Below are 70,591 nucleotides of genomic sequence, written 5' to 3'. Positions count from 1 at the left end.
CAATCCAGTAGGAGGCTACGCGCGAGTCCCTCGTACCTGCACAAAACAAATAAATCCTCGCAACCAACGCGATAAGGGGTTGTCAATCCCTACACGGCCAGTTACGAGAGTGAGATCTGATAGATATGATAAGATAATATTTTTGGTATTTTTATGATAAAGATGTAAAGTAAAATAAAAGCAAAGTAGAAAGCAAAGGAAATAACTAAGTATTGTAAGATTAATATGATGAAGATAGACCTGGGGGCCATAGGTTTCACTAGTGGCTTCTCTCAAGAGCATAGGTATTCTACGATGGGTGAACAAATTACTGTTGAGCAATTGACAGAATTGAGCATAGTTATGAGAATATCTAGGTATGATCATGTATATAGGCATCACGTCCGAGACAGGTAGACCGACTCCTGCCTGCATCAACTACTATTACTCCACTCATCGACCGCTATCTAGCATGCATCTAGAGTATTAAGTTAATGAAAATAGAGTAACGCCTTAAGCAAGATGACATGATGTAGAGGGATAAAATCATGCAATATGATGAAAACCCCATCTTGTTATCCTCGATGGCAACAATACAATACGTGCCTTGCTGCCCCTACTATCACTGAGAAAGGACACCGCAAGATTGAACCCAAAGCTAAGCACTTCTCCCATTGCAAGAAAGATCAATTTAGTAGGCCAAACCAAACTGATAATTCGAAGAGACTTGCAAAGATAACCAATCATACATAAAAGAATTAAGAGAAGATTCAAATATTGTTCATAGATAGACTTGATCATAAACCCACAATTAATCGATCTCAACAAACATACCGCAAAAAGAAGATTACATCAAATAGATCTCCACAAGAGAGGGGGAGAACATTGTATTGAGATCCAAAAAGAGAGAAGAAGCCATCTAGCTAATAACTATGGACCCGTATGTCTGAGGTGAACTACTCACACTTCATCGGAGGGGCTATGGTGATGATGTAGAAGCCCTCCATGATCGATGCCCCCTCGGCGGAGCTCCGGAACAGGCCTCGAGATGGGATCTCATGGATACATAAAGTTGCAGCGGTGGAATTAGGGTTTTGGCTCCGTATCTGATTGTTTGGGGGTATGTAGGTATATGTAGGAGGAAGGAGTACGTCGGTGGAGCAACAGGGGGCCCACGAGGGTGGAGGGCGCGCCTGGGGGGGGGGGGGGGTAGGCGCGCCCCCTACCTCGTGGCCTCCTCTCTTGTTTCTTGACGTAGGGTCCAAGTTTCCCGGGTCTTGCTCGTTGAGAAAATCACGTTCCCGAAGGTTTCATTCCGTTTGGACTCCATTTGATATTCCTTTTCTTCGAAACCCTAAAATAGGCAAAAAAACAGCAATTCTGGGCTGGGCCTCCGGTTAGTAGGTTAGTCCCAAAAATAATATAAAAGTGGATAATAAAGCCCAATAATGTCCAAAACAGCAGATAATATAGCATGGAGCAATCAAAATTATAGATACGTTGGAGACGTATCAAGCATCCCCAAGCTTAATTCTTGCTCGTCCTCGAGTAGGTAAATGATAAAAATAGAACTTTTGATGCGGAGTGCTACTTGGCATAATTTTAATGTAATTCTTCTTAATTGTGGTATGAATATTCAGATCCGAAAGATTCAAGACAAAATTTCATATTGACATAAAAATAATAATACTTCGAGCATACTAACTAAGCAATTATGTCTTCTCAAAATAACATGGCCAAAGAAAGTTCATCCCTACAAAATCATATAGTTTAGTCATGCTCCATTTTCGTGACACAAGAATGCTCTTATCATGCACAACCCCGATGACAAGCCAAGCAATTGTTTCATACCTTAGCAATCTCAAACCTATAAACTTTCACGCAATATATGAGCGTGAGCCATGGACATAGCACTATGGGTGGAATAGAATATGATGATGGGGGTTATGTGGAGAAGACAAAAAGGGAGAAAGTCTCACATCAACGAGGCTAATCAATGGGCTATGGAGATGCCCACTGATACGTCTCCAATGTATCTATAATTTTTGATTGCTCCATGCTATATTATCTACTGTTTTGGGAAATATTGGGCTTTATTTTCCACTTTTATATTATTTTTGGGACTAACCTATTAACCAGAGGCCTAGCCCAGATTTGCTGTTTTATGCCTATTTTAGTGTTTTGAAGAAAAGGAATATCAGACAGAGTCGAAACGGAACGAAATCAACTGGAGAAGTTACTTTTGGAAGGAAACACACCTGATGGACTTGGACCCCACGTCAGAAGATACGGGAGCTGCCCACGAGGGTGGGGGCGCCCCCCCTAGGGCGTGCCCCCTACCTCGTGGGGCCCCCGTGGCTCCCCTGACATGCTTCTTCTGCCTATATAACTCCATATACCCTAAAACTTCCAGAACGCACAATAGATTGGGAGTTCCGCCGCCAGAAGCCTCTGTAGCCACCGAAAACCAATCTAGACCCGTTCCGGCATCCTGCCGGAGGGGGCAATCCTTCTCCGGTGGCCATCTTCATCATCCCGGTGCTCTCCATGACGAGGAGGGAGTAGTTCTCCCTCGGGGCTGAGGGTATGTACCAGTAGCTATGTGTTTCATCTCTCTCTCTCGTGCTCTTGATTTGGCACGATCTTGATGTATCGCGAGCTTTGCTATTATATTTGGATCTTATGTTTCTCCTCCCCCTCTTCTCTCTTGTAATGAATTGAGTTTCCCCTTCGAAGTTATCTTATCGGATTGAGTCTTTAAAGATTTGAGAACACTTGATGTATGTCTTGCCGTGCGTATCTGTGGTGACAATGGGATATCACGTGCCACTTGATGTATGTTTTGGTGACCAACTTGCGGGTTCATGAACCTATGCATAGCGGTTGGCACACGTTTTCGTCCTGATTCTCCGGTAGAAACTTTGGGGCACTCTTTGAGGTCCTATGTGTTGGTTGAATAGATGAATTGAGATTGTGTGATGCTTATCGTATAATCATGCCCACGGATACTTGAGGTGACAATGGAGTATCTAGGTGACTTTAGGGTTTTGGTTGATTTGTGTCTTAAGGTGTTATTCTAGTACGAACTCTAGGGTTGTTTGTGACAATTATAGGAATAGCCCAACGGATTGATTGGAAAGAATAACTTTGAGGTGGTTTCGTACCCTACCATAATATCTTTGTTCGTTCTCCGCTATTAGTGACTTTGGAGTGACTCTTTGTTGCATGTTGTGTTGGGGAACATAGTAATTTCAAAAAAAATTCTACGCACACGCAAGATCATGGTGATGCATAGCAACGAGAGGGGAGAGTGTGATCTACGTACCCTTGTAGATCGACAACGGAAGCGTTTGGTTGATGTAGTCGTACGTCTCCACGGCCCGACCGATCAAGCACCGAAACTACGGCACCTCCGAGTTTTGGCACACGTTCAGCTCGATGACGATCCCCGGACTCCAATCCAGCAAAGTGTCGGGGAAGAGTTCCGTCAGCATGATGGCGTAGTGACGATCTTGATGTACTACTGTCGCAGGGCTTCGCCTAAGCACCGCTACAATATTATCGAGGACTATGGTGGCAAGGGGCGCCGCACACGGCTAAGAATATGATCACGTGGATCAACTTGTCTGTCTCTGGGGTGCCCCTGCCTCGGTATATAAAGGCTCAAGGGGGGGTGCGGCCGGCCTAGAGGTGGCGCGCCAGGAGGAGTCCTACTCCCTCCGGGAGTAGGATTCCCCCCCCCCCAAATCCTAGTTGGAATAGGATTCGCGGAGGGGGAAAAGAGAAAGGGGGGCCGGCCCCCTCTCCTTGTCCTATTCGGACCAAGGGAGGGGAGGGGTGCGCGGCCCATCTCAGGCTACCTCTTCTCTTTTCCACTAAGGCCCACTAAGGCCCATATAGCTCCCGGGGGGGTTCCGGTAACCTCCCGGTACTCCGGTAAAATCCCGATTTCACCCGGAACACTTCCGATATCCAAACATAGGCTTCCAATATATCAATCTTTATGTCTCGACCATTTCGAGACTCCTTGTCATGTCCGTGATCACATCCGGGACTCCGAATAACCTTCGGTACATCAAAACATATAAACTCATAATATAACTGTCATCGAAACCTTAAGCGTGCAGACCCTAAGGGTTCGAGAACAATGTAGACATGACCGAGACATGTCTCCGGTCAATAACCAATAGCGGGACCTGGATGCCCATATTGGTTCCTACATATTCTACGAAGATCTTTATTGGTCAGACCGCATAACAACAAGCATTGTTCCCTTTGTCATCGGTATGTTACTTGCCCGAGATTCGATCGTCGGTATCCAATACCTAGTTCAATCTCGTTACCGGCAAGTCTCTTTACTCATTCCGTAATACATCATCCCACAACTAACTCATTAGTTGCAATGCTTGCAAGGCTTAAGTGATGTACATTACCGAGAGGGCCCTGAGATACCTCTCCGACGATCGGAGTGACAAATCCTAATCTCGAAATACGTCAACCCAACATGTACCTTTGGAGACACCTGTAGAGTACCTTTATAATCACCCAGTTACATTGTGACATTTGGTAGCACATAAAGTGTTCCTCCGGCACACGGGAGTTACATAATCTCATAGTCATAGGAACATGTATAAGTCATGAAGAAAGCAACAGCAACATACTAAACGATCGGGTGCTAAGCTAATGGAATGGGTCATGTCAATCAGATCATTCAACTAATGATGTGATCCCGTTTAATCAAATGACAACTCTTTGTCCATGGTTAGGAAACATAACCATCTTTGATTAACGAGCTAGTCAAGTAGAGGCATACTAGTGACACTCTGTTTGTCTATGTATTCACACATGTATTATGTTTCCGGTTAATACAATTCTAGCATGAATAATAAACTTTTATCATGATATAAGGAAATAAATAATAACTTTATTATTGCCTCTAGGGCATATTTCCTTCAGTCTCCCACTTGCACTAGAGTCAATAATCTAGATTACACAGTAATGATTCTAACACCCATGGAGCTTTGGTGTTGATCATGTTTTGCTCGTGGAAGAGGCTTAGTCAATGGGTCTGCTACATTCAGCTCCGTATGTATCTTGCAAATCTCTATGTCTCCCACCTGGACTAGATCCTGGATGGAATTGAAGCGTCTCTTGATGTGTTTGGTTCTCTTGTGAAATCTGGATTCCTTTGCCAAGGCAATTGCACCAGTATTGTCACAAAAGATTTTCATTGGACCCGAAGCACAGGTATGACACCTAGATCAGATATGAACTCCTTCATTCAGACTCCTTCGTTTGCTGCTTCCGAAGCAGCTATGTACTCCGCTTCACATGTAGATCCTGCCACGACGCTTTGTTTAGAACTGCACCAACTGACAACTCCACCGTTTAATGTAAACACGTATCCGGTTTGCGATTTAGAATCGTCCGGATCAGTGTCAAAGCTTGCATCAATGTAACCGTTTATGATGAGCTCTTTGTCACCTCCATATACGAGAAACATATCCTTAGTCCTTTTCAGGTATTTCAGGATGTTCTTGACCGCTGTCCAGTGATCCACTCCTGGATTACTTTGGTACCTCCCTGCTAGACTTATAGCAAGGCACACATCAGGTCTGGTACACAGCATTGCATACATGATAGAGCCTATGGTTGAAGCATAGGGAACATCTTTCATTTTCTCTCTATCTTCTGCAGTGGTCGGGCATTGAGTTTGACTCAACTTCACACCTTGTAACACAGGCAAGAACCCTTTCTTCGCTTGATCCATTTTGAACTTCTTCAAAATCTTGTCAAGGTATGTGCTTTGTGAAAGTCCAATTAAGCATCTTGATCTATCTCTATAGATCTTTATGCCTATATGTAAGCAGCTTCACCGAGGTCTTTCATTGAAAAACTCTTATTCAAGTATCCCTTTATGCTATCCAGAAATTCTATATCATTTCCGATTAGTAGTATGTCATCTACATATAATATCAGAAATGCTACAGAGCTCCCACTCACTTTCTTGTAAATACAGGCTTCTCCGAAAGTCTGTATAAAACCAAATGCTTTGATCACACTATCAAAGCATTTATTCCAACTCCGAGAGGCTTGCACCAGTCCATAAATGGATCGCTGGAGCTTGCACACTTTGTTAGCTCCCTTTGGATCGACAAAACCTTCCGGTTGCATCATATACAACTCTTCTTCTAGAAATCCATTCAGGAATGCAGTTTTGACATCCATCTGCCAAATTTCATAATCATAAAATGCGGCAATTGCTAACATGATTCGGACAGACTTAAGCATCGCTACGGGTGAGAAGGTCTCATCGTAGTCAACCCCTTGAACTTGTCGAAAACCTTTTGCGACAAGTCGAGCTTTGTAGACAGTAATATTACCGTCAGCGTCAGTCTTCTTCTTGAAGATCCATTTATTCTCAATTGCTTGCCGGTCATCGAGCAAGTCAACCAAAGTCCATACTTTGTTCTCATACATGGATCCCATCTCAGATTTCATGGCTTCAAGCCATTTTGCGGAATCTGGGCTCACCATCACTTCTTCATAGTTCGTAGGTTCATCATGATCTAGCAGCATGACTTCCAGAACAGGATTACCGTACCACTCTGGCGCGGATCTCACTCTGGTTGATCTACGAGATTCAGTAGTATCTTGTTCTGAAGTTTCATGATCATTATCATTAGCTTCCTCACTAATTGGTGTAGGTGTCGCAGAAATAGTTTTCTGTGATGTACTACTTTCCAATAAGGGAGCAGGTACAGTTACCTCATCAAGTTCTACTTTCCTCCCACTCACATCTTTCGAGAGAAACTCCTTCTCCAGAAAGTTTCCAAATTTAGCAACAAAAGCCTTGCCTTCGGATCTGTGATAGAAGGTGTATCCAATAGTTTCCTTTGGATATCCTATGAAGACACATTTCTCCGATTTGGGTTCGAGCTTATCAGGTTGAAGCTTTTTCACATAAGCATCGCAGCCCCAAACTTTCAGAAATGACAACTTTGGTTTCTTGCCAAACCATAGTTCATAAGGCGTCGTCTCAACGGATTTTGATGGTGCCCTATTTAACGTGAATGCGGCCGTCTCTAAATCATAACCCCAAAACGATAGAGGTAAATCAATAAGAGACATCATAGATCGCACCATATCTAATAAAGTACGATTACGACGTTCGGACACACCATTACGCTGTGGTGTTTCGGGTGGCGTGAGTTGCGAAACTATTCTGCATTGTTTCAAATGTACACCAAACTCGTAACTCAAATATTCTCCTCCACGATCAGATCATAGAAACTTTATTTTCTTGTTATGATGATTTTCAACTTCACTCTGAAATTCTTTGAACTTTTCAAATGTTTCAGACTTATGTTTCATCAAGTAGATATACCCATATCTTCTTAAGTCATCTGTGAAGGTGAGAAAATAACGATATCCGCCACGAGCCTCAATATTCACCGGACCACATACATCTGTATGTATGATTTCCAACAAATCTGTTGCTCTTTCCATAGTACCGGAGAACGGTGTTTTAGTCATCTTGCCCATGAGACACGGTTCGCAAGTACCAAGTGATTCATAATCAAGTGGTTCCAAAAGTCCATCAGTATGGAGTTTCTTCATGCGCTTTACACCGATATGACCTAAACGGCAGTGCCACAAATAAGTTGCACCATCATTATCAATTCTGCATCTTTTGGTTTCAACATTATGAATATGTGTGTCACTACTATCGAGATTCAATAAGAATATACCACTCTTCAAGGGTGCATGACCATAAAAGATATTACTCATATAAATAGAACAACCATTATTCTCTGATTTAAATGAATAACCGTCTCGCATTAAACAAGATCCAGATATAATGTTCATGCTCAACGCTGGCACCAAATAACAATTATTTAGGTCTAATACTAATCCCGAAGGTAGATGTAGAGGTAGCGTGCCGACCGCGATCACATCGACTTTGGAACCGTTTCCCACGCGCATCGTCACCTCGTCCTTAGCCAATCTTCGCTTAATCCATTGTCCCTGTTTTGAGTTGCAAATATTAGCAACAGAACCAGTATCAAATACCCAGGTGCTACTGCGAGCATTAGTAAGGTACACATCAATAACATGTATATCACATATACCTTTGTTCACCTTGCCATCCTTCTTATCCGCCAAATACTTGGGGCAGTTCTGCTTCCAGTGATCAGTCTGCTTGCAGTAGGAGCACTCAGTTTCAGGCTTAGGTCCAGACTTGGGTTTCTTCTCTTGAGCAGCAACTTGCTTGTTGTTCTTCTTGAAGTTCCCCTTCTTCTTCCCTTTGCCCTTTTTCTTGAAACTAGTGGTCTTGTTGACCATCAACACTTGATGCTCCTTTTTGATTTCTACCTCCGCAGCTTTCAGCATTGCGAAGAGCTCGGGAATAGTCTTATTCATCCCTTGCATATTATAGTTCATCACGAAGCTCTTGTAGTTTGGTGGCAGTGATTGGAGAATTCTGTCAATGACGCAATCATCTGGAAGATTAACTCCCATCTGAATCAAGTGATTATTATACCCAGACATTTTGAGTATATGCTCACTGACAGAACTGTTCTCCTCCATCTTGCAGCTATAGAACTTATTGGAGACTTCATATCTCTCAATTCGGGCATTTGCTTGAAATATTAACTTCAACTCCTGGAACATCTCATATGCTCCATGACGTTCAAAACGTCGTTGAAGTCCCGATTCTAAGCCATAAAGCATGGCACACTGAACTATCGAGTAGTCATCAGCTTTGCTCTGCCAAACGTTCATAACATCTGGTGTTGCTCCAGCAGCAGGCCTGGCACCCAGCGGTGCTTCTAGGACGTAATTCTTCTGTGCAGCAATGAGCATAATCCTCAAGTTACGGACCCAGTCCGTGTAATTGCTACCATCATCTTTCAACTTTGCTTTCTCAAGGAACGCATTAAAATTCAACGGAACAAGAGCACGGGCCATCTATCTACAATCAAACATACATAAGCAAGATACTATCAGGTACTAAGTTCATGATAATTTTAAGTTCAATTAATCAAATTACTTAAAGAACTCCCACTTAGATAGACATCCCTCTAATCCTCTAAGTGATCACGTGATCCAAATCAACTAAACCATGTCCGATCATCACGTGAGATGGAGTAGTTTCATTGGTGAACATCACTATGTTGATCATATCTACTATATGATTCACGCTCGACCTTTCGGTCTCCGTGTCCCGAGGCCATATCTGCATATGCTTGGCTCGTCAAGTATAACCTGAGTATTCCGCGTGTGCAACTGTTTTGCACTCGTTGTATTTGAACGTAGAGCCTATCACACCCGATCATCATGTGGTGTCTCAGCATGAAGAACTTTCGCAACGGTGCATACTCAGGGAAAACACTTCTTGATAATTTAGTGAGAGATCATCTTATAATGCTACCGTCAATCAAAGCAAGATAAGATGCATAAAAGATAAACATCACATGCAATCAATATAAGTGATATGATATGGTCATCATCATCTTGTGCCTGTGATCTCCATCTCCGAAGCACCGTCATGATCACCATCGTCACCGGCGCGACACCTTGATCTCCATCGTAGCATCGTTGTCGTCTCGCCAATCTTATGCTTCCACGACTATCGCTACCGCTTAGTGATAAAGTAAAGCATTACAGCGCGATTGCATTGCATACAATAAAGCGACAACCATATGGCTCCTGCTAGTTGCCGATAACTCGGTTACAAAACATGATCATCTCATACAATAAAATTCAGCATCATGTCTTGACCATATCACATCACAACATGCCCTGCAAAAACAAGTTAGACGTCCTCTACTTTGTTGTTGCAAGTTTTACGTGGCTGCTACGGGCTTAAGCAAGAACCAATCTTACCTACGCATCAAAACCACAATGATAGTTTGTCAAGTTGGTGCTGTTTTAACCTTCGCAAGGACCGGGCGTAGCCACACTCGGTTCAACTAAAGTTGGAGAAACTGTCACCCGCAAGCCACCTATGTGCAAAGCACGTCGGGAGAACCGGTCTCGCGTAAGCGTACGCGTAATGTCGGTCCAGGCCGCTTCGTCCAACAATACCGCCGAACCAAAGTATGACATGCTGGTAAGCAGTATGACTTATATCGCCCACAACTCACTTGTGTTCTACTCGTGCATATAACATCAACACATAAAACCTGGCTCTGATGCCACTGTTGGGGAACGTAGTAATTTCAAAAAAATTCCTACGCACACGCAAGATCATGGTGATGCATAGCAACGAGAGGGGAGAGTGTGATCTACGTACCCTTTAGATCGACAACGGAAGCGTTTGGTTGATGTAGTCGTACGTCTCCACGGCCCGACCGATCAAGCACCGAAACTACGGCACCTCCGAGTTTTAGCACACGTTCAGCTCGATGACGATCCCCGGACTCCGATCCAGCAAAGTGTCGGGGAAGAGTTCCGTCAGCACGACGGCGTGGTGACGATCTTGATGTACTACTATCGCAGGGCTTCGCCTAAGCACCGCTACAATATTATCGAGGACTATGGTGGCAGGGGGCGCCGCACACGGCTAAGAATATGATCACGTGGATCAACTTGTCTGTCTCTGGGGTGCCCCTGCCTCCGTATATAAAGGCTCAAGGGGGGGTGCGGCCGGCCTAGAGGTGGCGTGCCAGGAGGAGTCCTACTCCCTCCGGGAGTAGGATTCCCCCCCCCCAATCCTAGTTGGAATAGGATTCGCGGAGGGGGAAAAGAGAAAGGGGGGCCGGCCCCCTCTCCTTGTCCTATTCGGACCAAGGGAGGGGAGGGGTGCGCGGCCCATCTCAGGCCACCTCTTCTCTTTTCCACTAAGGCCCACTAAGGCCCATATAGCTCCCAGGGGGGTTCCGGTAACCTCCTGGTACTCCGGTAAAATCCCGATTTCACCCGAAACACTTCCGATATCCAAACATAGGCTTCCAATGTATCAATCTTTATGTCTCGACCATTTCGAGACTCCTCGTCATGTCCGTTATCACATCCGGGACTCTGAACAACCTTCGGTACATCAAAACGTATAAACTCATAATATAACTGTCATCGAAACCTTAAGCATGCGGACCCTACGGGTTCGAGAACAATGTAGACATGACCGAGACATGTCTCCGGTCAATAACCAATAGCGGCACCTGGATGCCCATATTGGTTCCTACATATTCTACGAAGATCTTTATCGGTCAGACCGCATAACAACAAGCATTGTTCCCTTTGTCATCGGTATGTTACTTGCCCGAGATTCGATCGCCGGTATCCAATACCTAGTTCAATCTCGTTATCGGCAAGTCTCTTTACTCGTTCTGTAATACATCATCCCGCAACTAACTCATTAGTTGCAATGCTTGCAAGGCTTAAGTGATGTACATTACCGAGAGGGCCCTGAGATACCTCTCCGACGATCGGAGTGACAAATCCTAATCTCAAAATACATCAACCCAACATGTACCTTTGGAGACACCTGTAGAGTACCTTTATAATCACCCAGTTACGTTGTGACGTTTGGTAGCACACAAATGTTCCTCCGGCACATGGGAGTTACATAATCTCATAGTCATAGGAACATGTATAAGTCATGAAGAAAGCAATAGCAACATACTAAACGATCGGGTGCTAAGCTAATGGAATGGGTCATGTCAATCAGATCATTCAACTAATGATGTGATACCGTTTAATCAAATGACAAATCTTTGTCCATGGTTAGGAAACATAACCATCTTTGATTAGCGAGCTAGTCAAGTAGAGGCATACTAGTGACACTCTGTTTGTCTATGTATTCACACATGTATTATGTTTCCGGTTAATACAATTCTAGCATGAATAATAAACTTTTATCATAATATAAGGAAATAAATAATAACTTTATTATTGCCTCTAGGGCATATTTCCTTCATGTTGAGGGATAGTTATGTGATCCAATTATGTTAGTATTGTTGAGGGAACTTACACCAGCGAAAGTATGAACCGTAGGCCTTGTTTCCACATATTGCAATACTGTTTACGCTCACTTTTATCACTTGTTACCTTGCTGCTTTTATTATTTCAGATTACAAATACCTTTATCTACTATCCACATACCACTTGTTTCACCATCTCTTCGCCGAACTAGTGCACCTATACAATCTACCATTGTATTGGGTGTGTTGGGGACACAAGAGACTCTTTGTTATTTGGTTGCAGGGTTTCTTGAGAGAGACCATCTGTTGGAAATATGCCCTAGAGGCAATAATAAAAGCATTATTATTATATTTCTTTGTTCATGATAATTGTCTTTATTCATGCTATAACTGTATTATCCGGAAATCGTAATACACGTGTGAATACATAGACCATAATATGTCCCTAGTAAGCCTCTAGTTGACTAGCTCGTTGATCAACAGATAGTCATGATTTCCTGGCTATGGACATTGGATGTCATTGATAACGGGATCACATCATTAGGAGAATGATGTGATGGACAAGACCCAATCCTAAGCATAGTACAAAGATCGTGTAGTTCGTTTGCTAGAGCTTTTCCAATGTCAAGTATCTTTTCCTTTGACCATGAGATCGTGTAACTCCCGGATACCGTAGGAGTGCTTTGGGTGTATCAAACGTCACAACGTAACTGGGTGACTATAAAGGTGCATTACAGGTATCTCCGAAAGTGTCTGTTGGGTTGACACGGATCGAGACTGGGATTTGTCACTCTGGATAACGGAGAGGTATCACTGGGCCCACTCGGTAATGCATCATCATTATGAGCTCAAGGTGACCAAGTGGTTGATCACGGGATCATGCATTACGGTACGAGTAAAGTGACTTGCCGGTAACGAGATTGAACAAGGTATTGGGATACCGACGATCGAATCTCGGGCAAGTAACATACCGATTGACAAAGGGAATTGTATACGGGGTTGATTAATCCTCGACATCGTGGTTCATCCGATGAGATCATCGTGGAGCATGTGGGAGCCATCATGGGTATCCAGATCCCGTTGTTGGTTATTGACCGGAGAGTCGTCTCGGTCATGTCTGCTTGTCTCCCGAACCCGTAGGGTCTACACACTTAAGGTTCGGTGACGCTAGGGTTATGAAGATATGAATATGCAGTAACCCGAATGTTGTTTGGAGTCCCGGATGAGATCCCGGACGTCACGAGGAGTTCTGGAATGGTCCGGAGGTAAAGAATTATATATAGGAAGTGCTGTTTCGGCCATCGGGACAAGTTTTGGGGTTATCGGTATTGTACCGGGACCACCGGAGGGGTCCCGGGGGCCCACCGGGTGGGGCCACCTGTCCCGGGGGGCCACATGGGCTGTAGGGGGTGCGCCTTGGCCTTCATGGGCCAAGGGCACCAGCCCTACTAGGCCCATGTGCCTAGGGTTTCCACCACGGAGGAGTCCAAGTGGTGGAAGGCACCCCGAGGTGCCTTGGGGGGAGGGAAACCCTCCCCTGGCCGCCGCACCTAGGAGATTGGATCTCCTAGGCTGCGCACCACCCCCCCTTGGCCCTCCTATATATAGTGGGGGAGAGGAGGGATTTCATAGCTCAGCCTTTGGTGCTTCCTCTCTCCCCGTTACGTCTCTCTCTCGTAGTATAGGCGAAGCCCTGCTACTGTGACGCCCTGCATCCACCACCACGCCGTCGTGCTGCTGGATCTTCATCAACCTCTCTTCCCCCCTTGCTGGATCAAGAAAGGAGGAGACGTCATCCGTTCCGTACGTGTGTTGAACGCGGAGGCACCGTCCGTTCGGTGCTTGATCATCGGTGATTTGAATCACGTCGTGTTCGACTACATCATCCCCGTTCTTTGAACGCTTCCGCTCGCGATCTACAAGGTACGTAGATGCATCTAATCACTCGTTGCTAGATGAACTCCTAGATGGATCTTGGTGAAACGAGTAGGAAAATTTTTGTTTTCTGCAACGTTCTCCAACAGTGGCATCATGAGCTAGGTCTATGCGTAGTTCTCTTGCATGAGTAGAACACAAAGTAGTTGTGGGCGTTGATTTTGTTCAATATGCTTGCCGTTACTAGTCTTATCTTGATTCGGCGGCATCGTGGGATGAAGCGGCCCGGACTGACCTTACACGTACTCTTACGTGAGACAGGTTCCACCGACTGACATGCACTAGTTGCATAAGGTGGCTAGCGGGTGTCTGTCTCTCCTACTTTAGTCGGATCGGATTCGATGAAAAGGGTCCTTATGAAGGGTAAATAGCAATTGGCATATCACGTTGTGGTCATTGCGTAGGTAAGAAACGTTCTTGCTAGAAACCCATAGCAGCCACGTAAAACATGCAAACAACAATTAGAGGACGTCTAACTTGTTTTTGCAGGGTATGCTATGTGATGTGATATGGCCAAAAGGATGTGATGAATGATATATGTGATGTATGAGATTGATCATGTTCTTGTACAAGGAATCACAACTTATATGTCGATGAGTATGACGATCTACAAGGATGATCATGGAGCCCCAAGATGGAGATCAAAGGAGCTATGTGATATTGGCCATATCATGTCACTATTATTAATTGATTACATGTGATGTTTATCATGTTTTGCATCTTGTTTACTTAAAACGACGGTAGTAAATAAGATGATCCCTTACAACAATTTCAAGAAGTGTTCTCCCCTAACTGTGCACCGTTGCTACAGTTCGTCGCTTCGAAGCACCACGTGTTAATCGGGTGTGATAGATCCTTTCGTTCACATACAACGGGTGTAAGAAGTTTTACACATGCAAAAACACTTAGGGTTAACTTGACGAGCCTAAGCATGTGAAGACATGGCCTCAGAACACAGAGACCGAAAGGTCGAACACGAGTCGTATGGAAGATACGATCAACATGGAGATGTTCACCGACGATGACTAGTCCGTCTCACGTGTTAATCGGACACGGATTAGTTGACTTGGATCGTGTAACACTTGGATGACTAGAGGGATGTCTAATCTGAGTGGGAGTTCATTAATAATTTGATTAGATGAACTTAATTATCATGAACTTAGTCTAAAATCTTTACAATATGTCCTGTAGATCAAATGGCCAACGTTGTATTCAATTTCAACGCGTTCCTAGAGAAAACCAAGCTGAAAGACGATGGCAGCAACTATACGGACTGGGTCTGGAACCTGAGGATCATCCTCATAGCTGCCAAGAAAGATTATCTCCTACAAGCACCGCTAGGTGATCCACCCGTCCCACAGAACCAAGACGCTATGAACGCTTGGCAGACACGTACTGATGACTACTCCCTCGTTCAGTGCGGCATGCTTTACAGCTTAGAGCCGGGGCTCCAAAAGCGTTTTGAGAGACATGGAGCATATGAGATGTTCGAAGAGCTAAAAATGGTTTTTCAAGCTCATGCCTGGATCGAGAGATATGAAGTCTCCGATAAGTTCTTCAGCTGTAAGATGGAGGAAAATAGTTCTGTCAGTGAGCACATACTCACTATGTCTGGGTTACATAACCGCTTGACTCAGCTGGGAGTTAATCTCCCGGATGACGCGGTCATTGACAGAATCCTCCAGTCGCTTCCACCAAGCTACAAGAGCTTTGTGATGAACTTCAATATGCAGGGGATGGTAAAGACCATTCCTGAAGTATTTGCTATGCTGAAATCAGCAGAGGTAGAAGTCAAGAAGGAACATCAAGTGTTGATGATGAATAAAACCACTAAGTTCAAGAAGGGCAAGGGTAAAAAGAACTTCAAGAAGGACGGCAAGGAAGTTGCTGCGCCCGGCAAGCAAGATGTCGGGAAGAAGTCAAAGAATGGACCCAAGCCTGAGACAGAGTGCTTTTATTGCAAAGGGAAGGGTCACTGGAAGCGGAACTGCCCTAAATACTTAGCGGATAAGAAGGCCGGCAACACCAAAGGTATATTTGATATACATGTGATTGATGTGTACCTTACCAGTACTCGTAGTAACTCCTGGGTATTTGATACCGGTGCCGTTACTCATATTTGTAACTCACCACAGGAGCTGCGGAATAAACGGAAACTGGAGAAGGACGAGGTGACGATGCGAGTCGGGAATGGTTCCAAGGTCGATGTGATCGCCGTCGGCACGCTACCTCTACATTTACCTACGGGATTAGTTATAAACCTCAATAATTGTTATTTAGTGCCATGTCTGAGCATGAACATTGTATCAGGATCTCGTTTAATACGAGATGGCTACTCATTTAAATCCGAGAATAATGGTTGTTCTATTTATATGAGAGATATGTTTTATGGTCATGCTCCGATAGTCAATGGTTTATTCTTAATGAATCTCGAGCGTATTACTACACATATTCATAGTGTGAATACCAAAAGATGTAAAGTTGATAATGATAGTCCCACATACTTGTGGCACTGCCGCCTTGGTCACATAGGTGTCAAACGCATGAAGAAGCTCCATGCAGATGGACTTTTAGAATCTCTTGATTATGAATCATTTGACACGTGCGAACCATGCCTCATGGGAAAAATGACCAAGACTCCGTTCTCAGGAACAATGGAGCGAGCAACCAACTTATTGGAAATCATACATACTGATGTGTGCGGTCCAATGAGTGTTGAGGCTCGCGGTGGCTATCGTTATGTTCTCACCCTCACTGATGACTTAAGTAGATATGGGTATGTCTACTTAATGAAACACAAGTCTGAAACCTTTGAAAAGTTCAAGGAATTTCAGAGTGAAGTTGAGAATCAACGTGACAGGAAAATCAAGTTTCTACGATCAGATCGTGGAGGAGAATACTTGAGTCACGAATTTGGCACACACTTAAGAAAATGTGGAATAGTTTCACAACTAACGCCGCCTGGAACACCTCAGCGTAATGGTGTGTCCGAACGTCGTAATCGCACTTTATTAGATATGGTGCGATCTATGATGTCTCTTGCCAATTTACCGTTATCTTTTTGGGGCTATGCTTTAGAGACTGCCGCATTCACTTTAAATAGGGCTCCGTCGAAATCCGTTGAGACGACACCGTATGAATTATGATTTGGGAAGAAACCTAAGCTGTCGTTTCTAAAAGTTTGGGGATGCGATGCTTATGTCAAGAAACTTCAACCTGAAAAGCTCGAACCCAAGTCGGAAAAATGCGTCTTCATAGGATACCCTAAAGAAACTTATGGGTATACCTTCTACCTCAGATCTGAAGGCAAGATCTTTGTTGCAAGGAATGGATTCTTTCTAGAGAAAGAATTTCTCTCGAAAGAAGTAAGTGGGAGGAAAGTAGAGCTTGATGAAGTATTACCTCTTGAACCGGTAAATGGCGCAACTCAAGAAAATGTTCCTGAGGTGCCTGCACTGACTAGAGAGGAAGTTAATGATGATGATCAAGATACTTCTGATCAAGCTCCTACTGAAATTCGAAGGTCCACAAGGACACGTTCCGCACCAGAGTGGTACGGCAACCCTGTCTTGGAAATCATGTTGTTAGACAACAGTGAACCTTCGAACTATGAAGAAGCGATGGCGGGCCCGGATTCCGACAAATGGCTAGAAGCCATGAAATCCGAGATAGGATCCATGTATGAAAACGAAGTATGGACTTTGACTGACTTGCCCGTTGAACGGCGAGCCATAGAAAATAAATGGATCTTTAAGAAGAAGACAGACGCGGATGGTAATGTGACCATCTATAAAGCTAGGCTTGTCGCTAAGGGTTATCGACAAGTTCAAGGGGTTGACTACAATGAGACTTTCTCACCGGTAGCGAAGCTGAAGTCCGTCCGAATCATGTTAGAGATTGCCGCATTCTATGATTATGAAATATGGCAAATGGACGTCAAAACGGCATTCCTTAATGGTTTCCTTAAGGAAGAATTGTATATGATGCAGCCGGAAGGTTTTGTTGATCCTAAGAATGCTAACAAGGTGTGCAAGCTCCAACGCTCGATTTATGGGCTGGTGCAAGCATCTCGGAGTTGGAACATTCGCTTTGATGAGATGATCAAAGCGTTTGGGTTTACGCAGACTTATGGAGAAGCCTGCGTTTACAAGAAAGTGAGTGGGAGCTCTGTAGCATTTCTCATATTATATGTAGATGACATACTTTTGATGGGAAATGATATAGAACTCTTGGACAGCATCAAGGCCTACTTGAATAAGAGTTTTTCAATGAAGGACCTTGGAGAAGCTGCTTATATATTAGGCATCAAGATCTACAGAGATAGATCAAGACGCCTCATAGGTCTTTCACAAAGCACATACCTTGATAAGATTTTGAAGAAGTTCAAAATGGATCAGTCCAAGAAAGGGTTCTTGCCTGTTTTGCAAGGTATGAAATTGAGCTCAGCTCAATGTCCGACCACGGCAGAAGAGATAGAAGAGATGAGTGTCATCCCCTATGCCTCAGCCATAGGTTCTATTATGTATGCCATGCTGTGTACCAGACCTGATGTAAACCTTGCCGTAAGTTTGGTAGGAAGGTACCAAAGTAATCCCGGCAAGGAACACTGGACAGCGGTCAAGAATATCCTGAAGTACCTGAAAAGGACTAGGGAAATGTTTCTCGTTTATGGAGGTGACGAAGAGCTCGTCGTAAAGGGTTACATCGACGCTAGCTTCGACACAGATCTGGATGACTCTAAGTCACAAACCGGATACGTGTATATGTTGAATGGTGGAGCAGTGAGCTGGTGCAGCTGCAAACAGAGCGTCGTGGCGGGATCTACATGTGAAGCGGAGTACATGGCAGCCTCGGAGGCTGCACATGAAGCTATATGGGTGAAGGAGTTCATCACCGACCTAGGAGTCATACCCAATGCGTCGGGGCCAATCAAACTCTTTTGTGACAACACTAGAGCTATTGCACTTGCCAAGGAGCCCAGGTTTCACAAGAAGACAAGGCACATCAAGCGTCGCTCCAACTCCATTCGTGAAAATGTTCAAAATGGAGACATAGAGATTTGTAAAGTACATACGGACCTGAATATAGCAGATCCGTTGACTAAACCTCTCCCTAGGGCAAAACATGATCAACACCAGAATTCCATGGGTGTTCGATTCATCACAATGTAACTAGATTATTGACTCTAGTGCAAGTGGGAGACTGTTGGAAATATGCCCTAGAGGAAATAATAAAAGCATTATTATTATATTTCTTTGTTCATGATAATTGTCTTTATTCATGCTATAACTGTATTATCCGGAAATCGTAATACACGTGTGAATACATAGACCATAATATGTCCCTAGTAAGCCTCTAGTTGACTAGCTCGTTGATCAACAGATAGTCATGATTTCCTGGCTATGGACATTGGATGTCATTGATAACGGGATCACATCATTAGGAGAATGATGTGATGGACAAGACCCAATCCTAAGCATAGTACAAAGATCGTGTAGTTCGTTTGCTAGAGCTTTTCCAATGTCAAGTATCTTTTCCTTTGACCATGAGATCGTGTAACTCCCGGATACCGTAGGAGTGCTTTGGGTGTATCAAACGTCACAACGTAACTAGGTGACTATAAAGGTGCATTACAGGTATCTCCGAAAGTGTCTGTTGGGTTGACACGGATCGAGACTGGGATTTGTCACTCCGGATAACGGAGAGGTATCACTGGGCCCACTCGGTAATGCATCATCATTATGAGCTCAAGGTGACCAAGTGGTTGATCACGGGATCATGCATTACGGTACGAGTAAAGTGACTTGCCGGTAACGAGATTGAACAAGGTATTGGGATACCGACGATCGAGTCTCGGGCAAGTAACATACTGATTGACAAAGGGAATTGTATACGGGGTTGATTAATCCTCGACATCGTGGTTCATCCGATGAGATCATCGTGGAGCATGTGGGAGCCATCATGGGTATCCAGATCCCGCTGTTGGTTATTGACCGGAGAGTCGTCTCGGTCATGTCTGCTTGTCTCCCGAACCCGTAGGGTCTACACACTTAAGGTTCGGTGACGCTAGGGTTATGAAGATATGAATATGCAGTAACCCGAATGTTGTTCGGAGTCCCGGATGAGATCCCGGACGTCACGAGGAGTTCTGGAATGGTCCGGAGGTAAAGAATTATATATAGGAAGTGCTGTTTCGGCCATCGGGACAAGTTTCGGGGTTATCGGTATTGTACCGGGACCATCGGAGGGGTCCCGGGGGCCCACCGGGTGGGGCCACCTGTCCCGGGGGGCCACATGGGCTGTAGGGGGTGCGCCTTGGCCTTCATGGGCCAAGGGCACCAGCCCTACTAGGCCCATGCGCCTAGGGTTTCCACCACGGAGGAGTCCAAGTGGTGGAAGGCACCCCGAGGTGCCTTGGGGGGGAGGGAAACCCTCCCCTGGCCGCCGCACCTAGGATATTGGATCTCCTAGGCTGCGCACCAGCCCCCCTTGGCCCTCCTATATATAGTGGGGGAGAGGAGGGATTTCATACCTCGGCCTTTGGTGCTTCCTCTCTCCCCGTTACGTCTCTCTCTCGTAGTATAGGCGAAGCCCTGCTACTGTGACGCCCTGCATCCACCACCACGCCGTCGTGCTGCTGGATCTTCATCAACCTCTCTTCCCCCCTTGCTGGATCAAGAAAGGAGGAGACGTCATCCGTTCCGTACGTGTGTTGAACGCGGAGGCACCGTCCGTTCGGTGCTTGATCATCGGTGATTTGAATCACGTCGTGTTCGACTACATCATCCCCGTTCTTTGAACGCTTCCGCTCGCGATCTACAAGGTACGTAGATGCATCTAATCACTTGTTGCTAGATGAACTCCTAGATGGATCTTGGTGAAACGAGTAGGAAAATTTTTGTTTTCTGCAACGTTCTCCAACACCATCTTCATCCTACGCCTCCTACGGAATGATAAACCTTAGGTCATCCACTTGAGGGAAATTTGCTACTGTCCTACAAATCTCTGCACTTGGAGGCCCAAAAACGTCTACAAGAAGAAGGTTGTGTAGTAGACATCACCCACCGATTGATGTTAATGCAAGGAGTAGGGATTGCCATGCAACAGATGCACTAGAGCTATAAATGTATGAAAGCTCAACAAAAGAAACTAAGTGGGTGTGCATCCAACTTGCTTGCTCACGAAGACCTAGGGCACTTGAGGAGGCCCATTGTTGGAATATACAAGCCAAGTTCTATAATGAAAATTTCCCACTAGTATATGAAAGTGACAAAACAAGAGACTCTCTATCATGAAGATCATGGTGCTTCTTTGAAGCACAAGTGCGGCAAAGGATAGTAGCATTGTCCCTTCTCTCTTTTTCTCTCATTTTTTTATTTAGGCCTTTCTCTTTTTTTATGTGTGGCCTTTCTTTTTTTTTATTTCCTCACTTGGGACAATGCTCTAGAAAATGATAATCATCACACTTCTATTTATTTACAACTCAATGATTACAACTCGATGCTAGAACAAAAGATGACTCTATATGAATGCCTCCGGCGGTGTACCGGGATATGCAATGAATCAATAGTGACATGTATGAAAGAATTATGAACGGTGGCTTTGCCACAAATACTATGTCAACTACATGATCATGCTAAGCAATATGACAATGATGAATGTGTCATGAAAAACGGAATGGTGGAAAGTTGCATGGCAATATATCTCTGAATGGCTATGGAAATGCCATAATAGGTAGGTATGGTGGATGTTTTGAGGAAGATATAGGGAGGTTTATGTGTGAAAGAGCATATCATATCATGGGGTTTGGATGCACGGGCGAAGTTTGCACCAACTCCCGATGTGAGAAAGGGCAATGCACGGTACCGAAGAGGCTAGCAATGATGAAGGGTGAGAGTGCGTATAATCCATGGACTCGGCATTAGTCATAAAGAACTCACATACTTATTGCAAAAATCTACAAGTCATCAAAAACGTCGGCACTATGCGCATGCTCCTAGGGGGACAGATTGGTAGGAAAAGACCATCGCTCGTCCCCGACCGCCACTCATAAGGAAGACAATCAAAAACACCTCATGTTTCAAATTTGTTACATAATGTTTACCATACGTGCATGCTACGGGACTTTCAAACTTCAACACAAGAACTTCTCAAATTCACAACTACTCAACTAGCACGACTTTGATATTATTACCTCCATATCTCAAAACAATCATCAAGCATCAAACATCTCTTAGTATTCAAAACACTCCTAGGAATTTTTTTACTAATCTTGAATACCTGGCATATGAGGATTATTTAAGCAAATTACCATGCTATTTAAGACTCTCAAAATAATCTAAGTGAAGCATGAGAGATCAATAGTTTCTATAAAACAAATCCACCACCGTGTTCTAAAAGATATAAGTGAAGTATTAGAGCAAAACTATATAACTCAAAAGATATAAGCGAAGCACATAGAGTATTCTAACAAATTCCAAATCATGTATGGCTCTCTCAAAAGGTGTGTACAGCAAGGATGATTGTGGTAAACTAACGAATAAATACTCAAATAATACAAGACGCTCCAAGCAAAACACATATCATGTGGTGAATAAAAATATAGGTCCAAGTAAAGTTACCGATAGAAGTAGACGAAAAGAGGGGATGCCTTCCGGGGCATCCCCAAGTTTTGGCTTTTAGCTGTCCTTAGATTATATTGGGGGTGCCATGGGCATCCGCAAGCTTAGGCTCTTTCCATTCCTTGTTCCATTATCCATCAAATCTTTACCCAAAACTTGAAAACTTCACAACACAAAACTTAAAGTAGAAAATCTCGTGAGCTCCGTTAGCGAAAGAAAACAAAAAACCACTTCAAGGTACTGTAATGAACTCATTCTTTATTTATATTGGTGTTAAAACTACTGTATTCCAACTTCTCTATGGTTTATAAACTATTTTACTAGCCATAGATTCATCAAAATAAGCAAACAACACACGAAAAACAGAATCTGTCAAAAACAGAACAGTCTGTAGTAATCTGTAGCTAGCGCAAGATCTGGAACCACAAAAATTTTAAAATAAATTGATGGACGTCAGGAATTTATCTATTAATCATCTTCAAAAATAATTAACTAAATAGAACTTTCCAAATAAAAATGGCAGCAGTTCTCGTGAGCGCTAAAGTTTCTGTTTTTTACAGCAAGATTAACAAGACTTTCCCCAAGTCTTCCCAACGGTTCTACATGGCACAAACACTAATTAAACACAAAAAACACAACCTAAACAGAGGATAAATAAATTATTTATTACTAAACAGGAGCAAAAAGTAAGGAATAAAAATAAAATTGGGTTGCCTCCCAACAAGCGCTATCGTTTAACGCCCCTAGCTAGGCATAACAAGCAAGGATAGATCTAGATATTGCCATCTTTGGTAGGCAATTCTTCAATGAGGCATATACCATCTTTAGGAATTTCTTTCTTTTTATTTATTATCAATCTTTTAGGCACAAGATCGAAAAATTCATTTGTAACGAATGATTCCTTAATGATACCAAAAAGATTGGGATGAATACTTATAGATTTGAGATCTGCAGTTTCCTTAGAGGATTCACCCTTATTTTTAGGAACATATATAAGCTTGGAAATTTTAGTGGGAGGGCTTGGAGTATTCTTTATGGAATAAAAAGCGGTTCCCAAGTTGGTAATAATATCCTCAAGTTTATCGATCCTAGTGGAATCATGATTTATTTTCTCATTAACTATGGGTTCCTTCTCTTTAATATTTTTCAAAGTGACTCCTACTTTAGATCCATATTGAGAGATTCGGTTGTGGATCTTTTTATCCAAATTTTCAATTAACTCTACGGTAGCAACCTTATTTTCAATCATTTCGAGCCTTTGCACTACATGCTCCAAAGTTAATACAGTTCCATTAACCAAAAGAGGGGGTGAGCCAAACAAACCTATCATAGTATTATAAGAATCAAAAGTATGGCTACCCAAGAAGTTCCCTCCAGTAATAGTATCAAGGATATATCTGTGCCAAGGAGTTACGCCTACATAAAAATAGCGAAGAAGAACGGAAGTAGATTGCTTCCTGGTAGATCTATTTTGAGCATTGCAAATTCTATACCAAGCATCTTTTAGATTTTCTCCCTCCCTTTGCTTAAAATTTAGAATTTCATTCTCGGGGGACAACGGAGAAGATAAGGGACTAGCCATAACGACAAGCAAACAAAAAGCAAGCGGGCAAAAAGAAACAAATAGAGAAAGAGAGGGAGGATAGAGAGAGAGGGCGAATAAAACGGCAAGGGTGAAGTGGGGGAGAGGAAAACGATAGGCAAATGGCAAATAATGTAATGCGGGAGATAGGGATTGTGATGGGTACCTGGTATATTGACTTTTGCGTAGACTCCCCGGCAACGACGCCAGAAATGGCTCGTTGTAGGGAGTCAAATCTTGACTTGCGCGAACCTCCCCGGCAATGGCGCCAGAAATCCTTCTTGCTACCTCTTGAGCATTGTGTTGGTTTCCCCGAAGAGGAAGGGATGATGTAGCAAAGTAGCGTAAGTATTTCCCTCAGTTTTTGAGAACCAAGGTATCAATCCAGTAGGAGGCTACGCGCGAGTCCCTCGTACCTGCACAAAACAAATAAATCCTCGCAACCAACGCGATAAGGGGTTGTCAATCCCTACAGGCCAGTTACGAGAGTGAGATCTGATAGATATGATAAGATAATATTTTTGGTGTTTTTATGATAAAGATGTAAAGTAAAATAAAAGCAAAGTAGAAAGCAAAGGAAATAACTAAGTATTGTAAGATTAATATGATGAAGATAGGCCTGGGGGCCATAGGTTTCACTAGTGGCTTCTCTCAAGAGCATAGGTATTCTATGGTGGGTGAACAAATTACTGTTGAGCAATTGACAGAATTGAGCATAGTTATGAGAATATCTAGGTATGATCATGTATATATGCATCACGTCCGAGACAAGTAGACCGACTCCTGCCTGCATCTACTACTATTACTCCACTCATCGACCGCTATCTAGCATGCATCTAGAGTATTAAGTTAATGAAAACAGAGTAATGCCTTAAGCAAGATGACATGATGTAGAGGGATAAAATCATGCAATATGATGAAAACCCCATCTTGTTATCCTCGATGGCAACAATACAATACGTGCCTTGCTGCCCCTACTGTCACTGAGAAAGGACACCGCAAGATTGAACCCAAAGCTAAGCACTTGTCACATTGCAAGAAAGATCAATTTAGTAGGCCAAACCAAACTGATAATTCGAAGAGACTTGCAAAGATAACCAATCATACATAAAAGAATTAAGAGAAGATTCAAATATTGTTCATAGATAGACTTGATCATAAACCCACAATTAATCGGTCTCAACAAACACACCGCAAAAAGAAGATTACATCAAATAGATCTCCACAAGAGAGGGGGAGAACATTGTATTGAGATCCAAAAAGAGATAAGAAGCCATCTAGCTAATAACTATGGACCCGTAGGTCTGAGGTGAACTACTCACACTTCATCGAAGGGGCTATGGTGATGATGTAGAAGCCCTCCATGATCGATGCCCCCTCGGCGGAGCTCCGGAACAGGCCCCAAGATGGGATCTCGTGGATACATAAAGTTGCGGCGGTGGAATTAGGGTTTTGGCTCCGTATCTGATTGTTTGGGGGTATGTAGGTATATGTAGGAGGAAGGAGTACGTCGGTGGAGCAACAGGGGGCCCACGAGGGTGGAGGGCGCGCCTGGGGGGGGGGGGGGGGGGGGTAGGCGCGCCCCCTACCTCGTGGCATCCTCTCTTGTTTCTTGACGTAGGGTCCAAGTCTCCCGGGTCTTGTTCGTTGAGAAAATCACGTTCCCAAAGGTTTCATTCTGTTTGGACTCCATTTGATATTCCTTTTCTTCGAAACCCTAAAATAGGCAAAAAAAACAGCAATTCTGGGCTGGGCCTCCGGTTAGTAGGTTAGTCCCAAAAATAATATAAAAGTGGATAATAAAGCCCAATAATGCCCAAAACAGTAGATAATATAGCATGGAGCAATCAAAAATTATAGATACGTTGGAGACGTATCAATGTAGAGTCCTGAGCTTTGAGCTTGAGCCAATTCTTTGTCCTTAGCATTTTGAGGGGTCCACTTTTGTCATCCATGCCATGCCAATCATTGAGCTTTCCTGAAATGTTTATCTTTGAAATAGCATTAGCTCAATGAACTATATGTTGTTAGGAATTTCCAAAACCACCCAGGGATATTTGCACTTTCAAAGGGTGAAGGTACGGGAGACGCGGACGGGCTGTGTAAACAAGACGTCGGAGGCCACGGTTTCCACCATACCAGCGGCCAGTGGCCGTCTACCAATTCGTGTCAGCGTTTGCTCATGCAAACGTATCATGCGCATAATCTACTCAGCGCACCTGCAACTGGAAAGGGGACTGCTCTGTGTCTCACTGTTTCACCACTCTGATAGAAAAAAACACATTTAGTTAACTTATTAATGCCATCACTCTGATCACATTTAGTTTAACATGTCATCGTGTTGGCTCAGCAGAGTGCAGAGTGATGAAATTCAGAGCACATTCGCCATGAACGATCTCCAGATCAACTCCGAGCAACATAAAGTACTTGCAACTAATGCAGAGCATACAACGTCAAAATAATCATCAGAGGATAATATGTTGTAGGGATAATTGATTTTATGCCACTAGTTGGTCACAGTCGGCAGGTTTACTCCTAGTTTCCGAAAACACTCGTTCACGTCCAAACCACTCTATTCGTCTTATGCTTTTTCCCTTTGACCGTTTGCCCATCATTTCAAAAAAATCATAACAAATTCATAGTAGCTCAGAAAAATGCGAATAAGATATCAAAATGTTAAGAAAAACATCACGTATATGTGCATGTGATTTTCACTCATGAAAAAAGTGTTGGGAAATCCCCATCTTAGTTTGAGCTCATATGATCTCAATGCAAATAGTAAAATCTGAAACAAATTGAAGAACAATTTAAAAAATTCTTAATTTTTTGTGGCAAACATTGGCCAATGTTTCCAGTGCTTGCCAAGTTTCATCAGGGAATGATAGTCATGGAAGTCGTGGCCAAAATGTTAAAATATATTGCCCAGCTCCCTTCATCAGTTCAGACTTTTGAATGAGTTGGCTGGAGCATGAATTCAATATGGTATCAGAGCCAAGAGGTCTTGAGTTCAAGACCCTGCCAACGCAGTATTAAATAAAAACGATTCTACGGCCTACATCGACCCCACGTCCAAATACTAAAATAGCCTAGACATGAGGGGGAGAGTTAAAATATATTGCCCGCCTCCCTTCATCAGTTCGGACTTTTGAATGAGTTGGCTGGAGCATGAATTCAATTCAAAACACAAAATTAGCACTCCAAAATGCTTTTGTTTTGGAGCATGGGTTTTGTTTCTTTCACCACGACTTCCACGAATGTCATTACCTTATGAAACTTGACAAGAACTCAAAACATTGGTCAATGTTTGCCACCATTTTTTTTAGAATTTTTAGAAGTTGTTTTCAATTTTTGGATTTTACTATTCATGTTGAGTTCATAGGAGCTCAATATGAGATGGGGACCTTCTAACACATTTTTCATGAATGCAAATGACATGCACATATAGATGAAGTTTTTCTGAATATTTTGATATCTTATTCACATTTTTCTGAGTTAGTATGAATTTGTTATGATTTTTTTAAAGTAACGGTCAAAGGTCAAAAGTATAAGACGAGCAAAATGATTTGGGCAGGAACGAGTGTTTTTGGAAACTAGAGATAAACTTGCCGAGGGGGACACAACTAAGGGCACATAATTAATTATCCATATGTTGTACGGAATTGCTAAGACGCATCTAGATGTTGTTTAAGTATGTCACATCTAAGTTTTTCACCGTTGGATCTATTCTGCTGTAATTATCGTTCAGGGTTGATTTGCGTCCCGCCAGCGTGTCCCGCGTCGCTCGCACACATAGCTATCACTCGATCGTTGCTTTTTTTCGTCCGGCCGCGTGTTGCACGAGCCAGCCTATTTTTCGTACTTGATTTTGCCTTTTCTGACTGCCTTGTAACAATTCAACGAGGCTATTGGTTTCTATTGCCCATACGTTACACATCTCACTCCTTGTTGTCTTGCTTTTATTCTTCCACTTGAGATTTTTCTCTTTTTCTCTTTTATAATTCATGATCTTTTTAGCATGTGAGGCACTTTTTGAAGTGGGTGGACACTTAATAAAATATACTATTTTTTAACACTTTCAGCAAAAATTGTTTTTTAAAATTCATGAACATTTAAAAAATATTTGAACAGTTTTGAAATCGGATTTGCTAAATTTCATGAATAATTTAACAATGTCATATCTAAGTTCTAGCCCGTTCAATTTATTTGTTGTAATCTTTCGCGCAAATTTGGCCCCACATCTTTTTTGTCGCGCACATCACATGTCATCGTGATGTTTAGTTGTCGGATGGTTTTTGTTAGGCCATTTTTGTTCGACCTCTATTTTTGTTTTTTATGCAATTTTCATGTATTTTTTGTCGTTTGTTTTTGTCCTGTTTTATAGAAGCAGAACACTATATTGGTTGCCTCTACGATCACCTCCATTTTGCGGTTTCTTTGCCTCTCTTCATTCCTTCTCTCTCCATTTCCCCTTTTTCTTTCATTATAGTCGACACCCTTTTTTGTGCAACACTTTTTTTGCCCCAGTTGTAATTCACCCTTAACTTGCAATTGGACCAACCTTTTTTCTGACTCAGTTGCAAGTCCACTATTAATTTGCAATTGGGTCCGACCTTTTTTTGTTTGCAGTTGCAAGTCCACCCTCGACTCGCAACTGTGCTTGGTGTTTCGTTTGTATCGCAACTGGGGTTGACTCTTTTTTTTTGCATTAGTTGCGAGTCCACCCACCATGTAACTATGTCTGACTTTTTAGACTTCGTTGCAAGTCCACCATCAACTAGCAACTAGGGGTCCAACTTTTTTCTTCCAGTTGCAAGTCAACCATCGACTCACAACTGGACTCTTGATCTTTTTTTGTTGCAATTACAAGTCAACCAATGACGCCCAATTATGCGTGGCCATTTTTTTCTAGTTGGAAGTCCAACATTGGCATGCAACTTGGCTCTTGATTTTTTGTTCGAGTTGCAAGTCTAGCCTTGACTTGCAATTGAGCCCGGAATTTTTTGACTCAATTGCAAGTCAACCCTCGACTCGCAACTGGGCTTATTTCATTTGTATCACAACTGGGCTCAACTCTCTTTTTATGCATTAGTTGCAAATCCACCCTCAACTTGTAACTAGGTCTGACTTTTTTTCGCCTCAGCTGCAAGTCCACCATCCACTCGCAACTAGGGGCTAACTTTTTGTACCAATTTGCAAGTCCACCAACCACTCGCAATTGGGTCAACTCATAACTAGGCTCTTGATCGTTGTTTTTTGCCGCAGTTGCAAGTCAACCAACGACTCGCAATTGGGTCCGATCCTTTTTTTCGTCCCAGTTGCAAGTGTTGGAAATATGCCCTAGAGGCAATAATAAAAGCATTATTATTATATTTCCTTGTTCATGATAATTGTCTTTATTCATGCTATAATTGTGTTATCCAGAAATTGTAATACATGTGTGAATAACAGACACCAACATGTCCCTAGTAAGCCTCTAGTTGACTAGCTCGTTGATCGACAAGAGAGTCATGGTTTCCTGACTATGGACATTGGATGTCATTGATAACGAGATCACATCATTAGGAGAATGATGTGATGGACAAGACCCAATCCTAAACATAGCATAAAGATCGTATAGTTCGTTTGCTAGAGTTTTTCCAATGTCAGTATCTTTTCCTTAGACCATGAGATCGTGTAACTCCCGGATACCGTAGGAGTGCTTTGGGTGTACCAAACGTCACAACGTAACTGGGTGACTATAAAGGTAGACTACGGGTATCTCCGAAAGTGTCTGTTGGGTTGACACGGATCAAGACTGGGATTTGTCACTCCGTATGACGGAGAGGTATCACTGGACCCACTCGATAATGCATCATCATAATGAGCTCAAAGTGACCAAGTGTCTGGTCACGGGATCATGCATTACGGTACGAGTAAAGTGACTTGCCGGTAACGAGATTGAACGAGGTATTGGGATACCGATGATCGAATCTCGGGCAAGTAACATATCGATTGACAAAGGGAATTGTATACGGGGTTGCATGAATCCTCGACATCGTGGTTCATCCGATGAGATCATCATGGAATATGTGGGAGCCAACATGGGTATCCAGATCCCGCTGTTGGTTATTGACCGGAGAGTCGTCTCGGTCATGTCTGCATATCTCCCGAACCCGTAGGGTCTACACACTTAAGGTTCGGTAACGCTAGGGTTGTAGGGATATGTATATGCAGTAACCCGAATGTTGTTCAGAGTCCCGGATGAGATCCCGGACGTCACGAGGAGTTCCGGAATGGTCCGGAGGTAAAGAATTATATATAGGAAGTGCTGTTTCGGCCATCGGGACAAGTTTCGGGGTCACCGGTATTGTACCGGGACCACCGGAAGGGTCCCGGGGGCCCACGGGGTGGGGCCACCTGCCCCGGGGGGCCACATGGGCTGTAGGGGTGCGCCTTGGCCTACATGGGCCAAGGGCACCAGCCCCAAGGGCCCATGCGCCTAGGGTTTCACAAAAGGGAAGAGTCCCAATAGTGGAAGGCACCTCCTAGGTGCCTTGGGGGGGAGGGAAACCTCCCTGGCCGCCGCCCCCCTAGGAGATTGGATCTCCTAGGGCCGGCGCCCCCCCCCCCTTGGCCCTCCTATATATAGTGGGGGAAGGAGGGCTTTTCACACACGCCTTTGGTTGCCTCCTTCTCCCTCTCCAACACCTCCTCCTCCTCCATAGTGCTTGGCAAAGCCCTGACGGAGTACTGCAGCTCCACCATCACCACGCCGTCGTGCTGCTGCTGGAGCCATCTTCCTCAACCTCTCCTTTCCCCTTGCTGGATCAAGAAGAAGGAGACGTCACGCTGACCGTACGTGTGTTGAACGCGGAGGTGCCGTCCGTTCGGTACTAGGATCTCCGGTGATTTGGATCACATCGTGTTCGACTACATCATCCCCGTTCTTTGAATGCTTCCGCTCGCGATCTACAAAGGTATGTAGATGCATCCGATTACTCGTTGCTAGATGAACTCATAGATGGATCTTGGTGAAACCGTAGGAAAATTTTTGTTTTCTGCAACGTTCCCCAACAGCAAGTCCCTCACTAACATGCGACTGTGCCGGTGATCTTTTTTGGCCCAGCTGGAAGTACATCCTTGACTCGCAACTGATGTTTTTAATACAATTACAGTTGATCATCGTCTCACAACTCTGCTCGACTCCTTTTTATGCCAGTTGCAAATCCATCATCGACTCGCAACTAGGCTGGCCAATTTTTTTGCTAGTTGCAAATCTACCATTGACATGCAATTGAGCTCTTTGATCATTTTTTGCCCCAATTTACAAGTCCACCCTTTGGCTCACAACTGCGTCCGACTTTATTTTCTACTTCGGTTGCTTGTCCCCCTAACAAGCCGCAGTCTGTGTTTGTGTTCCTCTGGTCGCGTATCTTGTATCACTATGTTCTTGCGAGTTGTGATTTTTCTTTTTGCGATTTGCTAATTCTCATCTAGATGAGATTTAGCAATTGTGCATTCTAGTTTCCCACTGTTGGATGACCCTGCTAAGATTGGTGCTATGCCCAACATGTGTCCTGTTTGCTTTCATATATTGTCTTGTTTGTTAGTCCATGAACCGGGCATGTCCATGTATTTTCATACTTTTTTGTTGGGCATGAGTTCTTTTGAAGTTTGTGTGGTATGCGTGACAGTGTGCTACCTTGTGCACGCCCCCATAAGTTTTAATCGTGTGTTTTCAACATTGCTTTTTTTGTAGATAGGTATTTCTCTTGTTGTGCATATATCATGAGGAAGAACTTTTGCATTGAATTTTCTTTGTGCTTGTATGTTGCGAAAGAACATTTTTATGGTTGTTTTGTCATTGAGTATTACACTCGAATGATTTCAAAGGTGTAAATGGGGTTTTCCATAGAATCATAATACAACTAGGTCTGCCTCTTTTTTAATCCTAATTGCAAATTCATCCCCGACATGCAACCGGGCCCGACCCATATTTTTGTTTCATTTACAGTTTTACCCTCAACATGCAACTGGGCATCCGGTCTATTTTTGTCCCAATTGCAAGTTCACCGCAATGTGTAACGAGGCCTGGTCAATTATTCATCCCAGTTGCAAGTCCACTCTTGTCATGCAACTGGGGGCCTACCTTTTTGTCCTAGTTGTGAATACACACCTGATACATTGGGATCGACTCATTATTCGTCCTAGTTGCAAGTCCACCCTCGACACGCAACTACCTGGGGGAGGCGGCCCATTTTGTCCCAGTTGCAACTCCACCCTCAACATGCAACTTGGTTTTGGCCCTTTTTGTCCTAGTTTCAAGTCCATTGTCGACGTGCAACTTCAACCTCATGACTAATTCACATCTAGTTGTTTTTAAGGATGTCACATCTAAGTCTTAGGCCACACGATTAAAAGGGCTATAATTTTTGTGCAATGTTGTTTGCAACGCTGCTGTTGCTTTTCTCATGTTCGGACGCGGGCCTATGTTTTGGTTTGTTAGCTTTTTGTCTGGTCCTAGGTCTGTGAGAGTGTGGTCTTTTTTGTTTTTTCTTATGAGTTTTAGGGAAAATTTTAAGAGTCGGGCTAACTCTCTCTTCACCTACTTTTCAGCATGCGTTCCCCAATGTGTGTGTTTGTCGAGGGTCCTCAGTTGCATGTCAACCATATTGACTCGCAACTAAAGGTGTCTATGTTTGTCGAGGGTCCAAGTTGCAAGCCAAATATCGACTCACAACTAGGGGTGTGTGTGTGTGTGTGTTTGTCAAGGGTCCCAAGTTGCCTGTCAACCATCGACTCGCAACTAAGGGTGTGTGTGTGTGTGTCAATGGTCCCTAGTTGCATGTTGACCATCTACTTGCAACTAGGGGAGTGTGTGTTTGTCGAGGGTCCCTAGTTGCATGTCGATCATCGACTCGCAACTAGGGTGTGTGTGTGTGTGTTTGTCGAGACCCCCAGTTGCATGCCGACCATCCACTCACAACTAGGTGTGTGTGTCGAGGGTCCCGAGTGGCATGTCAACCATCGACTCGCAACTAGTGGTCTATGTTTGTGAAGTCCCCAGTTGCAACCCGACTATCGACTCGCAACTAGGTGTGTGTGTGTGTGTGTGTCGAGGGTCCCTAGTTGCAAGCCGACCATCGACTTGCAACTAGGGGAATGTCTTTCTTGGTGCCCCTAGTTGCATGTCAACTATCGAGTCCCAACTAGGGGAGTGTGTGTTTGTCGAGGGTCCCCAGTTACATGCCGACCATCAGCTCGCAACTAGGGGTATGTGTGTTTATTGAGGATACCCAGTTGCAAGCCGATCATCGACTCGCAAGTAGGGGTGTGTTTTTCTCAGTGCCCCCAGTTGCAAGCCGACCATCGACTCGCAACTAGGGTGTGTGTGTGTGTGTGTGTGTTTGTTGAGGGTCCGCAGTGTCATGTCAACCATTGACTCGTAACTAGGGTGTGTGTGTGTGTGTTTGTTGAGGGTCTCCAGTTGCATGTTGACCATCAACTCGCAACTTGGAGTGTGTGTGTGTGTGTGTGTGTTTGTCGAGGGTCCTGAGGGCGTGTTTGTCGAAGGTCCCCAGTTGCAACCTGACCATTGACTCGCAACTAGGTGTTTGTGTGTTTGTCGAGGGTCCCTAGTTGCAAGATGACCAACGACTTGCAACTAGGGGGAGTGTGTGTTTGTTGGCGTGCCCAGTTGCATGTCAACCATTGACTTGCTACTAGGGGAGTGTGTGTTTGTCGAGGGTCCCCAGTTGCATACCGACCATCAACTCGCAACTAGGGGTATGTGTGTTTATTGAGGGTCCCCAGTTGCAAGCCGATCATTGACTCGCAAGTAGGGGTTTGTTTTTCTCTGTGCCCCCAGTTGCAAGGCGACCATCGACTCGCAACTAGTGTGTGTGTGTGTTTGTTGAGGGTCCGCAGTGTCAAGTCAACCATTGACTCGTAACTAGGGGGTGTGTGTGTTTGTTGAGGGTCTCCAGTTGCATGTTGACCATCAACTCGCAACTTGGTGTGTGTGTGTGTGTGTCGAGGGTCTTGAGGGCTTGTTTGTCAAAGGTCCCCAGTTGCATCCTGACCATTGACTCGCAACTAGGTGTTTGTGTGTTGGGTCCCCAGTTGCAAGATGAACAACGACTTACAACTAGGGGGAGTGTGTGTTTGTCGGTGTGCCCAGTTGCATGTCAACCATTGACTTGCTACTAGGGGAGTGTGTGTTTGTCGAGGGTCCTGAGGGCGTGTTTGTCGAAGGTCCCCAGTTGCATCCTGACCATTGACTCGCAACTAGGTGTTTGTGTGTTGGGTCCCCAGTTGCAAGATGACCAACGACTTGCAACTAGGGGGTGTTTGTTTGTCGGTGTGCCTAGTTGCATGTCAACCATTGACTTGCTACTAGTGGAGTGTGTGTTTGTCGAGGGTCTCAGTTGCATTCCGACCATCAACTCGCAACTAGGGGTATGTGTGTTTATTGAGGATCCCCAGTTGCAAGCCGATCATCGACTCGCAAGTAGGGGTTTGTTTTTCTCAGTGCCTCCAGTTGCAAGCCAACCATCGACTCACAACTAGGGTGTGTGTGTGTGTGTGTGTGTGTGTTGAGGGTCCGCAGTGTCATGTCAACCATTGACTCGTAACTAGGGTGTGTGTGTGTTTGTTGAGGGTCTCCAGTTGCATGTTGACCATCAACTCGCAACTTGGAGTGTGTGTGTGTGTGTGTGTCGAGGGTCCTGGGGGTGTGTTTGTCGAAGGTCCCCAGTTGCATCCTGACCATTGACTCACAACTAGGTGTTTGTGTGTTTGTCGAGGGTCCCCAGTTGCAAGATGACCAACGACTTGCAACTAGGGGGAGTGTGTGTTTGTCGGTGTGCCCAGTTGCATGTCAACCATTGACTTGCTACCAGGGGAGTGTGTGTTTGTCGAGGGTCCTGAGGGCGTGTTTGTCGAAGGTCCCCAGTTGCATCCTGACCATTGACTCGCAACTAGGTGTTTGTGTGTTTGTCGAGGGTCTCTAGTTGCAAGATGACCAACGACTTGCAACTAGGGGGAGTGTGTGTTTGTCGGTGTGCCCAGTTGCATGTCAACCATTGACTTGCTACTAGGGGAGTGTGTGTTTGTCGAGGGTCCCCAGTTGCATGCCGACCATCGACTCGCAACTAGGGGTATGTGTGTTTATTGAGGGTCCCCAGTTGCAAGCTGATCATCGACTCGCAAGTAGGGGTTTGTTTTTCTCAGTGCCCCAGTTGCAGGCCGACCATCGACCCGCAACTAGGGTGTGTGTGTGTGTGTGTGTGTGTGTGTGTGTGTGTGTGTGTGTTTGTTGAGGGTCCGCAGTGTCATGTCAACCATTGACTCGTAACTAGGGGGTGTGTGTGTTTGTTGAGGGTCTCCAGTTGCATGTTGATCACCAACTCGCAACTTGGAGTGTGTGTGTGTGTGTGTGTGTGTGTGTGTGTGGAGGGTCCCCAGTTGCAACTAGGGGTGTGTATGTTTGTCGGTGCCCCCAGTTGCAAGCAGACCATCGACTCCCAACTTGTGTGTTTGTTTGTTCTCTTCACATTTTTCCTTGTTTATTCTTTTTTCATTTTTTTTTCTTCACCAGATTTAGTTTCCTTTTTTACTTTTTTCATTGAAAAAATAATTTATAATTTTCTTTTTCTTATTCATTTATTCTGTTTCAAAAAGTATTTGGAATTTGAAAAAACTTTTGTTTATTCAAAAGTCATTTGGGTTTCTCAAAAAATGGTCAAAAATATCAAATTAAGTTCACATTTTTCAAAAAATGCTCGCAAGTTTAGAAAAAATGATCATGGTTTAAAAACATACAAATATTTTTTAAAAATGTTTCTTTTTTAAAAATTGTTCACAAATGCTAATCATCTCTTGAGCTTTACACGTACTGGACTAAACTACAAGCTCTCACCTTGACTACATCCGTTTCTAAACCAATAGACATCCACGTATGTTTCTTAATTTGTCGTGTTTGATGATAACAAAAGAAAGTGGCACGCAGGGTACACTTATGCTTTACGCGCTGCATTTTTTATGACTTTGTGTGCTCAAACACAAGGCACTTGGGTGCGTACAGTGAGCCGGCTCAGTGGCGAAGGCCTGCGCTATCTGTGTCAAGGAGAAACTGGCTGGACAATCAAATAAAAAAACAAAATAAACAAACAACGAAACAGCCAGAGAAAATTGTCAACGGGCAACAAACATGGATGGCATCATCTTAGATGTGACATAGTTATGTCAGATCTAGATGTGTCCTAGTCACACCCTATGTTGCAAGAAACATAACGTCAGAATCTGTAACGGCTTCCATTGCAGCGAACTTGAGGTGTTCGAATCGATCAGACAAGATCTGAGATCTTGGAGGGCGGCCGGGTGTATCGCTGAGGTCGAACTCCTTTTCTGTTTTTCACTGTTCTGCCCTTTGTTCAGAGTTTGGCTGCTTTGTACAGGCATATAAAGGTGCTCTATTTTCTGTAGAGAGGCTCGAGTTACTCTCCATGTGTTATGTGTAACTCTGAACTTTCTCCCACTCTTGATACAGATCGTCCTTTGGCCTTTCAAAAAGGTCACTGAAGCACATGAACGGACAAGTAGGGTGATATAAATTCTAAACTCGTAGCGGAAATTTTCATCATCATCATTATCATCGTCGTCGTGGTATCTTTACAATCGATCAGGGTCGCGGGCCATGGCTGCATGCTTCCCTAGCTATCAGTGCTACTAATTTGGCCCCCAGCAACTGAGGTACATGACCGTCCTCAGCCCCTCTTCAGACTTCTCTGCTTGCCACCTCCCCGCCACGGCGGCCGCAGAGGTTGGAAGCTGCTTCTTGCCATGCGAGACGCCGCCGCGGACACTGGCCTTGGCCTTGGCTGTCCGGTGGATGGACCTGAGCGCATAGTTCCAGCGGCAGAGGCCAGCCTGGTCCTTGAGGGCCTCCACCGCGCCCACGCTCATGGCCACCATCCACGACGCCTTGGCCGGACCAGCCATCGCCTCTCCTTGTTCTTGCCGCGTTACTAGAGAGTGGAAACTGATTTGTGATTGCTGTGTCTAGTACCGGTGGACTTGCAAAGTTGCGGTGATGAAAGAACAGAGCTAATTTTGTTGAACTATCTCACTGAATTGATGCTCGTCTGAACAGAGCTAATTTTGTTGAATTGTCGCATGCTGGAGCCTCGAGGAAATGGTTTCCACGATACCAGGGGCCTAAACACCGCGAGGAGGTTAATAATCCGCCATACATCGATCTGCTTGATTACTCGTACTCACGTAGGTTAACTATAACATTTTTGGGAACACATGCTATCGGGGAGACTCGTATGAGGCCGGCCGGCCATGTGTCAGGCTCAGGCCCTAGCAAGGAGAGGATCTCAACACGACTGGTTCAGTTATCCTTCAGAGATAAAGAAGTGAGCCGACACATTCAGTTATCCAATGGTGCGCATTTGATGGAGAGATCCAACGGCTATTAGTGCTATTCGTATTGAGCTCATATATGGTTTACTTCTATAATCGCTGAGCTATCCGGCTATATATATGCCCTTCTCTGTGTAGAATGAATAAGAAGAATATGCGCAAAAAAAAAGAGCATGAATAAGAAGAAAAATTCCCTAAATCTAGTAGAAGTACCTCTTAGAATAGCGTAGCAGTAAGGTGTTTTCTTCAACTTGTATCCATCCTCTTCCCAAAATCATTCAGAAAATCGTCAAATTAGTAACTGGTCAGGATGCATCCTCTCCATGACACCATGATCGTGCGCATATTCTACACGGCGCGTCTGCAACTGGGAAGAGGAGTGTCTGTCTCACTGTGAACAGAGAAAACGACAACATGTTTATAGTTAACTTATTAATACTGTCTTATTAATGTCATCACTCTGATCAGGCTCACTTTAATTAGATCTCGTGTCCCTTGAGCAGACTGCAGAGCAAAGAAATTCAGAACATGTTCGCCACAATCTCGTCACATGCAGCAGGTCGACTCCATCAAAGTAGACAAAGCTATAATCTCTAACGGCCACCGCTTGCAGCGACCTGGAGGTGTTCGAATTTGACCAAAGAAGATGTGAAATCTTGGAGGGCAGCCGGGTGTGTCGCTGAGATCCAACTCCTCTGTTCTCTTCTACCCTTTCTTCAGAGTTTGGTTGTTCGGTACAGGCAGCTGAGCTCTGTTTTCTTTATGCCTCATTTTGCTCTGTTGCTCTCCCCACTGTAACTCTGAACATTGTTCCTCTTTTGACAAGCATCAAGCTTTTGCCTTTCAAAAATTAGTCATGGATGCACATGGACAAAGAGGGTGAGATAAATTCATAGCCGAAATTTTCATCATCATCATCTTGCTGTATTTACAAATCGATCATGGGGTTGTGCATAAGCACAACCTGCAACGAACACAACATCCCTAAGCTACTAGTACTCCTAATTTGGGCCCCAGCAGCTGAGGTACATGACGGTCCTCAGCCCCTCCTCGGCCTTCTCCGCTCGCCGCCTCTCCGCCACAGCTGCCGGAAGCTGCTTCGTGCCCTGCGAGACGCCGCCGCGGACGTTGGCCTTGGCTGCCCGGTGGATGGACCTGAGGGCATAGTTCCAGCGGCAGAGCCCGGCCTGATCCTTGAGCGCCTCCACGGCGCCCACGCTCATGGCCACCATCCACGACGCCTTCGCCGGACCAGCCATTGCTTCTCCTGCGCTTCTTGTTCTTGCTGCACTGCTGGAGAGTGGAGACTGACTTGTGATCCTTGTGTGTAGTACTACTAGTGGACTTGCGAAGTTGAACAGAGCTAGTTTGATTTTGTTGAACTGTCTCAGTGAGTTGATGCCTGTTTGTGTTGATGGTAGGAAGAGTGGGAGTCGGACGGGGTTATATACGGGCGAGACGAAGCAAAACAAGCGACTGCCGGTGCTGGTTTTCCAGGAAACCGGGTGCTTTTGGACCCACCTTTGCTTGCTTGCTTGCGCCGCACCGTTCGCTGTCGACGCCCGGCCGGTCTTGTTCTTTTTGCGGCAGAGCGGCTGGTTTTGTCCACTGGGATGGGACCAGACCAAATCCGCATATATGAGATACTTCATTTTCCTTTTATATATGGAAAACGATTGGGCGCCGGTGCGCCGGCCGAACTTTCGGCCGGTTCGCACGCACGCTGGCAAACACGCATACGCAGTGGCCCCGCGCGCCCCGCCTTCTTTCTATGCGTCTCTATCCTCTACCTTTAGCCTTACGCGTGCGCATCCCTCCCTCTCTTCCCTCTCCTGGGCTGCGACTGGGCCACCACGATCTTCATCATCGACGGCCAGGCGCTCCCTCGCCGGCCGCTATGGCTGCCTGCTGCCATGGCCATGTCCATCTCCTAGATACAGCCTTCACAAGCGCACATCTCCTCCTCCCTCCTCGCGGGCTGCGATGGGCCACCACAAGCTCCATCGCCGGCGGCCAGGAGCTCCCCTCGCCGGCCGCCATGGCTGCCTGCCGCCCTGCTTGGATCTAACCCGCATAAAGTGTTGCTACCGTCACCTAGGAAAGCTTCAACAGCTGTTGAAAAAAGCTTCAACCATAGACACAGAAAGCTTCAATGGCACTGCACAATAAAGGAAAGTTGCAACAGTAGTTGGATTTTGCTACTACCGGCGAAGTTTTTTGCTACATCCATCAGGTGGAGCTGCGACCTCGCGACAATGACAACGACGATTTGCTGCAACCGTAGTAGGATTTTGCTACTATCGTTGGAGCTTTTTGCTTCATCCATTCTTTTTCTAGAACGCAATGGCTGCTACATGCAACGACGAGCTACAAACGGCGACGACGGTGTCAGAATTTTTTGCTGCAACCGTTTTCTCCATTTGCTACGACCGTGCAATAGAAAGCTGCAACGGGCGGTCATGGGAGCCACATCCCAGCAGCAACGGCAGACGTCGAGCTGCAACCGGCGACAACAAGAGCTGCATCCAGCAGAGCTGCAACCGGCGTCTGGTGTTGCCGGAGCCGCATCCATCGCCAACGAGGGGAGCTGCAACCCACGGGCGAAGTTTTGCTGCATGCGTGGATCTGGACAGCGGCGGCCGGCGGCGAGTGCGGCATCCAGCGGCACGGGAGCGGCGGAGAGAGGGGTTGCAGGTGAGGGGGTAGCGGCCGACGGGCCAGGGGGACAGCCAGGCGACAGGGAGCCGCGCTCGCGCTGCGCGCGGAGAGGAAGAAGTCAACGCACAGATCGGACGGCTGCTCGCTGGATCGGGTGGTTAGGGTTGGACCGGCCGAACCGTTTGGGCCGATGCGCCGGCGCCTAGCGTCACCCTTTATATATAGCTTTTTTCCTCAGTGTGTAAGAGCAACTCCAGCGCATCTATTTCGTCTGTCACCGTTCGTTTGGGCCACCATGGACAAAAATGCTGGCCCAACACGCCGACTCATTTTCAAAATGTGTCCGCTTCATGTTCACATAGACCCATTTGTGGCCCAAATTTACGGCTCAAATTTAGGGCTGAAATGCGTCGGCGCGGACGCGAAGCGGACACTCCACACGTCATCTCGGTGTCCGCCATGTCCCCACCCGGCGGCCGCCGAACTACCGCGGTCGTCTTTATTAATGACGACTGCCCACCGCGGGTCCACGCGTCAGCAACGGCGGTCAGCCTTTTTTTAATCCGAGCGTGAGGTGGGGGGCTGTCCTCATCCGCTTCCAGACGCCTCTATCCCCATCTCACCACCCATTGTGCTCCTCCGTCGGCGACAAACCCTAGCCACCGTCATGGGCTTCTTCTCTGACAAGGACAAGGGGCCTCCGCTGCCCCTCTCCCCCACCTCCCCCCGCCTCCGCTGACGTCTTCAAACCGACCTCGGGAGCGTCTCAACATCCCAGCGCACCAGGCAAGGTGGCACTGGGAGCACCGCGTCCCCTTCCCATATCCCGGCATGACGCTGCCACACGACTGGCACTTGGATCTGAAGAGGATCCCAGTGCCGGCAGAGTCGCGGTCGGCGCGTGCGCACGCGAAGGAGGTGCGGCGCCGGTGGCAGTTGCTGACGCCGGAGCAGCGTCGCGATCCCGCCTATGCACTCGACTCTCCCCTTTGGGAGCAGTGGTTCGCGTTCGAGCATGAGGAGGCCAGGAGGCGCGGCGTCCACAATGTGCGGTATATCCCGCTGCCGTCCCTCGTCGTGCATGATGAGGACCAGGAAGCGGAGGCCGCCTACCAGGCAGCGCTGGCGGCAGTCCTCCGTGAAAGCGAGGAGGAGGAGCGCAACAAGGAGTAGGAGGAGGCTGAGGCGTACCAGGCGCGCATGATGAAGGCCATGGCGCCCGTGGCCGGCGACTGCATCGTGCCGCCGTTGAGGGCGCCGTCCCCGTCAAGGCCGAGCCGGTACCGACCCCATCGAGCACTACTCATGGATTGGAGTGGTGTGCGAGTGGGTCAGCGCGCCACCGGTCTGGTTGGGGGCGACGCTGGCGCAGGAGCAGGCCTACCTTGACCAATGGCAGCAGCAAAGGCTGGCTGAGGAGCGTCGTGAGGGCGAGTACTTCGAGCAGGTAGAGCGCGACGTGGAGAAGGAGCGCCTTGCCTGCGGTGGGCCAACCCAGTCGGCGGCGGTACCACGGCGAACGATGTTGCTAGAGCCTGGTCGACGACGTTTCGTTGGGCTAGCCCGGCCCCGACGCTCACCGACCCCAACGACGACGAGGACGCCTAGGGCAGCGCCTCCTCGTAGTTTGTTTTATTTAATGTTTTAGTTAATATAAATTATTTCACTCCATGTTATGAATTTATTCTCTACAACAAAACAACAGTTCAATACAAAAACTCATTGTTTTTCTCTTGAAAATATCCACATAAATGTTCATTATTTCTTAAATGTATGTAGCGTAGGAACTGTTCATTGTGTTATTTGCTTTATGAATAAAAGAAATTTTTCTGTGAATTTCAAAACAAAATTTTAAGATCCATGAACATATTTTTGATCAATCAAAACAAGTATTTCTTAAGAAAAAATCATGAAAAGCCTTGTGAGCAACATTATCATGTTTTGTGAACTATAAAAAAAATTGGTGAAATATATGGAAGTAACATGCATATTATACGCGAACAATTTTGATACTCATTCGATTTCTTTTTGTGAGATACACAAATATAAAATTTATGATTGAAAATAATTATAACATAGTATGTATTTTTTTATTTTTCTATAAGTAATATTTTGTTTTGAAAGTCCAAATATAAAAACAAATTTCTATTTTGACGAGTTTGTTATGAAAGTTTTGTATTTCCCAAATATTATTCATGTATTAATAGGACTATTTTTTGTGATTAGAAACCTTCTAATTTGTGATTAGTAGAACTGGTGACCCTTTGAGAAATGTATAAAGGAAAAATTAAGAAAAAAAATATGGAAAAACAACATCGATGCCATAAGTAGACATTATAAGAAATACATATAAAAACACAATAAAAATGTATATGATAGTGTTAGATTCTTATTGGTTAACTAGTTAGAAAATTTATAGCTATGATTGATATCCATTTATATTAAATTTTTATACTTATTTACATATAATATTAATTATACATAAATAGTTTTTTATTAATACGACGTTAATACACAAATTCAATTATTTTTCGTATTATACCTAACAACATAAATCACAACTAGTAACTTAAAAATAACTATTTTACATTTCAACATTTTCCACTAAAATTACTATAATTGTAACAACCTTATGTTATTTTTAATATATGTTTAGGATATTTAAGCAATTTAAATTCCATATAGATCTGAGAATATGAAAAATAACGTTCATATATAAATTAATTTGTGTGCCACTTAGATGCATTGTGGTGTTACGTGTTATTTTATTAGTATCTTCAAGTATCTTGATAAGAGTTTTATATGTAGGTGCCTAGCAAATATCTCAACAGAGATTTGGGGAGCACAATTGTTTTTTTTTAGCATCAGTACAGACACAAGTGCTCATATACACGCGCATACACTCATCCCTATGAACGTACACACGCACACCCTACCCCTATGAGCACCTCCGAAAGACTGAGCCGGCACATCATCTTGAGATTTACGAAGTCACCGTAGGCAGGAATAGTAACCATTATGACATTATGGATCTCCTTAGTTGCTTGAGAGGGAATTATGTGTATTCGTACTTCTTGTTAGAAAGTCATTTTTTTTTCTTTTGCTTCCATGGACCTGCGTCAAAATCAAAATAGATGGTCGTTCAGTAGAAACTGGAAAAGCGTTGTGATGTGCTTCACTATGTCATCGCGCCCGCTCTAATAAAAAAGCACATATTTAGAGAATGAACAACTTTGCCTTAGTGGCGACTGGCCTCAGTGCCATCCCTATCCCTTGAACCCTCCACTTGCTGTGAGCCGGGTCGACTCGCTCAATAGAAAGTACTTGCAACCAACGCAAAGCATATACATGTTGTTCCGAATCAAAACAATTAGAGATGAATTTGTTGGACAGAACGCGACGCCATAATCATGAATAGCCACCGTTTCAGCGACCTGGAGGTGTTCGAGTTGATCAGAGAAGGCGAAGATTTTGGAGGGCAGCCGGGTGTATTGTACAGTCGGCTGAAGTCGCTCCGTTTTCTGTATGCTTCTCACCTTGCTCCCCTGAGTTGCTCTCCCCGAGTAACTCTGAACATTCTTCCTCTCAAGACAAATAGTCAAAGATGCACATGAACAAGGACAGTGATATAAACTCGTAGGCGAAATTTTCATCATCATCATCATCGTGGTATCTTTACAATTGAACAGGGGACAACCGGTCAACTCTCAACTCTCAGGCCATGTCTGCTTGCTAGGTTACTCTTGCTGCAACGAACACAAGCATCTCTAGGCCCTAGCTAGCTACTAGTACTCCTAATTTGGCCCCCAACAGCTGAGGTACATGACTGTCCTCAGCCCCTCATCGGCCTTCTCCACTCGCCGCCTCTCTGCCACGGCCGCCGCGGAAGCCGAAAGCTGCTTGGTGCCCTGCGAGGCGCCTCCGCACACGTTGGTCCTGGCCTTGGCTGCCCGGTGGATGGAGCTGAGCGCATAGTTCCAGCGGCAGAGCCCAGCTTGGTCCTTGAGGGCCTCCACGGTGCCCACGCTCGTGGCCACAGCCATCTCTTCTCCTCCACCTTGTTCTTGCTGTGCTGCTGGATAGTGGAGACTGACTTGTGATCCTTCTGTATCGTAGTAGTGGACTTGCGAAGTTGCGGTGCAAAGAACAGAGCTTATTTTCTTGAACTGTCTCACTGGATTGATGCTTGTTTGTGTTGATGGGAAAAAGAGTGGGAGAGAGACGTGGTTATATACCGGAGGGCCGGAGCAAAACAGACGGCTGCGGGCGCTGGTTTTCCAAGATACCGGGTGCTTTCAGCTTTCAGGAGAGCCCCCTTTTGCTTGCTTGCGCCGCAGCTCTCGCTCTCGTTCCTGTACAGTGGGCCATAGTTTTGTCCGTTACAACCAGACAAGGCAGAGAGCATATGCTGGAAGATACGGTTTCCGCCATACCAGGGGCCGTGTGAGCTTCGTGTCATAGTCGGATGGAGGAGACACCGGACTCATCCATGTGTGCGCCTTTGGCAAAATATTTTGATTATTAATAATATAAATACATCTTGGTTATTTCCAAGAAACTCGTGGTATTAATACTATGCTGATACTTTTTTTTTGCGGGTGGATACTATGTTGATACTGACACTGTTGTATTATCGTCATGCTATTAATGGAGAGGGATTAGCCTGGTTGAAAAGAAAAACTTGTGGTATTGGAAACGTGTGGGGATTCCTCTTGTTGAAAAGCCAATTCATTTGCTTGCATGACCCTAGGGAACTTAGAAAGAAAAACGTGTGACCTCCCTTTTTGGGTCTTCCTGTAGCTCTGATCAGAAAGCCTGCAGATGGTAAGCACTAGTTAACTATTTATTGTGGACGAACCAAGCAACTGGAGGCAGATCAATGAACAAAACAGAAACTAAATGGATTGCTTGATGACACCTTCAATATAGATCTGGGAATTTATCATGTGTCACTTCAACACCTGCAGATAACACCTTCATGTGTGCTGCAGACTGAAGAAATTCAGCATGTTTGCTAGGAAGTAGGAACATGAAGTACTTGTAAGTTGTAATGCCATACGATCAAAGGCCGGGTTCAGAGATAACGGAATAGCTGTAAGGTGAAACCAAATTAAAGCAAACAATGCATATTCCTCATCGAGGGAACTAAAAAACAAACAGACAAGAGGAGCAATATGAACTGAAGTAACAGAAATTTGTCATCATCATCATCCTAGTTTTTACAAGGGAAGCCAGCTAGTACCAAGTTTCTGCATCGTGGTTTCAGGCCATAGTACCAAACACAGAGACGCCTAGCTAGTACTACCAAGTAGGCAGCTTCTAATTGGGACCCCAGCAGCTGAGGTACATCACCGTCCTCAGCCCTTCCTCGGCCTTCTCCCCTTGCCGCCTCTCCGCCACCGCCGCAGCAGAGGCTGGAAGCTGCTTGGCGCCCTGCGAGACGCCCCCGCAGACGTTAGCCCTGGCCTTGGCTGCCCGATGGATGTATTTGAGGGCGTAGTTCCAGCGGCAGAGGCCGACCTGGTCCTTGAGCGCCTCCACCGCGCCCACGCTCATCGCCACCATCCAAGACGCCTTAGCAGCGCCCGCCATGATCTCTCTCTGTGCTGCTGGTCTGAAACTCCGAAGTAGGTGATGACTGAAGAGTAGTTGTCGAGTGTAGAGTGTGGACTTTGTGATTGTGAATGAACTGAGATGAAGGCTGATTGATGCTTGTGTTGATGAGAGGGAGAGCGGGGCTGGGATGAGATTATATACACGAGGAGGGCTGGGAGGTCCGGAGCAAAACAGTGGACGCGGACATTGGTTTTTCAACGAACCCGGGTGCCTCCGGAGTCATCACTCTGCTACTACTCTGCTTCTTCACGCCGCAACTATCGCTGTCGTGCCGTTTTGTTTATTCCCTGTGGAAGCGGTGGTTTTGGCCATTGCGAGAGAGTCTGGGATTGGCACAAGCCGACAGAGATAAGATATGAATGACGGATAGGTAATGTGTGTAGATATTCAAATGTTATTGCGACTTGCGAGTACTAATATTAGTTGTCTTAGAAATAGAATCCATGGAAATACTGTAGAACTATTGTTCGTAGGCTAAAAAATGTGAGAATTGTCGAAGTTACTGCTTCATATAAAGCAATTTTGTAGTAGCCATAGAGGTGGTTTTGCACACGTAGTAACTAAGTGTGCAAGTAAAATTGGAAGAGAACATGAATAAAATGGGTAAAAGAAAATACATTTTAGAAAACATAAAAAATCGGGTAAAATGTTAGAATTTGGAATTGGGTAGTTATCATAAATATTCAGGAAATCATGTAATCTGATAAAATTCAAAAGATTTAATTTTCTGAATTTATTTCTTCAAATTTAAATATTTCTTAGTTTCAATACATTTTGAAGTATAAAAGGTTGTCCGCAAATTTATTCCTTTCGACCATTTCTTTCCACTGCTCTTCATTTCCAAGTATTTTATAGAAAAAAAATCATAAATAAACATATATTGTTCAGCAAATGTCTAAAGTTTTTATTCTTCTATTTTCCCATCTTTCACATGCTTTGTCAAAAAAGCATTGTGGTGAGTATGCTATGATGTTTGCAAAATCACTTTCAATGGGGTCATAATACAAAATCTAGAGGTTTCGACACTTTATGGACAAATAATTTTTTCATTGGAGACGCGGAGCCAAATTTAAGGGTTGATAAAGGTTGAAGAGCCATATTTCCCCATAAGGAATAATATGAATTTTGTGTATGCAAAATCGTCGGGCCAACATGATGGTAAGACAACTATAAATGTGTCTAGATACAAATAGACAATTTGACACTTGGAGACCAGAAATTTCCAACATTGTAGTTTTATACTTTGACAATTGATGTAGCAAAATATATAGTTCTTAAAATATACAAAAAAAAGATACATGGCCCTGCCAATTAAAAAAGGCACTGACCACATCTGACATGTAAAGAGGAGAACAAGGGGCACCGATTTTGCTCATTTTTCTTGCCTACCATGATTCATTATGTTCCGCTTTATTTTATTTTAGTTTTCCTCTGATGATTTACAGTTTTTATTATCATTTGTAGGCTGGCAGGAAACTTATGGATCAGGATCAATTTTTCGGGTCTCTGCTTTTGCTCTGCCTGTCGAAGTAGCGAACAGAACAGAGCAACAGGCAAAGCTTGTGACCAACTCCAAGCAATAATCTTCCAAAAGAATACTAAGCAAAAGAGCTGTTTGAAGGGCAATGCAAACCTTATTTTTTTGAATCAGGTAATGTGAACTCAAAGTGGGGTAAGATTTCATCATTATCATCATGGTGAGACATATTTACAATCGGGAGGGAATTAAACAGTCACACGGCATGGTTGTTGCTTGAGGCTGGAGCTAGCAGAACTTTAGAAACACCTCTTGCTAACTAGCACTTCCTGTGTAAACTAATATAAGACCGTTTACATCACCATTAGGACGGTCCTCGACCCTTTCTCGGCCTTCTCCGCTTGCCGCTTCTCTACTGTGGCGGCGGCCGCCGGAAGCTGCTTCTCTACTGTGGAGGGTAGAATCCGTTAAGTGTCCCTAAAAAAAGAATTTGTTGAGTAAGTGAAGAATTGACTGGTTGTGTTGATGAAAGGAAGAGTGGGAGACGGACGTTGTTTCTCCTTTTCCAGGATCCCCCAGTGCTTTCGGGGTCTTTCACTTGTGTACACCGCACCTCTCATTATCGTCCCGGTGCAGAGGGACTGCTCCCAGTAGTGGCAGTTTTGACAAATAAAATTGATGCTTCGAGAAGGTTATTTTCAAAAGAATTTTCGAGCATCGATTTTGTTTTTTCCACGTCTTCCAACAATGTCATGCCATGATGAAACTTAGCAAGCAATCAAAACTTTTGTCAATGTTTACTAACAAAAATTAGAAGCACATCCAGCAGGTCGACTCCATCAAAGTACACAAAGCTATAATCTCTAACAGCCACCGCTTGCAGTGACCCGGAGGTGTTCGAATTTGATCAAAGAAGATGTGAAATCTTGGAGGGCAGCCGGGTGTATCGCCGAGATCCAACTCCCCTGTTCTATCCTTTCTTCAGAGTTTGGCTGTTCGGTATAGGCAGCTGAAGTTCCTCTGTTTTCTGTATGCCTCGTTTTGCTGAGTTGCGCTCCCCATGTAACTGAACAGGTCCTCTCTTGACAAACATCAACCTTTGGCCTTTCAAAAGACAGTCATAGAAGCACATGGACAAGGAGGGTGATATAAACTCATAGCCGAAATTTTCATCATCATCATCGTGCTGTATTTACAATCGATCATCGGGTTGTCACATACGCACAAGCTGCAACGAACACAACACCCCTAAGATACTACTACTCCTAATTTGGGCCCCAGCAGCTGAGGTACATCACCGTCCTCAGCCCCTCCTCGGCCTTCTCCGTCACCGTCGGCGCGGAGACCGGAAGATGCTTGGTGCCCTGCGAGACACCACCGCGGACGTTGGCCTTGGCAGCTCGGTGGATGGACCCGAGTGCGTAGTTCCAGCGGCAGAGCCCGGCTTGGTCCTTGAGCGCCTCCACCGCGCCCACGCTCATGGCCACCATCCACGAAGCCTTCGCCTGAGCAGCCATCTCTTCTCCTCCTCCTTGTCCTTGCCTGGCTGCTGGCAAGGATACTGAATCCTTGTGTATAGTAGTAGTGGACTTGCGAAGTTGTGGTACTGAAAGAAGGAGTTGATTTCTTGAACTGTCTCACTGAAGCCGATGCTTGTCCGTGCTGATGGGAGGAAGAGTGGTAGTGGTCCGGGATTATATACAAGAGAGCCCGAGCTAAACAGGCTGCCGCGGGCCCTGGTTTTCTAGATACCGGGTGCTCCGGCTCCCAGGCGAGCACTTTTGCTTGCTTGCGCCGCAGCCGTCGCTCTCGTTCCGGCACATTGGGCCTTGGTTTTGTCCGTTACGACCAGACAAGGCAGAGAGATAAGATTAGATAGGGGTGACGCGCACGCAGGAAGACATGGTTTCCACCATACCAGGGGCCGTGTGAGCTTCGTGTCAACGTCAGATGGAGGAGACACCGGAGTCATCCATGTGTGCGCTTCAGGCAAACATCTTGATTATTGTTTATTACTAATAATATAAATACATGTTGGTTACTTCCGAGAAACTCGTGGTATTGATACTATGCTGATACCGACACTGTTGTATTAATGGAAAGAGGTTAACATGGTTCAAAAGAAAAACTCGTGGCACTCAAAACGTATGGGAACTCCTCTTGTTCAAAAGCCAATTCATCTGCCTGCATGACCCTAGGAAAGTTAGAAAGAAAAACACGTGACCTGCCTTTTTGGCTCTTCCTATAGCTCTGATCAGAAACCCTCCCGATGGTAAGGATCAGTTAACTAGTATTTAATGTGGACGAACCAAGTAACTGGAGGCAGGTCAACGAGCAAAACTGAAACAAAACGGATTGCTTGATGACACCTTCAGTATTGGGAATTTATCATGTGTGTCACTTCAACACCTGCAGATGACACCTTTCTGTGTGCTGCAGACTGAAGAAATACAGCATGTTTGCCATGAACTCAGTCGCTCAGTAGATCGGCAAAAATGAAGTCCTTGTGAGTTGTAATGACATACGACCAAAAGGCCGGGTTCAAAGACAAGGGAATAGCCAAAACTAAAGTAAAGCATCAATTCGTATTTCTCATCAAGATAACAAAAAGGCAAGCAGATAACTGAAGTAACAGAAATTTGTCATCATCATTGTGGTTTTTACGACGGGGGGTTCCACAGGAAGCCAGCTAATACCGAGTTTTTACATCGTGGTTTCAGGCCATGGTTGTTGCAGCAAACACACACACGCCTAGCTAGCACTAAGTTGCAGCTGCTAATTTGGACCCCAACAGCTGAGGTACATCACCGTCCTCAGCCCTTCCTCGGCCTTCTCCGCTCGCTGCTTCTCGGCCACCGCCGCCGCAAAGGCCGGAAGCTGCCTGGCGCCCTGCGAGACGGCGCCACGGACGTTGGCGCTGGCCTTGGCTGCCTGATGCTTAGTGTTAAAAGAGATAACTGGCCTTAGCATTTTTCTAGCAAGGGAGTACAATAGTGATTTAGGAGTAGATCACTGGACAGCGGTCAAAATTATCTTTAGAAAACTAAGGAAATATTTCTCGGTTATGGAGGTGATAAAAGAGTTCGTCATAAAGAGTTACGTCGATCTAGATGACTCTAAGTCTCGATCTAGATACATATTGAAAGTAGGAGCAATAAGATAGAGTAGCTTCATGCAGAGTATTGTAGACATAGAAATTTGCGAAATACACACGGATCTGAATATTGCAGACCCGTAGACTAAACTTTTCTCACAAGCAAAACATGATCACTCTTTGGGTGTTAATCACATAGCGATGTGAACTAGATTATTGACTCTAATAAAACCTTTTGGGTATTAGTCACATGGAGATGTGAACTGATCACATAAAGATGTGAACTAGATTATTGACTCTAGTGCAAGTGGGAAACTGAAGTAAAATATGTCCTAGAGGCAATAATAAAGTTATTATTTATTTCCTTATTTCATTATAAATGTTTATTATTCATGCTAGAATTGTATTAACCGAAAACATAATACATGTGTGAATACATAGACAAACAGAGTGTCACTAGTATGCCTCTACTTGACTAGCCCGTTGATCAAAGATGGTTATGTTTCCTAAACCATAGACATGAGTTGTCATTTGATAAACGGGATCACATCATTAGGAGAATGATGTGATTGACTTGACCCATTCCGTTAGCTTAGCACTTGATCGTTTTAGTTTACTGCTATTGCTTTCTTCATGACTTATACATGTTCCTATGACTATGAGATTATGCAACTCCCGATTACCGGAGGAACACTTTGTGTGCTACCAAACGTCACAACGTAACTGGGTGATTATAAAGGTGCTCTACAGGTGTCTCCGATGGTACTTGTTGAGTTGGCGTAGATCGATATTAGGATTTGTCACTCCGATTGTCGGAGAGGTATCTCTGGGCCCTCTCGATAATGCACATCACTATAAGCCTTGCAAGCAATGTAACTAATAAGTTAGTTGCGGGATGATGCATTACGAACGAGTAAAGACACTTGCCGGTAACGAGATTGAACTAGGTATTGAGATACCGACGATTGAATCTCGGGCAAGTAACATATCGATGACAAAGGGAACAACGTATGTTGTTATGCGGTTTGACCGATAAAGATCTTCGTAGAATATGTAGGAGCCAATATGGGCATCCATGTTCTGCTATTGGTTATTGACCAGAGAAGTGTCTCGGTCATGTCTACATAGTTCTCGAACCCGTAGGATCCGCACGCTTAACGTTCGTTGACGATATAGTATTTATGAGTTATGTATGTTGGTAACCGAATGTTGGTCGGAGTTCCGGATAAGATCACGGACATGACGAGGAACTTCGGAATGGTCCGAAGATAAAGCTTGATATATGGGATAATAGTGTTTGGTCACCCAAAGGGTTCCCGAATTCACTGGAAGGGGTTCCGGATGTTTCCCGAAATGTTTGGGTACGAGAACACTTTATTTGGGCCAAAGGGGAAGCCCATAAGGTTTTTGGAAAGCGCAAAAGAAAGTTTTGCAGAGTCCAGGGGCCAGACGCCAGGGTCCCAGGCGTCTGGGTCCAGACGCCGGGAACCCTGGCGTCTGGCCCTGGAGTCCGAGAAGGACTCTTGCCTTTTGGGTGAAACCGACTTTGTGGAGGCTTTTACTCCAAGTTTTGACCCCAAGGCTCAACATATAAATAGAGGGGTAGGGCTAGCACCCAAGACACATCAAGAAACACCAAGCCATGTGCCGGCAACCTCGTCCCCTCTAGTTTATCCTCCGTAATAGTTTTTATAGTGCTTAGGCGAAGCCCTGCGGAGATTGTTCTTCACCAACATCGTCACCACGCCGTCGTGGTGTCGGAACTCATCTACTACTTCGCCCCTCTTGCTGGATCAAGAAGGCGAGGACGTCATCAAGCTGAACGTGTGCTGAACGCGGAGGTGTCGTACGTTCGGTACTTGATCGGGACGGATCGTGAACGTGTACGACTACATCACCCGCGTTGATAAACGCTTCCGCTTTCGGTCTACGAGGGTACGTAGACATACTCTCCCCTCTCATTGCTATGCATCACCATGATCTTGTGTGTGCGTAGGAATCTTTTTGAAATTACTACGTTCCCCAACATGGAGAGGCGTCTCGGTCATGTCTACATAGTTGTCAAACCCATAGGGTCCGCACGCTTAACGTTCGTTGACTATAGTATTATATGCGTTATGTGATTTGGTGACCAAATGTTGTTCGGAGTCCCGGATGAGATCATGGACATGACGAGGAGTCTCAAAATGGTCGAGAGGTAAAGATTGATACATAGGACGATGGGTATTCGGACACCGAAAGTGTTCCGGAGGGTACTGGGTACTTATCGGGTTACTGGAAAGGAGTTTCGGGCACCCCCGGCAAAGATATGGGCCTTATGGCCCAAGTGAGGGAACACACCAGCCCTGGTGCGCCCCTATAGAGGCCAGCCCTATGAGGAGGAAAAGGAAAGAGGGGAGGGCAAGGAAAGTGTGGATTAGGATTCCTATTTCCTCCCCCCTCGGTTATATATGGCAGGGAGGCGCGCGGCTTGGGAGGGACTCCAAGTAGGATTCCTCCTACTTAGGCGCCTCCTATGGCTGCTCCTCCCTCCCTCCCACCTATATATATATATGAGGAAGGGGGCGCCTAGCACGCCCCAGACAATTGCTTAGCCGTGTGTGGCGCCCCACTCCACAGTTTACACGCTCGGTCATATCTTCGTGGTGCTTAGGCGAAGCCCTGCGAGGATCACTTCATCATCACCATCGTGTTGACGGAACTCATCTACTACCTCGACGTCTTGTTGGATCAAAAAGGCGAGGGACGTCACCGAGCTGAACGTGTGCAGAACACGGAGGTGCCGTGCGTTCGGTACTTGATCGGTTGGAGCGCGAAGAAGTTCAACTACATCAACCGCGTCGTGAAACGTTTCCGCTTACGGTCTACGAGGGTACGTAGACACTCTCCCCCTTGTTGCTATGCATCTCCATGGATAGATCATTGCGTGTGCGTAGAAATTTTTGAAATTGCATGCTACGTTTCCCAACAAGCATTGTGCAAGGCGTATGATTTTCAGGAGGGTATGCATGTCACCTTCAATCTTGGTGATCCTGAAGATGACATCGACGAAGAGAATATTGACATTTGGGTCCTTGTTGATACGCTTCCACTTCTACCTCTATGTAAGTTTCTCAAACATACTTATTAAGTAATTTATATTGTTTATTTCAAAATAGTCGACAACTTATTTCCGTTGACAGCTTATTTTCATTATTAAAAAAATGTACGGAAGATGGTAGACAGAACCTACTACACTGATGACGCTGAATTAACTCATGAGGAGAAAGATCATCTTATCTCATTCATTATTGATGTTGAGAATTATAATATCAATTATGAAACTCCTACATATTATGGTCAATACGTGCCACTAGCTAGTGCACGTGTTGAACTACGGTAACATCCATGGAGATGGCATGGTAAGATTATTTACTATTACGACATCCATGCATCTTTTGCATATATTCTTCTAAAGCTAAACTACATTACTAACTACGATGTTATTATTATGTTTTTCAACAGAAAATCCCGAAGGATTGTGTGCCTGATCTGATGTTTCCGAAAGGTCACCTTGATGTTACTAGCTTACGACCAAGTCTGCCTAGGCTTCACCATTGTTCATACCGGATTTCTAAAACCGATGAAGACATGATAATCAAAGAATGAAAAAAATGTATGGAAAATCATAGGGAGCTACTTGGAAGCAACATTGTGCGAAGCGCGAGAATTGAAGATAGGATAATCTTCATTCTCCATAATGGAGCGTCAGGGCCTATCTTGTTTTATGCAATTTTACCTTAGAGAGGGTAGTAGCTCCTAGTTGATACTCATGAGCATGTGCTAAAAACAATTAAGTAGGGTTGGTTAGATGACTATAATGATGATGAGTATGACTAGTTATTATGATAACGATGATGAGTTATTAGATGACTATGATGATGATGAGTATGACTTGTTATTATGGTAACGATGATGTGTTATTAGATGACTATGATGATGATGAGTATGACTTGTTATTCTGATAACGATGATGAGTTATTAGATGACTATGTTGATGAGGAGTATGACTTTTTATTATGATAACGATGAGTAGTTGTTATTAATGATGATGATGCTTACTGTTATATGAGCATGATGAGTTATTATATATATTAGTGGGTGAAAGAGACTACTGTATATATATAGTAACTCATCATGATTATAAAATCATATGATGAGACTACTGTATAAAAGTAGTATAAATACAACGCCAATATGCTGCATAAAAATACAGGAAAAGTTAGCAGTAGTGCGACTATAGAGGCGCTGCTGCTATTAGCAGTAGCGCGTTTACTGAGGAACGCTACTACTAAGTAAACTTAGTAGTAGCGCGAAAGCACGGTACTGCTAAAAGTTAGCTGTCGCGCCTTATCAGTAGCGCGCCCACCCGCGCTACTGATAGACATCTGACCCGCGCTACTGCTAAGCTTTTCCCTAGTAGTGCCCCCGAAGCCGTATAACTACGGGTTTGCGGGGCAGATACGGGTCGAAACCCTACCCCCCCCCCCCCCCCCCCCCGCCGCCCGCCGCCGCGTTTCCCTGCGATTCCCCACAGCCTCCGTCGCATTTCTCACCTTCGGTGAGCCTTTCCGCCTCCAGACGTCATGTGGGGCTGTATGTGGAGCTTCGGCCGCAGCTCCGGCGGGGGCGACGACCCCGAGCGCGAGCAGTGTGTCCACGCGGACGGCGCGAGGAAGCGTGCGGCCAGGAAGTGGACCAAGCAAGGCCTCGAGCCGCCGTCAAGGCTCCTCCGTCGCGAGACGGAGGAGTATGACCACCGGCACGGGAGGACACCGTCAAGCGGGAGCCGGAGGAGATCCCGCGCGGAGGCCTCATCGGTCCCGAAGATTACGTCAGCAATGATGTCGAGGCGGTCGCGGACGCGATTGCCGCACGGAGCTTGCAAGAGGAGGAGGAGCGCCGCCGCCACGACGAGGAGATCCAAGAGCTCCTTTTCAAGCAGGCGGTCGCGGCCAACCTCGCCGTGAATGATAAGGACGATGAGTGGCGGCGCGTTAACGAGGAGCAGGAGAAGATGTACATCGACCTCGTCAGCTCCGATGAGGAGAACTGACCGACGACTGAGGTCCTTCACCGTGTCAGCCTCGCCGTCGCGAGCTCGTCCATTTTGGTAGCCGCCGCGAGCCCGCAGATCCCCCCCCTCTAGTAGTAGAATGCAGTATATTTAGTATGTATGATCTATGTAGTATATAATGAACTATGAATGATCAGTGTGGTTGTAATTTCTCCCCCAAAAGCTTTTTTAAAAAATTTATAGTTTCATATACGGGTTTATTCTGCAGCGCATGATTTCACCCCGCAAAACAGATCTTCCTCGAACTGTAAAAGCGTTATGCGGGTCGGCATTATACGGGGTCTGCTAGAGATGCTCTAAGAAGGGTGAGGGAGGCGTCAGTAGCGATCGATTGTGGTGGGTTGCGTCCTGAACCAAGAATGAGAGTCACACGAAAATAAAGCGGATATGTACAAAAAAAGGCAGACGATGTGGGGGTGCAGAGATGTGGGAGGTCGTACGAAAGAGAAGATGTAAAATGTGAGATGGAATATTACATCTTTTTAGATAGTGTTGAAGATAACAATGATGACATACTAAGGTCAACACATAATAAGATAAAAATCGCAAAACATGGTGAAAGCATAAACAATCGATTAGAATGATCAATTTTAATTGTCCATGCCGTTTAGAAATATGATTATCGCTAGAGCCAGATTCACCATTGGGGTAAGCATGGTTGATCGCCTCGAGTCTCCGATGACGATTCATACCTCCCGTACATAATGACCAATAAGAATAAACTAATTGAGCAATGTTGTCGTACGTCGCCCTCCACAAAACTTGATTGTGTTTCGCCAATTGTTATAACTTATTTATACTAAACATTTTTAATTTCTTATATATATATATATATATATCATACTTTCTATACATAATTTCATTTTAAATTGATTTTTAAAAAACAAAAAAATTGTACCTAACAACATAAACCGCAAGTGGTAACTTAGAGTTAACATTTATCAACAAAAAATACCATTGAAATTGCTATAATGACAAACCAACTCCATTTTGTTCTAAAACTTATATTATTTTTTCCTAATATGTTTGGGACATTTAAGTAAGTTAATTCCATCCTTATCAGAGAAAAAAAATAAAATTAGCATTCATAAACAAAATAATTTTATTTATGCGTCTATCTTATTACCTTTGAATATTTTGCGATAGAGTTCTATAATATAAGCAGCTAACAAATATCTTAGTAAAACTTTATTACCTTTGAATATTTTTTATCTTATATCAATCTACTTAATTAATTGGAAGGAAGGAACTACTGTGCACCCGATTGTACCTATTATCTGAAAGTCTGCTTTTATTTATTTTTTCTTTTCTTTGTGTTTTATGGCCCTAGGGCAAAATCCAAATTGCTGGTCTTTCAGTGGAAACTACAAAGATGCGCCTCACTCTGTGATTGCTCTGATCAGAAAGCACATTTACTTATTATTAATGTGGTCTAACCTGGAGCTATATCATGTTTAGTTGAATTACTACTGTGTCAGTTTAGCGAATATACAACAAAGAAATTCAAAACATAATCTCCACGACCTCATCACACATCAGGTCGACTGGAGCCACAGAAAGTACTTTCAACCAATTCAAAGTACTTCTCGTTTGGTCTTGTTTTGGACTAACAAAGCAACCGAAGGCAGGCTCACCAACAAAACTGATACTGATTAAGTACAATTTGCTACGAACTCATCACGCATATTAAGTGTACTTGTAAGTTCTTTTTCCCATATGACCAAAAGGCTGAGTTCCGGTATGAGAGATAACAGAACAACACGCAAGTCGTAAGAAGAAACCAAATCAGAGCATGTATGGATATTCCTCACTAATCACCAAGATAATCAATGAGCAAATAGACATGGACTCAAAGTAACATCATTTTTTATCATCATCATCATCGTGGTATTTTGCAATGGGAGATTCCACAGGCAGCCAGCCAGGTTGGCCATGGTTGTTGCAGCAAACAAAGGCATGCCTAGCTACTAGTACCAAGTTGCAGCTCCTAATTGGGACCCCAGCAGTTGAGGTGCATCACCGTCCTCAGCCCCTCCTCGCCTTCTCCGCTCGCCGCCTCTTCGCCACCGCCACCACCACCGCAGAGGCTCGAAGCTGCTTGGCACCCTGCGAGACGCCTCCGCGGACATTGGCCCTGGCCTTGGCTACCCAGTGGATGGATCTGAGGGTGTAGTTCCAGCGGCAGAGCCCGGCCTGGTCCTTGAGCGCCTCCACCACGCCGAACCTCATCACCACCATCCAAGACACCTTTGCCCCACCCGCCATGATCCCTCTGTGTGTGGGTGGAGACGACACCACTAACTGATTCGTTGAAGTCTGAACTATGTGATGCTTGGTGGAGCATGGACTTTGTGGTTACGAATGGATTGAGATCAGGACTGGTTGATGCTTGTGTTGATGAGAGGAAGTGTGGGACTAAGAGGAGGTTATTTACAGAGATGTACTTTGAATGCTCTACGGTAAAAGCCGAGTACAGACAGAGTGGTAGAAGAAGATACCATCCAGTATTAGCAATGCTTTTACCCTTCCCAAAGCAAAGGAAAAGTAGCCAGCCTTTTGACCTCGTATCTCGTTTGCTACACTGTCTGGCTCCGTGCACCCACTCCCCGGACGCTTCAAAGACGCATGCATCCCTGTGGTGTGGGGATCCATTCACAAAACCCCAGTCCAAAATCTTCCAACCTTTGAGCTTTTCCTCCCACATCGGCAGCCATGTGATAGCCACCGGCCAGTCCTATGACGCATCCGCGTCCCCCATGCCTCCACCCTGCTCACCCATGTACCGACTTCCCGCCCCCGCCACCGATTTTCCCGGCCCAACGCTTTCAAGACCGAATCCTTCCACTACCGCCACCTCTTCCCCCACCGCAGATTCAACCAGCTGCCCCGCACTTTCAGTACGGTCAAGACCATGGCCTCCTCCACCACCATGGTCAGTCATTTCCGCCAACTCTCAGCACCCTCAACACCAGGGCCAGACGGGCCGAGCACCGCCACGCCCAGACGGGCCGACCACCGTAGTACCACCACACCCAGATGGGCCGACCGCCGCAGGTTCACCACCACAACCAGACGGCCCCATCTCAGATGGGCATCCCTTTGGAATGCCATCACCATCGTTGCAGACGCACAGTCCCGATCATTGTGCAGCACTGACGTAGCCCCCGATGCCTCTACATTCGCACGACACGGCGCCATGGTCTTCATCTTTGGGTCTTTTTGACAAGCCAACGCTGGCGCACGGCGCGATGCCCCCACCCCCTCCGTCCGGTTGGCCTCCACTTCTGCTCGGTCCATCGCCATGGGCGTCACCAACCTTGTCGTTCGTCGGGACGCCATGGCCGGCATCCTCGTCGTCTGTCGGGATAACTTATTTATACCAAACACTTTTATTTATTTTACATATTAAATTTGCTATACATAATTTTGTTTTAAGTTGATACTCCTTCCAATTCAAAATAAGTGTCGTAGTTTTACTTTAAGACATTTTTTTATTGGAGAGAGTACAACATTTAAAAAAATTTGTCTACTATACCTAACAGCCTGAACCCCAAGTAGTAACTTAGAGTTAAATATTATTAAAAAAATATTGAGATTACTATAATAACAAACCAACTCCAATTTGTAGTAGAACTTATTTTTTCCAAATATGTGTGGGACATTTAAGTAAGTTAAATTCCATCCATATAAGAGAAAAATTAGATGAGCATTAATATACAAAATAATTTTATTTATGTGTCTATGTTATTACTGTTGAATATTTTCCTATAGAGTTCTATAATATAAGCGGCTAACAAATATCTTAGTACAAGTTTGGGGAGGACAATTTGTTTGTCTTAGTTGTAAGTATTCTTTATCTTATATCGATCAGCTTATTAATTGGAAGGAACTACTGTGCACCCGATTGTACCTATTAACTGAATGTCTGATTATATTTGTTTTCTTCTCTTTTGGTTTCATGGCCCTAGAAAGATACGGAGTAACTTTGATGTGCCTCACTCTATGATGGGAGAATATCATACGAAAACCAACATTCAAAGAAAATTTCATGGAAACCATGTTTGAACGATTCAAAAAATTCTGAAAAATGTGAAATATTAAGAGGATGATTATCTATCGTCATGTAAAGTTTCAAGTTAAAACACATTTCAGGATGCGAGCTATGAAAAGGACAAATTCAGCAATGAATAGCGATGTTACTGTTCAGCACTATTCAATGCTGATTTTGTTTTTCTTCGTAGCTCATATCTTGTAATGTGTTTGAACTTGAAATTTTGCAAGGCAATAGAACATCACTCTCTTAACATCCCATAATTTTTTGAGATTTTTTTTATACCGCAATAGAACATCACTCTCTTAACATCCCATAATTTTTCGAGATTTTGATACTTCAAAACATCATTTTCATGTGGTTTTCATCGGTTCCACCGAATGTTGATTTCCATATGATATTTTCAGTGATAGTTGTGACCAAAAAGCACGTTTACTTATTAATGTGGACATGTGGTCTAATCTGGAGCTGTATCATATGTTTAGTTGAATTACTACATACTATTGTGTGAGTCTAGCGAATATACAACAAAGAAATTCAAAATATATTCGTGCTCGTCGCACATCAGGTCGACTGGAGCCACAGAAAGTACTTTCTTCAACCTATACGCAAAAAAAGAAGAAGAAAAGAAGTACTATCAACCAATTCGAAGTACTTCTCGTTTGTCCGAAGGCAGGTCCACCAACAAAACTGATAAGTACTAAATGGATTGGTTGCTTGATGACACCTTGAGTACAGATACGAGGATTCATCCTGTGTGCCATTTTAAAGTGTTGCAGACTGAAGAAATTAAGCATGTTTGTGTCGCGCCCGTGAGTCGGGCCACTGCATTAACTGAAGATCAAAGGGAAACGGAGACAGCCCAGTCTGTTTAGCAAATTGCGTGTGGGTGAGCTGGCTGTGCCTAGGTAGGAGGCCGATGCCTACTGTATATGTAACTGAAGATTGGTCTGGGTCCAGGAGTGCATTTATTCAGAACTGAGATAGAACTCACCTGCTCTCCTCCCCTCTTCTTGTTGTGCCTGTATCCCCAGATCCTCTTGTTGGACACTGAAAAATTGATCTGAACCTATTCAGTGTGCTGCCACTAGGTCCTTGACCTGTTGATCGTTACAATTGGCTACGATTTGTTAAGTGTACTTGTATTGTAAGTTCTTTTTGGGTTGTAAGCAGAAACCAAAACAGAGCATGTATGCATATTCCTCACCAAGATAATAAATAAGCAAATAGACATGGGCTCAAGTAACATCATTTTTCATCATCATCATCATAGAGGTGGTATTTTACAATGGGGGATTCTACGGGAAGCCAGACAGGTTTCAGGCCATGGTTGTTTCAGCAAACTCAGAGACGCCTAGCTAGTACTACCAAGTAGGCAGCTTCTAATTGGGACCCCAGCAGCTGAGGTACATCACCGTTCTCAGCCCTTCCTCGGCCTTCTCCGCTCGCCGCCTCTCGGCCACCGCCGCAGCAGAGGTCGGAAGCTGCTTGGCGCCCTGTGAGACGCCGCCGCGGACGTTGGACCTAGCCTTGGCTGCCCGGTGGATGGATCTGAGGGCGTAGTTCCAGCGGCAGAGGCCGACCTGGTCCTTGAGGGCCTCCACCACGCCCACGCTCATCGCCACCGTCCAAGACGCCTTAGCCGCACCCGCCATGATCTCTCTGTCACTCTGTGTGCTGGTTGTCTGAAACTCTGAAGTAGGTGATGACTGAAGAGTAGTAGAGTAGCTAGTTGTCGAGTGTAGAGTGTAGAGTGTATGAGTGCCTGTGGTTGTGAATGAACTGAGATGGCGGTTGATGGTTGTGAATGAACTGAGATGAAGGCTGATTGATGCTTGTGTTGTTGATGAATGATGAGAGACCGGGAGGAGCTTAAATAGAGGAGGGAGGCTGGGAGGTCCGGAGCAAAACAGTGGTCGAGGACGTTGGTTTTCCAGGATACCGGGTGCTTCCCTTTTGGACTCACTCTGCAGCTACTCTGCCTGTTCACGCTACACGTATCGTTGCCATGTCGTTTTGTTTATTCGCCGTGGAAATGGCGGTTTTGGCCATTGGTACAGTCTGGAATTGGAACAAGCCGCCACAGATAAGATCAATGACTGATAGATAATGTGTGCCAACATCCAGCAAGCAGATCAAATCTTATTGCGACTTGGGAGTACGAACATTGGTTGTCTAGGTAGACTTGAAATAGCATCCATGGAAATGCCGTAGAACTATTGTTCGACAGTTCTAGGCTAAAACGTTAGAATTGTTGAAGTTACTGCTTCATAGAAAGCAGTTTTTTAGTTGCCATAGAGGTGGCTTTGCACATGTGGTAACTAAGTGTGCAAATAAAATTGCAAGAGAACATTAAAAAAATGGGTAAATGAAAAATGCATTTTAGGAAAAACAAAAAAAATCAGGTCAGGTTTCATGAATTTTAGAATTAGATAATTATCATAAATATTCAGAAACCATATAATCTGATAAAATTCAAAAGATTTAATTTCCTCAATTTTAAAATTATGTCCATTGTAATACATTTTGAAATATAAAAAATTGTTCACAAATTTGTTCCTTTTGACCAATTTCTTATGTAGCTCTTCATTACCAAAGTTTTTTGTATAGACAAACAAATCCTAAAATAAATATACATAGTTCAGAAAATGTCTGAAACTTTATTGTTCCATTTTCTCATCTTTCCCTTGCTTTGTCAAGAAAAAAGCATCGTGGTTATTATGCTACCATTTATGCAAAACCACTTTCAATGGGGCAAAATACCAAATCAAGATTTTTTTTTTGTACTTGATTGACAAAGAATTTTTTGCGTTCGGAGCCAAATTTAAGATTTAACAATAGTTGGAGAATCACCCCCCCCCCCCCCCCCTAAGGAATACTATGAATTCGGTGTATTCAAAATCATCGCGTCAACTTCATGGTAAGACAACTATAAATGTGTCAAGATGCAAATCTAGACGTTTGACACTTGGGAGACCAGAAATTTCCCACATTGTAGTTTTATACTTTGACAACTGATGGAGCAAAATATATATTTCTTAAAATATACAAAAAAAGTATATAATCCATGGCCCTGCAAATTAATAAAAAGGTATAACCACTTGTGATATGTAAGAGCATCTCCAATAGATGATGCAAATTTGGAGATGTAAAAATATGTGTTGTATAATTTACATCACAAAAAAGTGTATTTTACATCTCCAAAAAAGAGGCAACTCCAACCGATGATGTATATTCGTGATGTAAAAGTCCAACTCCAATAGATGATGTATTTGAAGATGTAAAAATAGTCGGCATGAGCGTCAGCGGCCGAGCGCCGAGAGCCGGAAGGAGCAGTGGTAATAAGTGCGTCGGCGGCCGAGCGACGAGAGTGGGGAGGTCGAATGTGCACGACGGGAGCTCGGATGGTAGGCGGCTCGACTATGAATCGAGTGGCAGATTGGTCGCGACGGGGTAGCGAGGCGACGGCCGTGCGACGCGAGAAGGTCGAGTCTGGCGGCGAGTGTGCGGCTCGAATCTGGCAGCGGTGGGGCAGCGGGAGGAGGGGGTCCAATCATGTGGCGGCGCGGCAGTGATTCGGCGGTGGAGAGGCGACCAATTCAACCAATTTGGTGGGGGGGGGGGGTGGCGGCGAAGCGGCAACGGATCTAGAGGCGGGGTGGTGGAACAGTCGGATCTAGCAATGGGGGCGGCGACAGCGGCGTGGTGCGGTGGGCGAGCGGCGTGGCGGCGGAAGTATAGCAATACAAACTCAAATCAGCGGTCCTCGGCAGCTACGGCGGTGCGACGGGCAGCGGGGATGGCCGGCGGGGTCGCGGCGACAACGTTTCCGGCCAGAAATTGCTTGCGAGGGAGGCTGGCGGGGGAACTGAAATGAAGCGGCGGCCGGCGGTTGGCGTGTGATCAGAGTTTTACATCACCTAAGAGATGGAGATGTAAATTTGCATCTTCAAGTGTTGTATTTTACATCATCTGTTGGAGTAGCATTTTTGGGCCTTCATGATGTAAAAGTTAGTTATGTTTGTATCTACGAGCATGATTGGTTTGATATCAATATTTGGCTACCCAAATGTTGGCATTGCCAAATATTGGCAATACCAAGACTTGCCAAATGTTGACAACTTTATGTGAGTTAAGCAAGACAACTTGTTACCCAACCAATGAGTAGCTAATATTTGGCACAATACCAAACATTGGCATGCCGATTTTGGGCACCAAACCAATTATGCTCTACATCTTCTATTGAAGATGCTCTAAAGCCAAGAAATTTTAACTGTACAACTTTTCTTCTTCGCTCCTGCTATCGTGAGAACTCTCATATAAGGTTTCTTTGCCTCTCACCGGTGCCGCCACCAGTCTGCCTCATCTCCTATGGTCCTTGGGCCATGGAGTCGTTGTGGATACCGGCCCTTGTCGATGGAAGAGCTCCGTTTTAGGTGCTTTTTAGAGTTTTGTTAGGGTTTGTGTCATGCTTAAGAAGACGAGGCGGCGACGACTTCTTGTAGATGGAATAAGGTTCTCACCGCCTAGCCCCCATCCCGGTGATGCTTCAAGTGTCATCAGAGGGCATGTGGAGGTGTGTTCCAGCGGATCTCGTGGTATCCGGTCAGCGTTTGTCTTCGGTGGATCCGCCTGGATCTGGTCTTCGTTCGTCTACGTCTGTGTGTTTGTAGATTGGAACCTTCCAATCTACACTTTTCTTCATCGACGGTGGTCACTGGTCTAATGCGCTGGTCTTATGGGGTCTTAACACGACGATTTCCTAACTGTCTACTACAACAACGTTTGCCCCGCTCCGAAGAGGGTGGGGCGACGACGGCAGCGCGCCTTCGGTTTGCTCCAGTGCTTGTAGTCGTTGTTATATGATCTATGAACCTGGATGTAAATTTTACTTCTACTGTTCTATGTACTACCTTCTTGGCAGTTGATGAATAGATAGAAAGTTTTCTAAGAAAATTGTATAACTTTTTTTTAAAGCAAGCAATCACCTTTGCAATGCAGTAGCCAAATATTTTAAGTTTCTGCGCCGACTTAACCGGAGAAACTTATCACCTCAGGGCTCAGGCTCATGTTATGGAGATATGACAATAAGACCACATACGAGTATGAGAGCTTGCAGGGGGAAACCGGAGGCGCAACACATGGTTCCCACTTTCAGCACCACATGCTTCGTTTCTGCGCTTAAAAAAGACGCATGTGAGGTTGCACGAATAGTGGAAAGATGCATATTGTACTATCGAAAGTGCTCTTGTGAGCTCACCCTTTGCTACAGTACAATCGAAAAAAATACTTAAAAAGTTCAAAAAAATCTGAATTTTTTTACAACAAACATTGATGTGTTTTTCACATGCGTGCAAAATTTCATGACAAAGTGACATTCATGCAGGTCTCGGTAAAAAAAACAAAATCGATGCTCCAAAATGCTTTGAAAAACAGTTTTCTTTCGAGCATGATTTTGTCTTTTTTGCCGAAGCCTCCACAAATGTCATTTCATCACGAAAATTTGCACGCAAGTGAAACACACACCAATATTTGTTGACAAAAAAATTCAGATTTTTTCGAATTTCTTAAATAATTTTTGATTTTACTATAGCAAACGGTGCATGTGATCTCGAGCTCACATACTCCATGTCCACTGTACTATCATATTCATTTGTGTATAAAACTGAACCTACGAGACTGATTCGCAACAAAAAAAAAGGTTTGATTACCATCTATACAGGCTGGCTGAAAAATGAGGACCAGGATCAATGCTCTGCCCATCGAACAGAGCAACAGGCAAAGCTTGTGCCCAACTCGAAACAATAATTGTCCCAAAGAATTTGAAACAAACAGATCAGTTCGAAAGGCAATTCAAACCTTTCTGAAGCAGGATAATGTGAACTCGAAGTGGGGAAAGGTTTCATCATCATCATCGTGATACGTATTTACAATCGGCAGGGAATTAACCAGCCAAGTTGTTGCTAGAGGTTTCTAACAGAGGCTGGAGCCTGGAGCTAGGAGAAAACACCCCAGCAGCTGAGGTACATGACGGTCCTCAGCCTTCCCCGCTCGTCGCTTCTCGGCCAAGTAACCAAGTAACTGGAGGCAGGTCAACGAGCAAAACTGAAACAAAACGTATTGCTTGATGACACCTTCAGTACTGGGAATTTATCAAATGTGTCACTTCAACACCTGCAGATGACACCTTCATGTGTGCTGCAGACTGAAGAAATACAGCATGTTTGCTATGAACTCGGTCGCTCAGCAAATTGGCAAAAATGAAGTCCTTGTGAGTTGTAATGACATACGACCAAATGGCCGGGTTCAGAGACAAGGTAATGGCCGAAACTAAAGTAAAGCATCAATTCGTATTTCTCATCAACATAACAAAAAACCAAATTAAAGCAAACAATGCATATTCCTCATCGAGGGAACTAAAAAACAAACAGACAAGAGGAGCAATATGAACTGAAGTAACAGAAATTTGTCATCATCATCATCCTAGTTTTTACAAGGGAAGCCAGCTAGTACCAAGTTTCTGCATCGTGGTTTCAGGCCATAGTACCAAACACAGAGACGCCTAGCTAGTACTACCAAGTAGGCAGCTTCTAATTGGGACCCCAGCAGCTGAGGTACATCACCGTCCTCAGCCCTTCCTCGGCCTTCTCCCCTTGCCGCCTCTCCGCCACCGCCGCAGCAGAGGCTGGAAGCCGCTTGCCGCCCTGCGTGACGCCGCCGCGGACGTTGGCCCTGGCCTTGGCGGTCCGGTGGATGGACCTGAGGGCGTAGTTCCAGCGGCAGAGCCCAGCATGGTCCTTAAGCGCCTCCACTGCACCGACGCTCATCGCGACCATCCAAGACGCCTTAGCCGCACCAGCCATGATCCCTCTCTATGCTGGTGGAGACAGCAGCGCTGACTGATCTGTTGATTCTGAACTAGGTGATGACTGAAGAGTAGTAGCTAGTAGTCGAGTGTAGAGCACAGACTTTGTGGTTGTGAATGAACTGAGCTCAAGGCTGATTGATGCTTGTGTTGATGAGAGGAAGAGTGGGATTGGGAAGAGATTATATAGAGGAGGGAGGCTGGGAGGTCCGGAGCAAAACAGTGGTCGCAGACCGTTGGTTTTCCAGGATACCGGGTGCTTTTGGAGGCGTCGCTCTGCTGCTGCTCTGCTTCTTCACGCCACACCTGTCGTTTTGTTTATTCGCCGTGGAACTGGCAGTTTCGGCCATTGCGAGAGTATGGGACTGACCCAAGCTGGCCCGATAAGGTCGGAATGACGGATAGATAACGTGTGTTAAACAAATTTTTTCTGTAGCTCTTCATTACCAAAGTTTTTTTGTATAGACAAACAAATTCCTAAAATAAATAAATATATAGTTCAGCAAATGTCTGAAACTTTTATTGTTCTATTTTCTCACTCTCCCTTTCTTTGTCAAGAAAAAAACAGAGTGGTGATTATGCTACCATGTATGAAAAACCACTTTCAATGGGGCAAAATACCAAATCTAGACGTTTTTTATACTTGATTGAAGAAAGAATTTTTTTGGGTTCAGAGCCAAATTTAAGATTAGACCATGCAGGCGCGATGGATACCGGCCCTTGCCGGCGGGAGGGCTCCGTTTTTACGTGCTTTTTCAGAGTTTTGTTAGGGTTTGTGTCATGCTTAAGAAGATGAGGCAGCGACGGCTTCTTGTAGATGAAATAAGGTTCTCCCGCCTAGCCCCCATCCCGTTGATGCTTCAAGCATCGTCGGAGGGCGTGTGGACGTGTGTTTCCGGCGGATCTTGTGGGATCTGGTCGGCGTTTGTCTTCGATGGTTCCGTCTTGATCTGGTCTTCGTTCGTCTATGTCGGTGTGTCTGCTGGTTGGATCCTTCAGATCTATACTTCTCTTCATCGGCGGCGGTTGTTGATCCGGTGCGCTGGTCCTATGGGGCCTTGCTACAATGACTTTTCGATTATCTACTACAACAATATTTGTCCGGCTCCGATGAGGGAGAGGCGATCACGGCAACGCGTCTTTGGCTCACTCCAGTGCTTGTAATTGTCGCTAGGTGATCTACGGACCTGGATGTAAATTTTACTTCTAGTGTTCTCTGTGCTACCATGACAGTTGATAAATAGATCAAAAGTTTTCTCGAAATAATATTGTACTACAATTTTTTTTAAGCAAGCAATCACCTTTTCAGCGTAGTAGCCAAATATTTTAAGTTTCTACAACGATTTAATTGGAGAAACTTACACTAGTAGAAAAATGGTCAAATGTTTACCTCATTAGTTCCGATTTGTATTTAAGCTGACACTAATGTGACAAATAGTGCCGATTCCAACGACTTGGCGGGCGGCGCTCATTAGTACCGATTCGTAGCGAACTTTGGCACGAACCGGTACTAAAAAGATGATGGCCTTTAGTACGGGTTGGTGGCTCCAACCGGTATTAAAGACCCCCGGTTGAAGGCACCAACCAGTATTAAAGATGATGCGCTGCCACCCGCAATGCACAATGTTTAGTCTCACCTCGCTTGTGACAGTGAGGAGTACCACGTACGAGTATGAGAGCTGCTAGGGGGAAACCAGAGGAGCAACACATGGTTTCCACTTTCAGCGCCACATGCTTGGTTTCAGCGCTTGTTTGGTAACAGTCACGCATACGTCTGATGAATCAACACAATAAAGAAACGCATGTGAGGTTGACTAATAGTTGAAAGATGCATAATGTACTACCATATTCATATGTTTATAAAACTGAACCGTCGGGTCTAATTCGCAGAAAAAAAAAAGGTTTTGATTATCATCTGTACAAGCTGGCGGAAAAATGTGGACCGGGATCAATGCTCTGCCCATCGAACAGAGCAACGGGCAAAGCTTGCGCCCAACTCGAAACAATAATCTTTCCAAAGAATTTGAAACAAACAGATCAGTTTCAAAGGCAATTCAAACCTTTTTCTTAAGCAGGATAATGTGAACTTGAAGTGGGGGAAGGTTTCGTCATCATCATCATCATCATAGTGATACGTATTTACAATCTGCAGGGAATTGACCAGCCAAGTCACACGGCGTGGTTGTTGCTAGAGGTTTCTAACAGAGGCTGGAGCTAGGAGAAAACACCTCTTGGTAGCTAGTACTAATTGGGACCCCAGCAGCTGAGGTACATGACGGTCCTCAGCCCCTCCTCGGCCTTCTCCGCTCGCCGCCTCTCCGCCACCGCTGCAGCAGACGCCGGAAGCTGCTTTGTGCTCTGTAAGGCGCCACCGTGGACATTTACTCTGGCCTTGGCGGTCCTGTGGATGGACTTGAGCGCGTAGTTCCAGCGGCAGAGCCCGGCCTGGTCCTTGAGCGCCTCCACGGCGCCCACGCTCATCCCCACCATCCACGACGCCTTCGCAGCACCCGCCATGATCTCTCTGTAAGACTGTAACTCTGTTTTTCTCGCCGCGTTGGAGGAGATGATGCCGCTGAATGGTCTGCCTGAACTCTCTGATGCTTGATAGCAGTGAAGTGTGGATTTTGTGGTGGTGAAGGAACTGAGCTGCAAGCTAAACGATGCTTGTTTGTGTTGATGAGAAGAGGAGTGGGAGCCGATGGTGTTATATATACGCGAGGGCAGAGGAAAACAGGCGGCAGCGGACGTTGGTTTTCCAGGATACCGGGTGCTTTCAGAATTCAGGGTTAGTTTGCTCACCTCTCGCTGTCGTTCCAGGATACCGTTGTGTTGTTTTGTTTATTCCTGGCGGAAGAAGTAGCGGTTTTGTCCATTGCGACAGTTTGGGATCGGACAGAGATAAAATTGGAACGACGCATAGATAGCCTGTGTCAATATCCAACGAGCATAATCGAGTTTCTTATTGCGAGCCACTGAACCTGTCGTCCTAGAAATAGCATCAATAATTCAAATAGCCCTCTCATTGTTTCTCAGGCACATGAAAAATTGAACGACTTCTATTTTCAAATAAGAAACGATCATCATCTAATTTTGGCTCATCCATACTGCTTCCTGTTTTGTTATCGGCGTGAAAAGAAATTAAGAATTTTATAGAACTTCAATTCATGCACAGTTTAGAAAACAAATTGCTTTACTACAATAGCTACTTATAAGTTTTGGAATCAGGTTAGCCCTGATGAAATATTTTCTTTGTCTCCCAAGCATGTGTAATATTCCCTTTGTAAAGAAATATAATATCGTTTAGAACATTAGTAGTATTGAACATCCGCATGTTGCTTCACTGAAAGTGATTTTAATGCTAACACAGGCAACACTTTCCATGGCAGCCCGGTGAGAAAATAAATTCGAATCAGTCAAGAAAAAATGAAGAGAAAGATCATTATAAAATATTTAAGAAATTTAAGTGTGCAAAAAATAAAAAATGTTATGAACAACATAGAGTTAGATCAAAATTAGAAGCTTTTGGTTTCAGTTATGCTAACTGGCTTTCATTCCCCGGGAGGCAGCTCACAATGAACCCCCTCACAGCTGTTTGCTCGAGATCAAGCGGTGGCAGTTTTCTCCTAGTTTTAGTTTAATGTCCCCATATTTTTAATGTTTTTCTAGAATATCATGGAGTTTTTGGTTATTTTTATTTCCTTGCTATGAGTTCCTTCTGAATATTTTTTTTAAGTTTTATCTAAATGAAATCCTGCATTTTTATTTGTTTTCTTAATACTCAAAGATAATAAATTTACTAGAGTTATTATTGATATTCGCTGAGCTTCCATAAAATGAAATATAATTTTTATGTCCTCTGTTTCTGAGTTTTGTCCATTGTTTGTGGCAGCTATGTTGTTACGTATGCAAAACCGTCATCTCCTCATTGCTCAAATCTCTTGACATTTCGCAAGGGCCACGGCAATCACAAGAGTTTTACCAAAATACCACACGCTCTTGTGATGATAGCGAGACCACAAGCTTGTGTCCGTTTCAGTTTAAGCCGCCAACTTTTGGCTAAGAAGGCTAGAATCTGAACCGAAGGGCTGGGGTGTTCTAAACAACCAACGCTTCTTTCAAAGCTGGATTTCCCCTAGTTCATTTTTGGCAACTGATGTTTGTTTCACTTTGATGGATTGGAATATGAACCAAAGGGTTATTCTAAACAACCAACATTTCTTTAAAAGTTGACCCCCCCCCCCCTAAGTTCATTTTAGT

At 44.7% G+C, this 70,591-nt stretch overlaps 9 protein-coding genes across 16 annotated transcripts; all 9 read right to left on the bottom strand.

Annotated features, from left to right (window-relative positions):
- Positions 1-36,621: 36,621 nt before the first annotated feature.
- On the bottom strand, positions 36,622-37,268 carry LOC125534387 (uncharacterized). The gene has a single exon (XM_048697637.2). It carries the CDS (start codon positions 37,026-37,028, stop codon positions 36,756-36,758), a length of 273 nt encoding a protein of 90 aa, XP_048553594.1. The 5' UTR covers positions 37,029-37,268; the 3' UTR covers positions 36,622-36,755.
- Positions 37,269-38,334: 1,066 nt separating this feature from the next.
- On the bottom strand, positions 38,335-38,890 carry LOC125534386 (uncharacterized). The gene has a single exon (XM_048697636.2). The coding sequence runs from the start codon at positions 38,711-38,713 to the stop codon at positions 38,456-38,458; it is 258 nt and encodes an 85-aa protein (XP_048553593.2). The 5' UTR covers positions 38,714-38,890; the 3' UTR covers positions 38,335-38,455.
- A 4,851-nt stretch (positions 38,891-43,741) lies between these two features.
- LOC147987316 (uncharacterized) lies at positions 43,742-44,326 on the bottom strand. The gene has a single exon (XM_087545225.1). The coding sequence runs from the start codon at positions 44,153-44,155 to the stop codon at positions 43,907-43,909; it is 249 nt and encodes an 82-aa protein (XP_087401351.1). The 5' UTR covers positions 44,156-44,326; the 3' UTR covers positions 43,742-43,906.
- A 961-nt stretch (positions 44,327-45,287) lies between these two features.
- LOC125540177 (uncharacterized) lies at positions 45,288-45,855 on the bottom strand. Its single transcript, XM_048703765.2, has one exon. The coding sequence runs from the start codon at positions 45,702-45,704 to the stop codon at positions 45,432-45,434; it is 273 nt and encodes a 90-aa protein (XP_048559722.2). The 5' UTR covers positions 45,705-45,855; the 3' UTR covers positions 45,288-45,431.
- A 2,494-nt stretch (positions 45,856-48,349) lies between these two features.
- LOC125540181 (uncharacterized) lies at positions 48,350-48,901 on the bottom strand. Its single transcript, XM_048703768.2, has one exon. It carries the CDS (start codon positions 48,720-48,722, stop codon positions 48,471-48,473), a length of 252 nt encoding a protein of 83 aa, XP_048559725.2. The 5' UTR covers positions 48,723-48,901; the 3' UTR covers positions 48,350-48,470.
- A 973-nt stretch (positions 48,902-49,874) lies between these two features.
- LOC147987315 (uncharacterized) lies at positions 49,875-57,680 on the bottom strand. Of its 8 annotated transcripts, none has more exons than XM_087540300.1 (2): positions 57,483-57,680; positions 49,875-50,052 (listed from the first exon to the last, which is right to left on the bottom strand). In XM_087540300.1, exons 1-2 carry the CDS (start codon positions 57,678-57,680, stop codon positions 49,981-49,983), a joined length of 270 nt encoding a protein of 89 aa, XP_087396426.1. In that variant the 3' UTR covers positions 49,875-49,980. The 8 variants fall into 8 exon arrangements, with proteins under 8 accessions (XP_087396426.1, XP_087396424.1, XP_087396421.1 ...); XM_087540298.1 differs by having other exon boundaries at positions 49,875-50,086; positions 57,514-57,680; XM_087540295.1 differs by having other exon boundaries at positions 49,875-50,127; positions 57,531-57,680.
- Positions 57,681-60,704: 3,024 nt separating this feature from the next.
- LOC125540178 (uncharacterized) lies at positions 60,705-61,264 on the bottom strand. Its single transcript, XM_048703766.2, has one exon. It carries the CDS (start codon positions 61,119-61,121, stop codon positions 60,849-60,851), a length of 273 nt encoding a protein of 90 aa, XP_048559723.1. The 5' UTR covers positions 61,122-61,264; the 3' UTR covers positions 60,705-60,848.
- A 4,648-nt stretch (positions 61,265-65,912) lies between these two features.
- Positions 65,913-66,573, bottom strand: LOC125540179 (uncharacterized). The gene has a single exon (XM_048703767.2). It carries the CDS (start codon positions 66,327-66,329, stop codon positions 66,057-66,059), a length of 273 nt encoding a protein of 90 aa, XP_048559724.2. The 5' UTR covers positions 66,330-66,573; the 3' UTR covers positions 65,913-66,056.
- A 1,835-nt stretch (positions 66,574-68,408) lies between these two features.
- LOC125534385 (uncharacterized) lies at positions 68,409-69,009 on the bottom strand. Its single transcript, XM_048697635.2, has one exon. The coding sequence runs from the start codon at positions 68,846-68,848 to the stop codon at positions 68,576-68,578; it is 273 nt and encodes a 90-aa protein (XP_048553592.1). The 5' UTR covers positions 68,849-69,009; the 3' UTR covers positions 68,409-68,575.
- Between the last annotated feature and the right edge of the window lie 1,582 nt (positions 69,010-70,591).

This window comes from Triticum urartu, chromosome 2A (genome assembly GCF_056163025.1).
Source record: "Triticum urartu cultivar PI428250 chromosome 2A, HENAU_Tu73, whole genome shotgun sequence".
NCBI classification, from domain to species: Eukaryota; Viridiplantae; Streptophyta; class Magnoliopsida; order Poales; family Poaceae; genus Triticum; species Triticum urartu.
The sequence above is the reverse complement of the archived record's forward strand: the minus strand, read 5'-3'. Positions and strand labels throughout refer to the sequence as shown.

What these genes read in the sequence shown, in the direction of transcription:
- LOC125534387 (XM_048697637.2), bottom strand. Translation starts at nt 37,028, where the DNA reads ATGGCTGGTCCGGCCAAGGCGTCGTGGATGGTGGCCATGAGCGTGGGC.
- LOC125534386 (XM_048697636.2), bottom strand. Translation starts at nt 38,713, where the DNA reads ATGGCTGGTCCGGCGAAGGCGTCGTGGATGGTGGCCATGAGCGTGGGC.
- LOC147987316 (XM_087545225.1), bottom strand. Translation starts at nt 44,155, where the DNA reads ATGGCTGTGGCCACGAGCGTGGGCACCGTGGAGGCCCTCAAGGACCAA.
- LOC125540177 (XM_048703765.2), bottom strand. Translation starts at nt 45,704, where the DNA reads ATGGCGGGCGCTGCTAAGGCGTCTTGGATGGTGGCGATGAGCGTGGGC.
- LOC125540181 (XM_048703768.2), bottom strand. Translation starts at nt 48,722, where the DNA reads ATGGCTGCTCAGGCGAAGGCTTCGTGGATGGTGGCCATGAGCGTGGGC.
- LOC147987315 (XM_087540295.1), bottom strand. Translation starts at nt 57,680, where the DNA reads ATGGCGGGTGGGGCAAAGGTGTCTTGGATGGTGGTGATGAGGTTCGGC. An exon ending in GGGCCAATGTCCGCGGAGGC is followed by an intron (nt 50,128 to 57,530) that starts GTCTCGCAGGGT and finishes CAGGCAGCCAAG; the next exon opens with GCCAGCGCCAACGTCCGTGG.
- LOC125540178 (XM_048703766.2), bottom strand. Translation starts at nt 61,121, where the DNA reads ATGGCGGGTGCGGCTAAGGCGTCTTGGACGGTGGCGATGAGCGTGGGC.
- LOC125540179 (XM_048703767.2), bottom strand. Translation starts at nt 66,329, where the DNA reads ATGGCTGGTGCGGCTAAGGCGTCTTGGATGGTCGCGATGAGCGTCGGT.
- LOC125534385 (XM_048697635.2), bottom strand. Translation starts at nt 68,848, where the DNA reads ATGGCGGGTGCTGCGAAGGCGTCGTGGATGGTGGGGATGAGCGTGGGC.